Source organism: Oncorhynchus masou, unplaced genomic scaffold (assembly GCF_036934945.1).
Source record: "Oncorhynchus masou masou isolate Uvic2021 unplaced genomic scaffold, UVic_Omas_1.1 unplaced_scaffold_1592, whole genome shotgun sequence".
Taxonomy (NCBI): domain Eukaryota; kingdom Metazoa; phylum Chordata; class Actinopteri; order Salmoniformes; family Salmonidae; genus Oncorhynchus; species Oncorhynchus masou.
In genome coordinates this window covers 3,624-75,712 of record NW_027006000.1, presented here as the reverse complement: position 1 = coordinate 75,712, position 72,089 = coordinate 3,624, and the positions used below count along the sequence as shown (strand labels likewise).

The window sequence follows — 72,089 nt, the reverse complement described above, 5'->3', positions numbered from 1 at the left end:
GTGGATGGAGCTGTACCTCTACAACCCTGGCCTGAAGTAACAATGGATGGAGCTTTACCTCTACAACCCTGGGCCTGAAGTAACAATGGATGGAGCTGTACCTCTACAACCCTGGGCATGAAGTAACAGTGGATGGAGCTGTACCTCTACAACCCTGGCCTGAAGTAATAATGGATGGAGCGTCTGCCGTACCTCTACAACCCTGGGACTGAAGTAACAATGGATGGAGCTGTACCTCTACAACCCTGGCCTGAAGTAACAGTGGATTGAGCTGTACCTCTACAACCCTGGGCTGAAGTAACAGTTGATGGAGCTGTACCTCTACAACCCTGGGCATGAAGTAACAATGGATGGAGCTGTACCTCTACAACCCTGGCCTGAAGTAACAATGGATGGAGCTGTACCTCTACAACCCTGGCCTGAAGTAACAATGGATGGAGCTGTACCTCTACAACCTGAAGGAACAGTGGATGGAGCTGTACCTCTACAACCCTGGGCCTGAAGTAACAGTGGATGGAGCTGTACCTCTACAACCCTGGGCATGAAGTAACAGTGGATGGAGCTGTACCTCTACAACCCTGGCCTGAAGTAACAATGGATGGAGCATCTGCCGTACCTCTACAACCCTGGGCATGAAGTAACAGTGGATGGAGCTGTACCTCTACAACCCTGGGCATGAAGTAACAGTGGATGGAGCTGTACCTCTACAACCCTTGGCATGAAGTAACAGTGGATGGAGCTGTTCCTCTACAACCTGAAGTAACAGTGGATGGAGCTGTACCTCTACAACCCTGGCCTGAAGTAACAATTGATGGAGCTGTACCTCTACAACCCTGGCCTGAAGTAACAATGGATGGAGCATCTGCCGTACCTCTACAACCCTGGGCATGAAGTAACAGTGGATGGAGCTGTACCTCTACAACCCTGGGCATGAAGTAACAGTGGATGGTTCTGTACCTCTACAACCCTGGGCAGGAAGTAACAGTGGATGGAGCGTCTGCAGTACCTCTACAACCTGAAGTAACAGTGGATGGAGCTGTACCTCTACAACCCTGGGCATGAAGAAACAGTGGATGGAGCGTCTGCCGTACCTCTACAACCTGAAGTAACAGTGGATGGAGCTTTACCTCTACAACCCTGGCCTGAAGTAACAATGGATGGAGCTGTACCTCTACAAACCTGGCCTGAAGTAACAATGGATGGAGCATCTGCCGTACCTCTACAACCCTGGGCATGAAGTAACAGTGGATGGAGCTGTACCTCTACAACCCTGGGCATGAAGTAACAGTGGATGGAGCTGTACCTCTACAACCCTGGGCATGAAGTAACAGTGGATGGAGCTGTACCTCTACAACCCTGGGCATGAAGTAACAGTGGATGGAGCTGTACCTCTACAACCCTGGGCATGAAGTAACAGTGGATGGAGCTTTACCTCTACAACCCTGGCCTGAAGTAACAATGGATGGAGCTGTACCTCTACAAACCTGGCCTGAAGTAACAATGGATGGAGCATCTGCCGTACCTCTACAACCCTGGGCATGAAGTAACAGTGGATGGAGCTGTACCTCTACAACCCTGGGCATGAAGTAACAGTGGATGGAGCTGTACCTCTACAACCCTGGGCATGAAGTAACAGTGGATGGAGCTGTACCTCTACAACCCTGGGCATGAAGTAACAGTGGATGGAGCTGTACCTCTACAACCTGAAGTAACAGTGGATGGAGCTGTACCTCTACAACCCTGGGCTGAAGTAACAGTGGATGGAGCTGTACCTCTACACCCCTGGGCATGAAGTAACAGTGGATGGAGCTATACCTCTACAACCCTGGGCATGAAGTAACAGTGGATGGAGCTGTACCTCTACAACCTGAAGTAACAGTGGATGGAGCTGTACCTCTACAACCCTGGGCCTGAAGTAACAGTGGATGGAGCTCTACCTCTACAACCCTGGGCAGGAAGTAACAGTGGATGGAGCTGTACCTCTACAACCCTGGCCTGAAGTAACAATGGATGGAGCTATACCTCTACAACCTGAAGTAACAGTGGATGGAGCTGTACCTCTACAACCCTGGGCCTGAAGTAACAGTGGATGGAGCGTCTGCCGTACCTCTACAACACTGGGCCTGAAGTAACAATGGATGGAGCTGTACCTCTACAACCCTGGGCATGAAGTAAAAATGGATGGAGCGTCTGCCGTACCTCTACAACCCTGGTCCTGAAGTCACAATGGATGGAGCTATACCTCTACAACCCTTGCCTGAAGTAACAATGGATGGAGCTGTACCTCTACAACCCTGGGCATGAAGTAACAATGGATGGAGCGTCTGCCGTACCTCTACAACCTGAAGTAACAGTGGATGGAGCTGTACCTCTACAACCCTGGCCTGAAGTAACAATGGATGGAGCTTTACCTCTACAACCCTGGGCCTGAAGTAACAATGGATGGAGCTGTACCTCTACAACCCTGGGCATGAAGTAACAGTGGATGGAGCTGTACCTCTACAACCCTGGCCTGAAGTAATAATGGATGGAGCGTCTGCCGTACCTCTACAACCCTGGGACTGAAGTAACAATGGATGGAGCTGTACCTCTACAACCCTGGCCTGAAGTAACAGTGGATTGAGCTGTACCTCTACAACCCTGGGCTGAAGTAACAGTTGATGGAGCTGTACCTCTACAACCCTGGGCATGAAGTAACAATGGATGGAGCTGTACCTCTACAACCCTGGCCTGAAGTAACAATGGATGGAGCTGTACCTCTACAACCCTGGCCTGAAGTAACAATGGATGGAGCTGTACCTCTACAACCTGAAGGAACAGTGGATGGAGCTGTACCTCTACAACCCTGGGCCTGAAGTAACAGTGGATGGAGCTGTACCTCTACAACCCTGGGCATGAAGTAACAGTGGATGGAGCTGTACCTCTACAACCCTGGCCTGAAGTAACAATGGATGGAGCATCTGCCGTACCTCTACAACCCTGGGCATGAAGTAACAGTGGATGGAGCTGTACCTCTACAACCCTGGGCATGAAGTAACAGTGGATGGAGCTGTACCTCTACAACCCTTGGCATGAAGTAACAGTGGATGGAGCTGTACCTCTACAACCTGAAGTAACAGTGGATGGAGCTGTACCTCTACAACCCTGGCCTGAAGTAACAATTGATGGAGCTGTACCTCTACAACCCTGGCCTGAAGTAACAATGGATGGAGCATCTGCCGTGCCTCTACAACCCTGGGCATGAAGTAACAGTGGATGGAGCTGTACCTCTACAACCCTGGGCATGAAGTAACAGTGGATGGTTCTGTACCTCTACAACCCTGGGCAGGAAGTAACAGTGGATGGAGCGTCTGCAGTACCTCTACAACCTGAAGTAACAGTGGATGGAGCTGTACCTCTACAACCCTGGGCATGAAGAAACAGTGGATGGAGCGTCTGCCGTACCTCTACAACCTGAAGTAACAGTGGATGGAGCTTTACCTCTACAACCCTGGCCTGAAGTAACAATGGATGGAGCTGTACCTCTACAAACCTGGCCTGAAGTAACAATGGATGGAGCATCTGCCGTACCTCTACAACCCTGGGCATGAAGTAACAGTGGATGGAGCTGTACCTCTACAACCCTGGGCATGAAGTAACAGTGGATGGAGCTGTACCTCTACAACCCTGGGCATGAAGTAACAGTGGATGGAGCTGTACCTCTACAACCCTGGGCATGAAGTAACAGTGGATGGAGCTGTACCTCTACAACCCTGGGCATGAAGTAACAGTGGATGGAGCTTTACCTCTACAACCCTGGCCTGAAGTAACAATGGATGGAGCTGTACCTCTACAAACCTGGCCTGAAGTAACAATGGATGGAGCATCTGCCGTGCCTCTACAACCCTGGGCATGAAGTAACAGTGGATGGAGCTGTACCTCTACAACCCTGGGCATGAAGTAACAGTGGATGGAGCTGTACCTCTACAACCCTGGGCATGAAGTAACAGTGGATGGAGCTGTACCTCTACAACCCTGGGCATGAAGTAACAGTGGATGGAGCTGTACCTCTACAACCTGAAGTAACAGTGGATGGAGCTGTAAGTGGCCTGAGTAACAATGGATGGAGCTGTACCTCTACAACCCTGGTCCTGAAGTAACAATGGATGGAGCGTCTGTACCTCTACAACCTGAAGAAACAGTGGATGGAGCTGTACCTCTACAACCCTGGGCATGAAGTAACAGTGGATGGAGCTGTACCTCTACAACCCTGGCCTGAAGTAACAATGGATGGAGCTGTACCTCTACAACCCTGGCCTGAAGTAACAGTGGATGGAGCTGTACCTCTACAGCCCTGGGCATGAAGTAACAGTGGATGGAGCTGTACCTCTACAACCCTGGGCAGGAAGTAACAGTGGATGGAGCTGTACCTCTACAACCCTGGCCTGAAGTAACAATGGATGGAGCTGTACCTCTACAACCTGAAGTAACAGTGGATGGAGCTGTACCTCTACAACCCTGTGCTGAAGTAACAGTGGATGGAGCTGTACCTCTACAACCCTGGGCATGAAGTAACAATGGATGGAGCGTCTGCCGTACCTCTACAACTCTGGGCCTGAAGTAACAATGGATGGAGCTATACCTCTACAACCTGAAGTAACAGTGGATGGAGCTGTACCTCTACAACCCTGGGCTGAAGTAACAGTGGATGGAGCTGTACCTCTACACCCCTGGGCATGAAGTAACAGTGGATGGAGCTATACCTCTACAACCCTGGGCATGAAGTAACAGTGGATGGAGCTGTACCTCTACAACCTGAAGTAACAGTGGATGGAGCTGTACCTCTACAACCCTGGGCCTGAAGTAACAGTGGATGGAGCTGTACCTCTACAACCCTGGGCAGGAAGTAACAGTGGATGGAGCTGTACCTCTACAACCCTGGCCTGAAGTGACAATGGATGGAGCTGTACCTCTACAACCTGAAGTAACAGTGGATGGAGCTGTACCTCTACAACCCTGTGCTGAAGTAACAGTGGATGGAGCTGTACCTCTACAACCCTGGGCATGAAGTAACAATGGATGGAGCGTCTGCCGTACCTCTACAACTCTGGGCCTGAAGTAACAATGGATGGAGCTATACCTCTACAACCTGAAGTAACAGTGGATGGAGCTGTACCTCTACAACCCTGGGCTGAAGTAACAGTGGATGGAGCTGTACCTCTACACCCCTGGGCATGAAGTAACAGTGGATGGAGCTATACCTCTACAACCCTGGGCATGAAGTAACAGTGGATGGAGCTGTACCTCTACAACCTGAAGTAACAGTGGATGGAGCTGTACCTCTACAACCCTGGGCCTGAAGTAACAGTGGATGGAGCTCTACCTCTACAACCCTGGGCAGGAAGTAACAGTGGATGGAGCTGTACCTCTACAACCCTGGCCTGAAGTAACAATGGATGGAGCTATACCTCTACAACCTGAAGTAACAGTGGATGGAGCTGTACCTCTACAACCCTGGGCCTGAAGTAACAGTGGATGGAGCGTCTGCCGTACCTCTACAACACTGGGCCTGAAGTAACAATGGATGGAGCTGTACCTCTACAACCCTGGGCATGAAGTAAAAATGGATGGAGCGTCTGCCGTACCTCTACAACCCTGGTCCTGAAGTCACAATGGATGGAGCTATACCTCTACAACCCTTGCCTGAAGTAACAATGGATGGAGCTGTACCTCTACAACCCTGGGCATGAAGTAACAATGGATGGAGCGTCTGCCGTACCTCTACAACCTGAAGTAACAGTGGATGGAGCTGTACCTCTACAACCCTGGCCTGAAGTAACAATGGATGGAGCTTTACCTCTACAACCCTGGGCCTGAAGTAACAATGGATGGAGCTGTACCTCTACAACCCTGGGCATGAAGTAACAGTGGATGGAGCTGTACCTCTACAACCCTGGCCTGAAGTAATAATGGATGGAGCGTCTGCCGTACCTCTACAACCCTGGGACTGAAGTAACAATGGATGGAGCTGTACCTCTACAACCCTGGCCTGAAGTAACAGTGGATTGAGCTGTACCTCTACAACCCTGGGCTGAAGTAACAGTTGATGGAGCTGTACCTCTACAACCCTGGGCATGAAGTAACAATGGATGGAGCTGTACCTCTACAACCCTGGCCTGAAGTAACAATGGATGGAGCTGTACCTCTACAACCCTGGCCTGAAGTAACAATGGATGGAGCTGTACCTCTACAACCTGAAGGAACAGTGGATGGAGCTGTACCTCTACAACCCTGGGCCTGAAGTAACAGTGGATGGAGCTGTACCTCTACAACCCTGGGCATGAAGTAACAGTGGATGGAGCTGTACCTCTACAACCCTGGCCTGAAGTAACAATGGATGGAGCATCTGCCGTACCTCTACAACCCTGGGCATGAAGTAACAGTGGATGGAGCTGTACCTCTACAACCCTGGGCATGAAGTAACAGTGGATGGAGCTGTACCTCTACAACCCTTGGCATGAAGTAACAGTGGATGGAGCTGTACCTCTACAACCTGAAGTAACAGTGGATGGAGCTGTACCTCTACAACCCTGGCCTGAAGTAACAATTGATGGAGCTGTACCTCTACAACCCTGGCCTGAAGTAACAATGGATGGAGCATCTGCCGTACCTCTACAACCCTGGGCATGAAGTAACAGTGGATGGAGCTGTACCTCTACAACCCTGGGCATGAAGTAACAGTGGATGGTTCTGTACCTCTACAACCCTGGGCAGGAAGTAACAGTGGATGGAGCGTCTGCAGTACCTCTACAACCTGAAGTAACAGTGGATGGAGCTGTACCTCTACAACCCTGGGCATGAAGAAACAGTGGATGGAGCGTCTGCCGTACCTCTACAACCTGAAGTAACAGTGGATGGAGCTTTACCTCTACAACCCTGGCCTGAAGTAACAATGGATGGAGCTGTACCTCTACAAACCTGGCCTGAAGTAACAATGGATGGAGCATCTGCCGTACCTCTACAACCCTGGGCATGAAGTAACAGTGGATGGAGCTGTACCTCTACAACCCTGGGCATGAAGTAACAGTGGATGGAGCTGTACCTCTACAACCCTGGGCATGAAGTAACAGTGGATGGAGCTGTACCTCTACAACCCTGGGCATGAAGTAACAGTGGATGGAGCTGTACCTCTACAACCCTGGGCATGAAGTAACAGTGGATGGAGCTTTACCTCTACAACCCTGGCCTGAAGTAACAATGGATGGAGCTGTACCTCTACAAACCTGGCCTGAAGTAACAATGGATGGAGCATCTGCCGTACCTCTACAACCCTGGGCATGAAGTAACAGTGGATGGAGCTGTACCTCTACAACCCTGGGCATGAAGTAACAGTGGATGGAGCTGTACCTCTACAACCCTGGGCATGAAGTAACAGTGGATGGAGCTGTACCTCTACAACCCTGGGCATGAAGTAACAGTGGATGGAGCTGTACCTCTACAACCTGAAGTAACAGTGGATGGAGCTGTACCTCTACAACCCTGGCCTGAAGTAACAATGGATGGAGCTGTACCTCTACAACCCTGGTCCTGAAGTAACAATGGATGGAGCGTCTGCCGTACCTCTACAACCTGAAGAAACAGTGGATGGAGCTGTACCTCTACAACCCTGGGCATGAAGTAACAGTGGATGGAGCTGTACCTCTACAACCCTGGCCTGAAGTAACAATGGATGGAGCTGTACCTCTACAACCCTGGCCTGAAGTAACAGTGGATGGAGCTGTACCTCTACAGCCCTGGGCATGAAGTAACAGTGGATGGAGCTGTACCTCTACAACCCTGGGCAGGAAGTAACAGTGGATGGAGCTGTACCTCTACAACCCTGGCCTGAAGTAACAATGGATGGAGCTGTACCTCTACAACCTGAAGTAACAGTGGATGGAGCTGTACCTCTACAACCCTGTGCTGAAGTAACAGTGGATGGAGCTGTACCTCTACAACCCTGGGCATGAAGTAACAATGGATGGAGCGTCTGCCGTACCTCTACAACTCTGGGCCTGAAGTAACAATGGATGGAGCTATACCTCTACAACCTGAAGTAACAGTGGATGGAGCTGTACCTCTACAACCCTGGGCTGAAGTAACAGTGGATGGAGCTGTACCTCTACACCCCTGGGCATGAAGTAACAGTGGATGGAGCTATACCTCTACAACCCTGGGCATGAAGTAACAGTGGATGGAGCTGTACCTCTACAACCTGAAGTAACAGTGGATGGAGCTGTACCTCTACAACCCTGGGCCTGAAGTAACAGTGGATGGAGCTGTACCTCTACAACCCTGGGCAGGAAGTAACAGTGGATGGAGCTGTACCTCTACAACCCTGGCCTGAAGTAACAATGGATGGAGCTGTACCTCTACAACCCTGGCCTGAAGTAACAGTGGATGGAGCTGTACCTCTACAACCCTGGGCTGAAGTAACAGTGGATGGAGCTGTACCTCTACACCCCTGGGCATGAAGTAACAGTGGATGGAGCTGTACCTCTACAGCCCTGGGCATGAAGTAACAGTGGATGGAGCTGTACCTCTACAACCCTGGGCATGAAGTAACAGTGGATGGAGCTGTACCTCTACAACCCTGGGCAGGAAGTAACAGTGGATGGAGCTGTACCTCTACAACCCTGGCCTGAAGTAACAATGGATGGAGCTGTACCTCTATAACCTGAGGTAACAGTGGATGGAGCTGTACCTCTACAACCCTGGGCTGAAGTAACAGTGGATGGAGCTGTACCTCTACAACCCTGGGCATGAAGTAACAATGGATGGAGCGTCTGCCGTACCTCTACAACTCTGGGCCTGAAGTAACAATGGATGGAACTATACCTCTACAACCTGAAGTAACAGTGGATGGAGCTGTACCTCTACAACCCTGGGCTGAAGTAACAGTGGATGGAGCTGTACCTCTACAACCCTGGGCATGAAGTAACAATTGATGGAGCGTCTGCCGTACCTCTACAACTCTGGGCCTGAAGTAACAATGGATGGAGCTATACCTCTACAACCTGAAGTAACAGTGGATGGAGCTGTACCTCTACAACCCTGGGCTGAAGTAACAGTGGATGGAGCTGTACCTCTACACCCCTGGGCATGAAGTAACAGTGGATGGAGCTGTACCTCTACAACCCTGGGCATGAAGTAACAGTGGATGGAGCTGTACCTCTACAACCTGAAGTAACAGTGGATGGAGCTGTACCTCTACAACCCTGGGCCTGAAGTAACAGTGGATGGAGCTGTACCTCTACAACCCTGGGCAGGAAGTAACAGTGGATGGAGCTGTACCTCTACAACCCTGGCCTGAAGTAACAATGGATGGAGCTGTACCTCTACAACCCTGGCCTGAAGTAACAGTGGATGGAGCTGTACCTCTACAGCCCTGGGCATGAAGTAACAGTGGATGGAGCTGTACCTCTACAACCCTGGGCAGGAAGTAACAGTGGATGGAGCTGTACCTCTACAACCCTGGCCTGAAGTAACAATGGATGGAGCTGTACCTCTACAACCTGAAGTAACAGTGGATGGAGCTGTACCTCTACAACCCTGTGCTGAAGTAACAGTGGATGGAGCTGTACCTCTACAACCCTGGGCATGAAGTAACAATGGATGGAGCGTCTGCCGTACCTCTACAACTCTGGGCCTGAAGTAACAATGGATGGAGCTATACCTCTACAACCTGAAGTAACAGTGGATGGAGCTGTACCTCTACAACCCTGGGCTGAAGTAACAGTGGATGGAGCTGTACCTCTACACCCCTGGGCATGAAGTAACAGTGGATGGAGCTATACCTCTACAACCCTGGGCATGAAGTAACAGTGGATGGAGCTGTACCTCTACAACCTGAAGTAACAGTGGATGGAGCTGTACCTCTACAACCCTGGGCCTGAAGTAACAGTGGATGGAGCTCTACCTCTACAACCCTGGGCAGGAAGTAACAGTGGATGGAGCTGTACCTCTACAACCCTGGCCTGAAGTAACAATGGATGGAGCTATACCTCTACAACCTGAAGTAACAGTGGATGGAGCTGTACCTCTACAACCCTGGGCCTGAAGTAACAGTGGATGGAGCGTCTGCCGTACCTCTACAACACTGGGCCTGAAGTAACAATGGATGGAGCTGTACCTCTACAACCCTGGGCATGAAGTAAAAATGGATGGAGCGTCTGCCGTACCTCTACAACCCTGGTCCTGAAGTCACAATGGATGGAGCTATACCTCTACAACCCTTGCCTGAAGTAACAATGGATGGAGCTGTACCTCTACAACCCTGGGCATGAAGTAACAATGGATGGAGCGTCTGCCGTACCTCTACAACCTGAAGTAACAGTGGATGGAGCTGTACCTCTACAACCCTGGCCTGAAGTAACAATGGATGGAGCTTTACCTCTACAACCCTGGGCCTGAAGTAACAATGGATGGAGCTGTACCTCTACAACCCTGGGCATGAAGTAACAGTGGATGGAGCTGTACCTCTACAACCCTGGCCTGAAGTAATAATGGATGGAGCGTCTGCCGTACCTCTACAACCCTGGGACTGAAGTAACAATGGATGGAGCTGTACCTCTACAACCCTGGCCTGAAGTAACAGTGGATTGAGCTGTACCTCTACAACCCTGGGCTGAAGTAACAGTTGATGGAGCTGTACCTCTACAACCCTGGGCATGAAGTAACAATGGATGGAGCTGTACCTCTACAACCCTGGCCTGAAGTAACAATGGATGGAGCTGTACCTCTACAACCCTGGCCTGAAGTAACAATGGATGGAGCTGTACCTCTACAACCTGAAGGAACAGTGGATGGAGCTGTACCTCTACAACCCTGGGCCTGAAGTAACAGTGGATGGAGCTGTACCTCTACAACCCTGGGCATGAAGTAACAGTGGATGGAGCTGTACCTCTACAACCCTGGCCTGAAGTAACAATGGATGGAGCATCTGCCGTACCTCTACAACCCTGGGCATGAAGTAACAGTGGATGGAGCTGTACCTCTACAACCCTGGGCATGAAGTAACAGTGGATGGAGCTGTACCTCTACAACCCTTGGCATGAAGTAACAGTGGATGGAGCTGTACCTCTACAACCTGAAGTAACAGTGGATGGAGCTGTACCTCTACAACCCTGGCCTGAAGTAACAATTGATGGAGCTGTACCTCTACAACCCTGGCCTGAAGTAACAATGGATGGAGCATCTGCCGTACCTCTACAACCCTGGGCATGAAGTAACAGTGGATGGAGCTGTACCTCTACAACCCTGGGCATGAAGTAACAGTGGATGGTTCTGTACCTCTACAACCCTGGGCAGGAAGTAACAGTGGATGGAGCGTCTGCAGTACCTCTACAACCTGAAGTAACAGTGGATGGAGCTGTACCTCTACAACCCTGGGCATGAAGAAACAGTGGATGGAGCGTCTGCCGTACCTCTACAACCTGAAGTAACAGTGGATGGAGCTTTACCTCTACAACCCTGGCCTGAAGTAACAATGGATGGAGCTGTACCTCTACAAACCTGGCCTGAAGTAACAATGGATGGAGCATCTGCCGTACCTCTACAACCCTGGGCATGAAGTAACAGTGGATGGAGCTGTACCTCTACAACCCTGGGCATGAAGTAACAGTGGATGGAGCTGTACCTCTACAACCCTGGGCATGAAGTAACAGTGGATGGAGCTGTACCTCTACAACCCTGGGCATGAAGTAACAGTGGATGGAGCTGTACCTCTACAACCCTGGGCATGAAGTAACAGTGGATGGAGCTGTACCTCTACAACCCTGGCCTGAAGTAACAATGGATGGAGCATCTGCCGTACCTCTACAACCCTGGGCATGAAGTAACAGTGGATGGAGCTGTACCTCTACAACCCTGGGCATGAAGTAACAGTGGATGGAGCTGTACCTCTACAACCCTGGGCATGAAGTAACAATGGATGGAGCGTCTGCCGTACCTCTACAACTCTGGGCCTGAAGTAACAATGGATGGAACTATACCTCTACAACCTGAAGTAACAGTGGATGGAGCTGTACCTCTACAACCCTGGGCTGAAGTAACAGTGGATGGAGCTGTACCTCTACAACCCTGGGCATGAAGTAACAATTGATGGAGCGTCTGCCGTACCTCTACAACTCTGGGCCTGAAGTAACAATGGATGGAGCTATACCTCTACAACCTGAAGTAACAGTGGATGGAGCTGTACCTCTACAACCCTGGGCTGAAGTAACAGTGGATGGAGCTGTACCTCTACACCCCTGGGCATGAAGTAACAGTGGATGGAGCTGTACCTCTACAACCCTGGGCATGAAGTAACAGTGGATGGAGCTGTACCTCTACAACCTGAAGTAACAGTGGATGGAGCTGTACCTCTACAACCCTGGGCCTGAAGTAACAGTGGATGGAGCTGTACCTCTACAACCCTGGGCAGGAAGTAACAGTGGATGGAGCTGTACCTCTACAACCCTGGCCTGAAGTAACAATGGATGGAGCTGTACCTCTACAACCCTGGCCTGAAGTAACAGTGGATGGAGCTGTACCTCTACAGCCCTGGGCATGAAGTAACAGTGGATGGAGCTGTACCTCTACAACCCTGGGCAGGAAGTAACAGTGGATGGAGCTGTACCTCTACAACCCTGGCCTGAAGTAACAATGGATGGAGCTGTACCTCTACAACCTGAAGTAACAGTGGATGGAGCTGTACCTCTACAACCCTGTGCTGAAGTAACAGTGGATGGAGCTGTACCTCTACAACCCTGGGCATGAAGTAACAATGGATGGAGCGTCTGCCGTACCTCTACAACTCTGGGCCTGAAGTAACAATGGATGGAGCTATACCTCTACAACCTGAAGTAACAGTGGATGGAGCTGTACCTCTACAACCCTGGGCTGAAGTAACAGTGGATGGAGCTGTACCTCTACACCCCTGGGCATGAAGTAACAGTGGATGGAGCTATACCTCTACAACCCTGGGCATGAAGTAACAGTGGATGGAGCTGTACCTCTACAACCTGAAGTAACAGTGGATGGAGCTGTACCTCTACAACCCTGGGCCTGAAGTAACAGTGGATGGAGCTCTACCTCTACAACCCTGGGCAGGAAGTAACAGTGGATGGAGCTGTACCTCTACAACCCTGGCCTGAAGTAACAATGGATGGAGCTATACCTCTACAACCTGAAGTAACAGTGGATGGAGCTGTACCTCTACAACCCTGGGCCTGAAGTAACAGTGGATGGAGCGTCTGCCGTACCTCTACAACACTGGGCCTGAAGTAACAATGGATGGAGCTGTACCTCTACAACCCTGGGCATGAAGTAAAAATGGATGGAGCGTCTGCCGTACCTCTACAACCCTGGTCCTGAAGTCACAATGGATGGAGCTATACCTCTACAACCCTTGCCTGAAGTAACAATGGATGGAGCTGTACCTCTACAACCCTGGGCATGAAGTAACAATGGATGGAGCGTCTGCCGTACCTCTACAACCTGAAGTAACAGTGGATGGAGCTGTACCTCTACAACCCTGGCCTGAAGTAACAATGGATGGAGCTTTACCTCTACAACCCTGGGCCTGAAGTAACAATGGATGGAGCTGTACCTCTACAACCCTGGGCATGAAGTAACAGTGGATGGAGCTGTACCTCTACAACCCTGGCCTGAAGTAATAATGGATGGAGCGTCTGCCGTACCTCTACAACCCTGGGACTGAAGTAACAATGGATGGAGCTGTACCTCTACAACCCTGGCCTGAAGTAACAGTGGATTGAGCTGTACCTCTACAACCCTGGGCTGAAGTAACAGTTGATGGAGCTGTACCTCTACAACCCTGGGCATGAAGTAACAATGGATGGAGCTGTACCTCTACAACCCTGGCCTGAAGTAACAATGGATGGAGCTGTACCTCTACAACCCTGGCCTGAAGTAACAATGGATGGAGCTGTACCTCTACAACCTGAAGGAACAGTGGATGGAGCTGTACCTCTACAACCCTGGGCCTGAAGTAACAGTGGATGGAGCTGTACCTCTACAACCCTGGGCATGAAGTAACAGTGGATGGAGCTGTACCTCTACAACCCTGGCCTGAAGTAACAATGGATGGAGCATCTGCCGTACCTCTACAACCCTGGGCATGAAGTAACAGTGGATGGAGCTGTACCTCTACAACCCTGGGCATGAAGTAACAGTGGATGGAGCTGTACCTCTACAACCCTTGGCATGAAGTAACAGTGGATGGAGCTGTACCTCTACAACCTGAAGTAACAGTGGATGGAGCTGTACCTCTACAACCCTGGCCTGAAGTAACAATTGATGGAGCTGTACCTCTACAACCCTGGCCTGAAGTAACAATGGATGGAGCATCTGCCGTACCTCTACAACCCTGGGCATGAAGTAACAGTGGATGGAGCTGTACCTCTACAACCCTGGGCATGAAGTAACAGTGGATGGTTCTGTACCTCTACAACCCTGGGCAGGAAGTAACAGTGGATGGAGCGTCTGCAGTACCTCTACAACCTGAAGTAACAGTGGATGGAGCTGTACCTCTACAACCCTGGGCATGAAGAAACAGTGGATGGAGCGTCTGCCGTACCTCTACAACCTGAAGTAACAGTGGATGGAGCTTTACCTCTACAACCCTGGCCTGAAGTAACAATGGATGGAGCTGTACCTCTACAAACCTGGCCTGAAGTAACAATGGATGGAGCATCTGCCGTACCTCTACAACCCTGGGCATGAAGTAACAGTGGATGGAGCTGTACCTCTACAACCCTGGGCATGAAGTAACAGTGGATGGAGCTGTACCTCTACAACCCTGGGCATGAAGTAACAGTGGATGGAGCTGTACCTCTACAACCCTGGGCATGAAGTAACAGTGGATGGAGCTGTACCTCTACAACCCTGGGCATGAAGTAACAGTGGATGGAGCTTTACCTCTACAACCCTGGCCTGAAGTAACAATGGATGGAGCTGTACCTCTACAAACCTGGCCTGAAGTAACAATGGATGGAGCATCTGCCGTACCTCTACAACCCTGGGCATGAAGTAACAGTGGATGGAGCTGTACCTCTACAACCCTGGGCATGAAGTAACAGTGGATGGAGCTGTACCTCTACAACCCTGGGCATGAAGTAACAGTGGATGGAGCTGTACCTCTACAACCCTGGGCATGAAGTAACAGTGGATGGAGCTGTACCTCTACAACCTGAAGTAACAGTGGATGGAGCTGTACCTCTACAACCCTGGCCTGAAGTAACAATGGATGGAGCTGTACCTCTACAACCCTGGTCCTGAAGTAACAATGGATGGAGCGTCTGCCGTACCTCTACAACCTGAAGAAACAGTGGATGGAGCTGTACCTCTACAACCCTGGCCATGAAGTAACAGTGGATGGAGCTGTACCTCTACAACCCTGGGCATGAAGAAACAGTGGATGGAGCGTCTGCCGTACCTCTACAACCTGAAGTTACAGTGGATGGAGCTGTACCTCTACAACCCTGGGCCTGAAGTAACAGTGGATGAGCAACTGGTTCCATTCAGAGGTACATTTTATTTTCATATCTGTAATGTAAGTGATTTTCACAAAAGGTTGCTGTCCTTTCCGGAAGCAGCAAGCCAGAAAAGTATGGCATCAAGATATGGTTAGCCTGTGACGCACATTCCAGCTATTCTTGGAAGATGAAAGTCTATGCAGGGAAGCCGACCAGCCCGGAGAAGAACCAGGGGGTTGTGCTTGATGTGACAGATGGAATGAGGGGGCACAATGTCACGTGTGACAATTTCTTCACCTCTTATGAACTCAGCCAGCAACTCCTGAAGAGGAAGATCGCCGTGGTTGGCACAGTTAGAAAGAACAAGCCTGAGCTCCCCTCTGCACTCCTCACAACAAGGGGGAGAGAGACTTTCTCATCAATGTTTGCCTTCACCCCGACCACCACTCTAGTTTCTTACCTCCCAAAGAGGAACAAGAATGTGGCCCTCCTGAGCACACTGCACAAAACAGCTGAGATCAGTGATTGTGAGGACGGGAAGCCAGCCATCATCCTGGACTACAACGACAACAAAGGAGGCATGGACAACCTGGACAAGGTGATTGGAACTTACAGCTGCAGGAGGATGACTGCCCGCTGGCCCCTGGTCATCTTCCATAACATCATTGATGTAGCAGCTGGGAAATGAACTTGTAACCCCACACATTAAAGAAGGGAGCAACTACCCCACCCAGCAGCCTCTGCAGCGCTTGTGAAAGCTGTTCAGGGGGCTGAATCTTGTCCTGATCCACCTGAGGCTGCAGCTGGGGCAGGCAAGAGGAGGAGATGCCAAATCTACCCCCAATTAAGGACTGTAAAACAAACACTATGTGCTGCACATGTGAGAAATACATCTGCACAGTCCATGCAAAGACACTTGCCTACTCTCCTACATGCGCTAATTAGAGTTGATTGATTTATGTGCTTCACGTTTTGTTTTGTATCTATTATCTTATTTTATTCTATGTCACGAATATTACAGAAGGTCATCGTCGCCGGTCTACTAGTTGCCACCGATCCATTGTTCTGTGTTCGTTTGGTTTTGTCTAATTGGTTTCACCTGTTTCTTGTTTGGTTGTTAGGGTAGGGTTATTTAAGTTAGTTCAGCCCACTTCTGTTTGTGCGGGCTTGTTCATCTGTATGTGTTAGAGTGGTTGTGTTTTTGTACTTTTCGGGTTTTTTCGCTGTCCTGCTCTTTCTTCACATGTGTTGTTCGCCTGTTTTTGTTCGTGTGATTTTCTGGACATTAAAGCGTGTTTTTCCCGTATTCTTGCTCTCTGTGCCTGACTCCACACCTATTCACCCATTTACCGTTACATTCTAATTTATTGTTGTTGTATATACACCGTGCGGGTGGGGGCAATGGTTTAAAAAATGGAAGAAGACTAGTATATTGTAGTTGAATTCCTCAGTGTACAGTATATAAGAATATATCACTATGTTGCCAAAAAAGTTCAAGACTGTTACTGTTTCCCTTCAATAAAATGTGGTCAAAACTGCTTTCTGCTACTTTCTTAGACTATGCAAGTGCTATCTCTTGCTAAAACATGTATGTTTATACCTTTGCATTACCTTTAGCAATAATAATAAATCTTTACTTTAGTAAAGAAAACAATTATGGCAGGTGTGTTGTAATTAAAACGAGTGTTGTTCACTGATTAAATATCTTTCTGCATTGTGAAGAGGGAAAACCCAGATATTCACAAACTTTGTGATGAATGACAGGTTGTTTCTTCATACAAAATAGATTTGGGGTTTAAAATTCAAATTAAGCTGCTTTATTTTAGGGGTTTATTGAAGGCGGGTCATTTTTTACCTTTAGGACAAGGGGAGTTTACAGAATGTTAAGACTACACAAGGGTTAAACTCCTTAAAATCCTCAGCTCTGGCATCTTCCCCAATATTTGGAATCAATAACTAATCACACCAATCCACAAAAGTGGAGACAAATTTGACCCCAATAACTACTGTGGGATATGCGTCAACAGCAACCTTGGGAAAATCCTCTGCATTTTCATTAACAGCAGACTCGTACATTTCCTCAGTGAAAACAATGTACTGAGCAAATGTCAAATTGGATTTTTACCAAATTACCGTATGACAGACCATATTCACACTGCACACCCTAATTGACAAACAAACAAACCAAAAACCATGGAAAAGTCTTCTCATGCTTTGTTAATTTCAAAAAAGCTTTTTAGTAAATTTGGGGGGTCTGCTATTCAAATTGATGGAAAGCGGTGTTGGGGGAAAATTATATAGCATTATCAAATCCATGTACACAAACAAGAAATGTGTGGATAAAAAAAATGTTTGATTAAATTTGGCAAAAAACACACATTTCTTTCCACAAGGCCGTGGTTTGAGACAGGGATGCAGCTTGAGCCCCACCCTCTTCAACATATCAATGAATTGGCGAGGGACCTTGCTAGAGTCTGAAGTAAAATGTCTTCTGTTTGCTGATAATCTGGTGCTTCTGTCCCCTACCAAGGAGGGCCTAATGCAGCACCGAGATATTCTGCACAGATTTTGTCAGACCGGAGCCCTGACAGTGAAGCTCCTTAATACAAAAATAAAGGTGTTCCATAAACGGTCCACAAATTCGATCTAGACACTATTTTCTAAACTATACATACCTCTGCCTAAAAAAAAAGTTGTGAGTTATCCGAGAGACAAGGCTAGAAGGGCCTTCTACACCATCAAAAGGAACATAAATTGAACATACCAATTAGGATCATTCTAAAAAATACTTGAATCAGTTATAGAACACATTGCCCTTTATGGTTGTGAGGTCTGGGGTCCGCTCACCATCCAAGAATTCACAAAACGGGACAAACACAAAATTTAGACTCTTGTGCAAAAATATTGTGTGTACAACATAACACACCAAAATAATGCAAGCAGCACAGAATGACACGATAACCGCTAATAATCAAAATCCAGGAAAGAGCCATTACACTCTACAACCACCTACAAAACATTCCATCTCCCCATCATTGAACTTTAACCTCTTGATGCTAAGGGGCACTATTTTCATTTTTGGAAAAATAACGTTCCCAAAGTAAACAGGCAATTTCTCAGGACCAGATGCTAGAATATGCATATAATTGACAGCTTAGGATAGAAAACACTCTAAAGTTTCCAAAACTGAAAAAATATTGTCTGTGAGTATAACAGAACTGATATTGCAAGCGAAAGCCTGTCAGAAATCCAATCAAGAAGTGACTCTTATTTTGAAACCTCTGTGTTCCTATGCATCCCTATTGACCATTGAAAGGGATATCAACCAGATTCCTTTTTCTATGGCTTCCCTAATGTGTTTTCAGCCTTTCGACATAGTTTCAAGGTTTTATTTAGAAAAATGAGTGAGCACGACAACATTGAGTCAGTGGTCAGGTGGTGGCTCTCAAAGTGATTTGTGCGTAATAGACAAAGGTGGCCATTGTTCCTCTCACTCCTATTGAAAAGCCAATTGTCCCGGTTGATATATTATCGAATAGATATTTGAAAAACACTTTGAGGATTGTTTATAAAAAAATGTTTGCCATGTTCCTGTCGATATTATGGATATAATTTGTTCTGCGTTGTCGTGACCGGTGGATTTCTTAACAAAACGTGCACAATGAAAGGAGGTATTTCAGCTATAAAAATCATCTTTATGGAACAAAATGAACATTTGCTGTCTAACTGAGAGTCTCGTGAGTGAAAACATCCGAATCTCATCAAAGGTAAACGATTTAATTTGATTGCTTTTCTGATTTCCGTGACCAAGTTACCTGCTGCTAGCTGGACATAATGCTATGCTAGGCTATTGATAAACTTACACAAATGCTTGTCCTGCTTTGGCTGTAAAGCATAATTTCAAAATCTGAGATGACGGGGTGATTAACAAAAGGCTAAGCTGTGTTTCACTATATTTCACTTGTGATTTCATGAATATGACTATGATATGACTATAATATGAATATTTTCTAGAAAATATTTTTTGTCCGTTGCGTTATGCTAATTACTGTAGTTGATGTCAACAATCCCGGGTGGGTAGATCCAAGAGGTTAACCTCTTGCGACAAGCAATCCCGTATCCGGGAGCGTAATCATAGCCTCAAACGCATTAGCATAATGCAGCGGACATAAATACCCCTAGAAACTTTTCCTATTCATGAAAATCGCAAATTAAATGAAATAAATATGTTGAAACACAAGCTTAGCATTTTGTTAACCACACTGTCATCTCAGATTTTCAAAATATGCGTTACAGCCAACGCTAGACAAGCATTTATGTAAGTTTATCATGGCATAATGCTATGCTAGGCTCTGCTGGCAGCAGTCAACATTTTCACGTAAATAAGAAAAGCAACCAAATTAAATCATTTACCTTTGAAGAACTTCGGATGCTTTCACTCAGGAGACTCCCAGTTAGATAGCAAATGTTCCTTTTTTCCAAAAAGATGATTTTTGTAGGCGAAATAGCTCCCATTTCTTCATCATGCTTGGCTGAGAAATCGATCGTAAAATGCTACAACTATAACGTCAAACTTTTTTCAAAATTTGCTGCATAATATCGACAGAAACACGGCAAACGTTGTTTAGGATCCATCCTCAAGGTGTTTTTAACATATATATTCGATAATATATCCTTCGAGGCAATTGGTTTCTCATAAGAAGCGATTGGAAAAATGGCTACCTCAGTATTTTACGCAAGATTTTCTGCGGGAGACACGATGTGACATGATATATATGGTTCCTTACAGCCATTCTTCAATGGAAATGCCTAAAAAGACGTCACAATGCTGTAGACACCTTGGGGAATACATGGAAAACGTAAGCTCATTCGTAGCTCATTCACAGCCATATAAGGAGTCATTGGCATGAGGCAGTTTCAAAAAACGCAGCACTTCCTGGTTGGATTTTTATCTGGGTTTCGCCTGTAACATCAGTTCTGTGGCACTCACAGACAATATCTTTGCAGTTTTGGAAACGTCAGAGTGTTTTCTTTCCAAAGCTGTCAATTATATGCATAGTTGAGCATCTTTTCGTGACAAAATATCTTGTTTAAAACGGGAACGTTTTTCATCCAACATTTTTAATAGCTCCCCCTATAATGCATAACTTGTTAACCGCCCTTTCATCTTGTAATCAACCCTGAATCAACCAGATTCAATATGAGACACTGTATTCAAGCCCAGGTCTCCTGCACGGAAAAAAGCTGAGCTAAAGCCAATGGGTACCCAATTCAATCAATAAATCAAAACAATCAATTAATCAGTCACTCAATCAGGAAGAGGTTGACTAGACCTCAGGGAGGTGACATCACAGAGAACCAACTACCTTCTAACCCTCCTGCTGTGTTCCGGTCTAATTTTGTTTTTTAATTTTGGTGATTCCCTTATAAAATTATTAAAAGTAATGAATAGCAACCCCAGGTGTAAAATAGTAAATAGCGACTACTTCTCAGAGACTTTTGAATTGTCAAGACGAGTTGTACAAGGGTGTCAGCTTTCACCATATCTATGTGTTATTGTCACGTTCTGACCTGAGTTCTTTTGTTATGTCTTTGTTTTAGTTTGGTTAGAGCGTGAGTTGGGTGGGTTTTCTATGTTTGTTTTTCTATGATTTGGTATTTCTGTGTTTGGCCTGGTATGGTTCTCAATCAGAGGCAGCTGTCAATCGCTGTCCCTGATTGAGAACCATACTTAGGCAGACTGGTTGTCCCTGATTGAGAACCATACTTAGGTAGCCTGTTTTCACCCTTGAGTTGTGGCTGATTATTTTCTGTTTCGTATCTGTACCAGACAGAACTGTTTCGGTTTCATGTCATTCTCTTGTTGGTTTTGTATTTTAGTGTTCTGATTTGTATTAAAGATAATAAAAACACTAACAACGCTGCGCATTGGTCCTCATCTTCTTCCACCACAGACAACCGTTACAGTTATGGCCATCGAAAAGCTAGCTATTAAATAGTGTCTAGAAAAACAACTAGCTTCTGTCTGTTGGATCGTGTCTAGAGAGAAACAACTGGCTTGTGTCTGTTGCATGGTGTCTAGAGAAACAACCAGCTTGTGTCTGTTACATGGTGTCGATAGATAAACAACTAGCTTGTGTCTGTTACATGGTGTCTATAGAGAAACAACTAGCTTGTGTCTGTTACATGGTGTCTATAGAGAAACAACGAGCTTGTGTCTGTTACATGGTGTCTAGAGAAACAACGAGCTTGTGTCTGTTACATGGTGTCGATAGATAAACAACTAGCTTGTGTCTGTTACATGGAGTCTATAGAGAAACAACCACCTTGTGTCTGTTACATGGTGTCTATAGTAACAACTAGCTTGTGTCTGTTGCATGGTGTCTAGAGAGAAACAACTAACTTGTGTCTGTTGCATGGTGTCTAGAGAGAAACAACTAGCTCTGCAGGACACACACACGACAGATTTTCAGAGAAATTATACAATTATAGAACAGGTGATGACTATAGAGAAATGTTACTCTTATAGAACAGGTGATGAGCATAGATAAATGTTACCATTATAGAACAGGTGATGAATATAGAGAAATGTTACTATTATAGACCAGGTGATGAATATAGATAAATGTTACTATTATAGAACAGGTGATGAATATAGAGAAATGTTACTATTATAGAACAGGTGATGAATATAGATAAATGTTACTATTATAGAACAGGTGATGAATATAGAGAAATGTTACTATTATAGAACAGGTGATGAATATAGAGAAATGTTACTATTATAGAACAGGTGATGAATACAGAGAAATGTTACTATTATAGAACAGGTGATGAATACAGAGAAATGTTACTATTATAGAACAGGTGATGAATATAGAGAAATGTTACTATTATAGAACAGGTGATGAATATAGATAAATGTTACTATTATAGAACAGGTGATGAATATAGATAAATGTTACTATTATAGAACAGGTGATGAATATAGAGAAATGTTACTATTATAGAACAGGTGATGAATATAGAGAAATGTTACTATTATAGAACAGGTGATGAATATAGAGAAATGTTACTATTATAGAACAGGTGATGAATATAGAGAAATGTACTCACCTCCACCTTGTCCGAGGCTACAGTATACCAGTGTACTCAACAGCACTGAAACACACAGAGAGAACTATCACTATGGTACATGATGCAAACATTGAAACACACATAGAGAACTATCACTATGGTACATTATGTAAACACTGAAACACACATAGAGAACTATCACTATGGTACATGCTGGAAACACTGAAACACACACAGAGAACTATCACTATGGTACATTATGTAAACACTGAACCACACAGAGAGAACTATCACTATAGTACATTATGTAAACACTGAACCACACAGAGAGAACTATCACTATGGTACATGATGGAAAAACTGAACCACACAGAGAGAACTATCACTATGGTACATGATGTAAACACTGAAAAACACAGAGAGAACTATCACTATGGTACATTATGTAAACACTGAAACACACAGAGAAAACTATCACTATGGTACATGATGGAAACACTGAAACACAGAGAGCGAACTATCACTATGGTACATGATAGAAACACTGAACCACACAGAGAGAACTATCACTGTGGTACATGATGGAAACACTGAAACACAAAGAGAGAACTATCACTATGGTACATGATGGAAACACTTAAACACACAGAGAGAACTTTCAATATGGTACATGATGGAAACACTTAAACACACAGAGAGAATTATCACTATGGTTCATTATGGAAACCATTTGGGCTACAAACCCTAGAGACTCTCAGCTACAAACTAATATGACCCCACTATGGAAAGAGGAGACTCAGATACAAACTAATATGACCCCACTATGGAAAGAGGAGACTCTCAGCTACAAACTAATATGACCCCACTATGGAAACAGGAGACTCAGCTACAAACTAATATGACCCCACTATGGAAAGGGGAGACTCTCAGCTACAAACTAATATGACCCCACTATGGAAAGGGGAGACTCTCAGCTACAAACTAATATGACCCCACTATGGAAAGAGGAGACTCTCAGCTACAAACTAATATGACCCCACTATGGAAAGGGGAGACTCTCAGCTACAAACTAATCTGACCCCACTATGGAAAGAGGAGACTCTCAGCTACAAACTAATATGACCCCACTATGGAAAGAGGAGACTCTCAGCTACAAACAAATATGACCCCACTATGGAAAGGGGAGACTCAGATACAAACTAATATGACCCCACTATGGAAAGGGGAGACTCAGCTACAAACTAATATGACCCCACTATGGAAAGAGGAGACTCTCAGCTACAAACTAATATGACCCCACTATGGAAACAGGAGACTCAGCTACAAACTAATATGACCCCACTATGGAAAGAGGAGACTCTCAGATACAAACTAATATGACCCCACTATGGAAAGAGGAGACTCTCAGATACAAACTAATATGACCCCACTATGGAAAGGGGAGACTCAGCTACAAACTAATATGACCCCACTATGGAAAGAGGAGACTCAGCTACAAACTAACATGACCCCACTATGGAAAGGGGAGACTCTCAGCTACAAACTAATATGACCCCACTATGGAAAGAGAAGACTCAGCTACAAACTAATATTACCCTACTATGTAAAGGGGAGACTCTCAGATACAAATAATTTGACCCCACTATAGAAAGAGGAGACTCAGCTACAAACTAATATGACCCCACTATGGAAAGGGGAGACTCAGCTACAAACTAACATGACCCCACTATGGAAAGGGGAGACTCTCAGCTACAAACTAATATGACCCCACTATGTAAAGGGGAGACTCTCAGCTACAAACTAATATGACCCTACTATGGAAAGAGGAGACTCAGCTACAAACTAATATTACCCCACTATGGAAAGAGGAGACTCTCAGCTACAAACTAATATGACCCCACTATGGAAAGAGGAGACTCAGCTACAAACTAATATTACCCTACTATGGAAAGGGGAGACTCAGCTACAAACTAATATGACCCTACTATGGAAAGGGGAGACTCAGCTACAAACTAATATGACCCTACTATGGAAAGGGGAGACTCAGCTACAAACTAATATTACCCCACTATGTAAAGGGGAGACTCAGCTACAAACTAATATGACCCCACTATGGAAAGAGGAGACTCTCAGCTACAAACTAATATTACCCCACTATGTAAAGGGGAGACTCAGCTACAAACTAATATGACCCCACTATGGAAAGAGGAGACTCAGCTACAAACTAATATTACCCTACTATGTAAAGGGGAGACTCTCAGCTACAAACTAATATTACCCTACTATGGAAAGGGGAGACTCAGCTACAAACTAATATTACCCCACTATGTAAAGGGGAGACTCAGCTACAAACTAATATGACCCCACTATGGAAAGGGGAGACTCAGCTACAAACTAATATTACCCCACTATGTAAAGGGGAGACTCAGCTACAAACTAATATGACCCTACTATGGAAAGGGGAGACTCAGCTACAAACTAATATGACCCTACTATGGAAAGGGGAGACTCAGCTACAAACTAATATGACCCTACTATGTAAAGGGGAGACTCTCAGCTACAAACTAATATTACCCTACTATGGAAAGGGGAGACTCAGCTACAAACTAATATTACCCCACTATGTAAAGGGGAGACTCAGCTACAAACTAATATGACCCCACTATGGAAAGGGGAGACTCAGCTACAAACTAATATTACCCCACTATGTAAAGGGGAGACTCAGCTACAAACTAATATGACCCCACTATGTAAAGGGGAGACTCAGCTACAAACTAATCTGACCCTACTATGTAAAGGGGAGACTCAGCTACAAACTAATATTACCCTACTATGTAAAGGGGAGACTCAGCTACAAACTAATATGACCCTACTATGGAAAGGGGAGACTCAGCTACAAACTAATATGACCCTACTATGGAAAGGGGAGACTCAGCTACAAACTAATATTACCCCACTATGTAAAGGGGAGACTCAGCTACAAACTAATATGACCCCACTATGGAAAGAGGAGACTCAGCTACAAACTAATATGACCCCACTATAGAAAGAGGAGACTCAGCTACAAACTAATATGACCCCACTATGGAAAGGGGAGACTCAGCTACAAACTAACATGACCCCACTATGGAAAGGGGAGACTCTCAGCTACAAACTAATATGACCCCACTATGTAAAGGGGAGACTCTCAGCTACAAACTAATATGACCCTACTATGGAAAGAGGAGACTCAGCTACAAACTAATATTACCCCACTATGGAAAGAGGAGACTCTCAGCTACAAACTAATATGACCCCACTATGGAAAGAGGAGACTCAGCTACAAACTAATATTACCCTACTATGGAAAGGGGAGACTCAGCTACAAACTAATATGACCCTACTATGGAAAGGGGAGACTCAGCTACAAACTAATATGACCCTACTATGGAAAGGGGAGACTCAGCTACAAACTAATATTACCCCATTATGTAAAGGGGAGACTCAGCTACAAACTAATATGACCCCACTATGGAAAGAGGAGACTCTCAGCTACAAACTAATATTACCCCACTATGTAAAGGGGAGACTCAGCTACAAACTAATATGACCCCACTATGGAAAGAGGAGACTCAGCTACAAACTAATATTACCCTACTATGTAAAGGGGAGACTCTCAGCTACAAACTAATATTACCCTACTATGGAAAGGGGAGACTCAGCTACAAACTAATATTACCCCACTATGTAAAGGGGAGACTCAGCTACAAACTAATATGACCCCACTATGGAAAGGGGAGACTCAGCTACAAACTAATATTACCCTACTATGTAAAGGGGAGACTCAGCTACAAACTAATATTACCCTACTATGTAAAGGGGAGACTCAGCTACAAACTAATATGACCCTACTATGGAAAGGGGAGACTCAGCTACAAACTAATATGACCCTACTATGGAAAGGGGAGACTCAGCTACAAACTAATATTACCCCACTATGTAAAGGGGAGACTCAGCTACAAACTAATATGACCCCACTATGGAAAGAGGAGACTCAGCTACAAACTAATATGACCCCACTATGGAAAGAGGAGACTCAGCTACAAACTAACATGACCCCACTATGGAAAGGGGAGACTCTCAGCTACAAACTAATATGACCACCCTATGGAAAGGGGAGACTCAGCTACAAACTAATATGACCCTACTATGGAAAGGGGAGACTCAGCTACAAACTAATATTACCCCACTATGTAAAGGGGAGACTCAGCTACAAACTAATATGACCCCACTATGGAAAGAGGAGACTCAGCTACAAACTAATATGACCCCACTATGGAAAGAGGAGACTCAGCTACAAACTAACATGACCCCACTATGGAAAGGGGAGACTCTCAGATACAAACTAATATTACCCTACTATGGAAAGAGGAGACTCAGCTACAAACTAATATTACCCCACTATGGAAAGAGGAGACTCTCAGCTACAAACTAATATGACCCCACTATGGAAAGAGGAGACTCAGCTACAAACTAATATTACCCTACTATGGAAAGGGGAGACTCAGCTACAAACTAATATGACCCTACTATGGAAAGGGGAGACTCAGCTACAAACTAATATGACCCTACTATGGAAAGGGGAGACTCAGCTACAAACTAATATGACCCCACTATGTAAAGGGGAGACTCTCAGCTACAAACTAATATGACCCCACTATGGAAAGGGGAGACTCAGCTACAAACTAATATGACCCTACTATGGAAAGGGGAGACTCAGCTACAAACTAATATGACCCTACTATGGAAAGGGGAGACTCAGCTACAAACTAATATGACCCTACTATGGAAAGAGGAGACTCAGCTACAAACTAATATTACCCTACTATGTAAAGGGGAGACTCAGCTACAAACTAACATGACCCCACTATGGAAAGGGGAGACTCAGCTACAAACTAATATGACCCCACTATGGAAAGGGGAGACTCAGCTACAAACTAATATGACCCCACTATGGAAAGAGGAGACTCAGCTACAAACTAACATGACCCCACTATGGAAAGGGGAGACTCTCAGCTACAAACTAATATGACCCTACTATGGAAAGAGGAGACTCAGCTACAAACTAATATTACCCCACTATGGAAAGGGGAGACTCAGCTACAAACTAATATGACCCCACTATGGAAAGAGGAGACTCTCAGATACAAACTAATATTACCCCACTATGGAAAGGGGAGACTCAGATACAAACGAAAAAAACAGAAATGTTTCCTGAGCTCCTAGATACACTTCAAAACTGTATTACTTGTTATATATATATATTACTTGTATATATCGATTTTTTTGCCATTTATGAATGTGTTCAATACATCTATATGTGGTATGGCAGCAATGTCTTCATATTGCACAGATACTAAACATTGCCGATATTAAACCATATAGATATTAAACTATATAGATATTAAACTATGTAGATATTAAACCATATAGATATTAAACTATATAGATATTAAACTATATAGATATTAAACCATATAGATATTAAACTATATATATATATTAAACTATATAGATATGAAAATATATAGATATTAAACTATATAGATATGAAAATATATAGATATTAAACTATATAGATATTCAATTATACAGATATTAAACCATATAGATAGTAAACTATATAGATATTAAACTATATTGATATTAAACCATATAGATATGAAAATATATAGATATTAGACTATATAGATATTAAACTATATAGATATTCAACTATACAGATATTAAACCATATAGATATTAAACCATATAGATATGAAAATATATAGATATTAGACTATATAGATATTCAACTATACAGATATTAAACCATATAGATATTCAACTATATAGATATTAAACCATATAGATATTAAACCATATAGATATTAAACTATATAGATATTAAAATATATGGATATTAAACCATATAGATATTAAACCATATGGATATTAAACTATATACATATTAAACCTTATAGATATGAAAATATATAGATATTAAACCATATAGATATGAAAATATATAGAAATGAAACCATACAGATATTAAAACACATAGATACAGTTGAAGTCGGAAGTTTACATACATCTTCGGCAAATACATTTAAACTCAGTTTTCACATTTTCTGACATCTAATCCTAGTAAAAAGTCCCTGTCATAGGTCAGTTATTTGAAGAATGTGAAATGTCAGAATAATAGATGAGAGAATGCTTTGTTTCAGCTTTTATTTCTTTCATCACATTCCCAGTGGGTCAGAAGTTTAAATACACTAAATTAGTATTTGGTAGCATTGCCTTTAAATTGTTTATCTTGGGTCAAACGTTTCAGGTAGCATTCCACAAGCTTCCCACAATAGGTTGGGTGAATTTTGGCCCATTCCTCCTGACAGAGCTGGTGTAACTGAGTCCGGGTTGTAGGCCTCCTTGCTCGCACATGCTTTTTCAGTTCTGCCCACAAATTTTCTATAGGATTGAGGTCAGGGCTTTGTGATGGCCACTCCAATACCTTGACTTTGTTGACTTTAAGCCATTTTGACACAACTTTGGAAGTATGCTTGTTGTCATTGTTAATTTGGAAGACCCATTTGCGACCAAACTTTAACTTCCCGACAATGTCTTGAGATATTGCTTCAATATATCCACATCATTTTCCTACCTCATGATGCCATTTATTTTGTGAAGTGTACCAGTCCCTCCTGCAGCAATGCACACCCACAACATGATGCTGCCACCCCCATGCTTCACAGTTGGAATGGTTTTCTTCGGCTTGCAAGCCTCCCCCTTTTTCCTCCAAACATAACGATGGTCATTATTGCCAAACAGCTCTATTTTTGTTTCATCAGACCAGAGGACATTTCTCCAAAAAGTACGATCTTTGTTTGTTGCTGTCTTTTCATCTCAAGGAGACAGAACGCGTCTCATTCCTGAGCGGTATGATGGCTGCGTGGTCCCATGGTGTTTATACTTGCGTACTATTGTTTGTACAGATGAACGTGGTATATTCAGGCGTTTGGAAATTGCTCCCAAGGATGAACCAGACTTGTGGAGGTCTACAATTATTTTCTGAAGTCTTGGCTGATTTCTTTTGATTTTCCCATGATGTCAAGCAAAGAGGCACTAAGTTTGAAGGTCAGCATTGAAATACATCCAGAAGTAAACCTGCAATGGACTCAAAATATGTCAATTAGCCTATCAGAAGCTTCTTAAGCTATGATATAATTGTCTGGAATTGTCCAAGCTGTTTAAAGGCACAGTTAACTTAGTTTAGGTAAACTTCTGACCCACTGGAATTGTGATACAGTGAATTATAAGTGAAATAGTCTGTCTGTAAACAAGTGTTGAAAAATGACTTGTGTCATGCTCAAAGTATATGTCTTAACCGACTTGCCAAAACTATAGTTTGTTAAAAAGACATTTGTGGAGTGGTTGAAAAATGAGTTTTAATGACTCCAACCTAAGTGTATGTAAACTAACGACTTCAACTGTATTAAACCACGTAGATATAAAACATATAGACATTAAACTATAGAAATATAAAAACATTTAATAACGTATACAAATGTTAAACTACATAGATATTAAACTATGCAGACATTAAACTATATAGATATTAAACTAGATAGATTTTAAACTATATAGATATTTTACTATATAGATATTAAACTATATAGATATTAAACCATATAGATATTAAACCATATAGATATTAAACTATATATATATTAAACCATATAGATATTAAACCATATAGATATTAAACTATATAGATATTAAACCATATAGATATGAAACTATATATATATATATATTAAACCATATATATATTAAACCATATAGATTTTAAATTATATAGGTATTAAACCATACAGATATTAAACCATATCGATGTTAAATTATATAGATATTAAACTAGATAGATTTTAAACTATATAGATATTTTACTATATAGATATTAAACCGTACAGATATTAAACCATATAGATATTCAACTATATAGATATTCAACTATATAGATATTAAACCATATAGATATTAAACCATACAGATATTAATCTATGCAGATATTAAACTATACAGATATTAAACCATTTAGATAATATTAAACTCACAGAGTAGAAGACAGGTCCGTTCCATCTCAACGTGTCGATCACAAACTCTCTCTAAACTCTTGTGACCACCTCTCCTCTCTACCCATCCCTACTTCCTCTCTTCTGAGAAGGACTGAGAGGTGTGAAAGATGTGTGTGACAGATGGAGTGGGCCTAGAGAGACTAGATACACAGAGAGACAGAGAAAGAGAAATTGAGAGTAACAGGGAGAGAGAGACTGAGAGAGAGAGATAGGGCGAGAGACAGAGATAGGGAGAGATAGAGATACGGAGAGAGAAGAGAGATGGAGACAGAGACAGAGACAGAGAGGGGTGGCAGGGAGCATCGTGGTAGAGCATTGGAGTAGTGACTTAAAGGTTGCAAGATCAAATCCCCGAGCTGAGAAGGTACACATCTTTCATTCTGCCCCTGAACAAGGCAGTTAACCCACTGTTCCTAGGCCGTCATTGAAAATAAGAATTTGTTCATAACTGACTTGCCTATTTAAATAAAGGCAAAATCAAAAATATTTTTAAAAGAGACAGAGAAAGACAGAGAGAAGAGAGACAGACAGACAGGGAAACACAGAGAGAGAGACAGACAGAGAGCGAATGCGAGGTCTGGGGTCCGCTCACCAAGCAAGAATTCACAAAATGGGACAAACATCAAATTGAGACTCTGCATGCAGAATTCTGCAAAAACATCCTCTGTGTACAATGTAAAACAACAAATAATGCATGCAGAGCAGAATTAGGCCGATTCACGCAAATTTTTCAAAATCCAGAAAAGAGTCATTCAATTCTACAATCACCTTAAAAGGAAGCGATACTCAAACCTTCCCTAACAAAGCCATCACCTACAGAGACATGAACCTGGTCCCCTAAGCAAGCTGGTCCTGGGGCTCTGTTCACAAACACAAACAGACCCCAGAGATCCCCAGGACAGCAACACAATTAGACCCAACCTAATATTAAGGAAAGCTTTGACTATGTACAGACTTGAATAACCTTGTGAGCATAACCTTGTTATTGAGAAAGGCTGCCTGGCTCTCAAGAAAAGACAGTCTATGTGCATATTGAGGTGGAAACTGAGCTGCACTAATTAAGCATATTTATGTTTATTTATTTTCACTAACCATTTGCATATGAAATAACATTTGAAATGTCTTTATTCTTTTTAATCTCCTGTGAGTGTCATGTTTACTGTACATTTTTTGTTTATTTCACTTTTGTTTGTCTTCAACAAAGCCCCTTTAATAAAATGTAATTGAGCAGATGAGTTCTTGAAATTTTCAACATGTTTTTACAAAAAAAATGGATTTAAAGTTCAATAAACTTTCTCTGAAAAACCAACGACCAGCAAACAGACCAGCAAAACGACCAGCAAACAGAAACCAGCAAACACCATACAACCTGAACCTAGAACTGATTGAGTAATGTTTAGTCTGAAGTTACTTTTAAAATCCAAGAAGAATACTACATTACAAAAATATATTTTATCTTATATGGACTGAATACTAAGTTAAGGCTACCAAGCTTGCTAGAACAGAACAGATCTAGTTGATCTTCAATTAGCACAGAGGTGTGAAGTCGAAGTCCTTGAGCGAGGAGAGGGGAGTTTCACAGCCACCCCCACCCAGTGCTATATGGGGGATTGTGTCAATGTGCCCTTGAGCAGTTTCACACTCAGTGTGTTCTTTTGTTTCTCAGCTTTAATATTGCAGATAGACTGTGACTTCAGGCAATGTATTTATCCTAATCATTTTCAATCCCCCACATATATATGTGTTGTATATTTTCCTTTATTATGTTCCCCTAACCCTACCACCCCTCCCCAGATTGGAGTAAACTAATGGACAACAACATTTAAGCTTATACATACCATAAACATTTTACGGTCACTCTATATTTGACAATTTATATTGTCTGTTTGTTTCAAGTACACTCAACTCCTCCCATCTGTCTCTAAAGAGTTTTCTATTGGTCATATATACTTTTCAACTGCGCTGTGATGCTTCACAAAAGTACTGAAGCTTTCGATTCTCATAGTTTCTACAGGTTGTAAATAAAAGAGACATTTTTGCTAAAAGTATTATAATATTATTGAACGATTGACTATGACTTTTGAAATCACCCAGCAATGCTATGTGCAGAGATAACTCCAGGTAAATGTTGCATTTCTTCAGCCATTCCTGAACCTGAGACATATGGTCAATACCAAAACAAATGATCTAATGATTCGGTCTCTTCATTGTATTGGTTGCAAGAATGTTGTATAATAATTTAAATAGAAAAACTTTAACTTTTGAATCCTGACTAGAACCAAACAAATGGATCATATTACTCCAGTGCTAACCTCGCTACACTTGGCTTCCTGTTAAGTCAAGGGCTGATTTCAAGGTTTTTACTGCTAACCTACAAAGCAATACAATGGCTTGCTCCTAACTATCTTTCTGATTTGGTCCTGCCGTACATACCTACACGTACACTATGGTCACAAGACGCAGGACTCCTAATTGTCCCTAAAATTTCTAAGCAAACAGCTGGAGGCAGGCCTTCTCCAAGAGATCTCAATTTTTATGGAATGGTCTGCCCACCCATGTGAGAGACGCAGACTCAGTCTCAACCTTTAAGTCTTTACTGAAGGCTCATCTCTTCAGGGGGTCATATGATTGAGTGTCATCTGGCCCAGGAGTGGGAAGGTAAACGGAAAGGCTCTGGAGCAACCAACCGCCCTTGCTGTCTCTGCCTGGCCGGTTCCCCTTTCTCCACTGGGATTTTCTGCCTCTAACCCTATTACAGGGGCTGAGTCACTGGCTTACTGGTGCTCTTTCATGCCATCCCTAGGAGGGTGTGTCACTTGAGTGGGTTGAGTCACTGACGTGGTCTTCCTGTCTGGGTTGGCGCCCCCCCTTGGGTTGTGCCGTGGCGGAGATCTTTGTGGGCTATCCTTGGCCTTTGTGGGCTATACTCGGCCTTGTCTCAGGATGGTAAGTTGGTGGTTGAAAATAATTCTAACTCTAATTCTAATTCTCTGTTTCTCTCTTTCTTTCTCTCTCTCGGAGGACCTGAGCCCTAAGACCATGCCTCAGGACTACCTGGCATGATGACTCCTTGCTGTCCCCAGTCCACCTGGCCGTGCTGCTGCTCCAGTTTCAACTGTTCTGCCTGCGGCTATGGAACCCTGACCTGTTCACCGGATGTGCTACCTGTCCCAGACCTGCTGTTTTCAACTCTCTAGAGACAGCAGGAGTGGTAGAGATACTCTAGCCACCGTGCTTCTACACCTGCATTGCTTGCTGTTTGGGGTTTTAGGCTGGGTTTCTGTTCAGCACTTTGAGATATCAGCTGATGTACGAAGGGCTATATAAATACATTTGGTTTGATTTGTGTAGCACGGGGGTGGCAGCATCATGTTGTGGTGGTGCTTTGCTGCAGGACGGACTGGTCCACTTCACAAAATAGATGGCATCATGAGGTAGGAAAATACGTGGATATATAGAAGCAACATCTCAAGACATCAATCAGGAAGTTAAAATGGACATGGACCCCAAGCATACTTCCAAACTTGTGGCAAAATGGCTTAAGGACAACAAAGTCAAGGTATTGGGGTGGTCATCACAAAGCCCTGACCTCAAGCCTGAAGAACATTTGTGGGCCGAACTGAAAGAGTGTGAGTGAGCAAGGAGGCCTACAACCCTGACTCAGTTACACCAGCTCTGTCAGGAGGAATGGGCCAAAATTCATCCAACTTATTGTGGGAAGCTTGTGGAAGGCTACCTGAAACGTTTGACCCAAATTAAGCAATTTAAATGCAATGCTACCAAATACTAATTGAGTGTATTTAAACTTCTGACCCACTGGGAATGTGATGAAAAAAATAAACGCTGAAGTAAATCATTCTCTCTACTATTATTCTGACATTTCACATTATTAAAATAAAGTGGTGTTACTAACTGACATAAAACAGTGAATTTTTACTAGGATTAAATGTTAGGAATTGTGAACAACTGAGCTAAATTTATTTTGCTAAGATGTATGTAAACTTCCGTCTTCAACTGTATGTATAAATATAAAAATATATATGTTTACCCCCAAAAAATATTTGAGGGATTGGAAATGATGCAGACAATTACATTGATGGAAGCGACAAGTTTTCTGCAATATTAAAGCTGATCCTACCCTAAAAATATTCCTCCCCCAAAAGTATATCCGATCATCTCGCCTACTGAGGAAGGTTGCAGCTGTGGTCTACGATTCCTTGCCAGTACTTCATCGGCAGTATGTGACTGATACTTCCAACTCTGATCAGTGGACGGAGGGTCTAGAGGATGTGTTCCCTGCGCTGAATGTTAGTGCTGCGGTTCGAGCAGGATATGGGGATGCTGCTTACCTTCAATACCCTGGGGAGTTCAAGGCAGTAGGAAGGAAGGCATAATATGTGTAAAAGTGTCCCATGCTTCTACCCTGGAAGGGGTCAAATCAAATCGACGAGGTGAGCGGGTGTGTTTGGTCCAGGTGCCTCCCCAAAAGGCTGTTGGCGGTCTTTCTACAAACTGCCTATTGAAAAGAGGACAGCTGACCTACATGGAGCTATAGCCACCAACATGCGTCTGGTACACCTGGATCCTACAGTTGGGGAGGGGTGTCCATTCTGTGCTGAGTCTGAAACTGGCACATTTGTTCTTATAGTGTCCCATGTTGGTCGGGATGATTGACCGGATCACTAGTTGGTTTTCGCTTCCCAAATGTTTCTATTTGGGCCAAAGTACAGGTTTAGTCGAAGGGGTGTACTTCTCTCACTTAACGTTGTGTCAGGTGCAGCTAAATTAGCAATTTGGAAGACATGTGGTGGGAATGCTGGTGGGAGCAAGTTTGCTTATTACAAACTGTTTATGAGTATATGTGGTATTCGCTATGTACAGTTTGAAACAATGTTCAATAAGTTGAAGTATGAAAAAAAGAGGGAAATATAGGTTGTAGTTACAATACTGATTGTGCTCCACTGGTTGCCAGGGCAACTGGTTACCAGGGCAGCATCTTGCAGCTGTGACAGCACACTGGTATTTCACCCAATACTCATGGGAGGTTATCAATGTTTGATTTGTTGTCTAATTCTTTGTGGGTCTGTGGTATGTTCAAAGTTTCAGACATTTTTTTATAACCCAACCCTGATCCCCTCATCTGTACTTTTTAGCTCCTTTATCTACTGAGATCATGTGACACTTAGATTTCCCACAGGTGGACTTTATTTAACTAATTATGTGACCTCTGAAGGTAATTGGTTGCACTAGATCATTTAGGGGCTTCATAGCAACGGGGGTGAAAACATACGCATGCACCACTTTTCTGCTTTTAATAATTTTTTATATTTTGAAACAAGTTATGTTTTTCATTTCACTTCACAATTTTGGACTATTTTGTGTTTGTCCATTACATGAAATCCAAATAAAAATCCATGTAAATGACAGGTTGTAATGCAACAAAATAGGAAAAACGGCAAGGGGGATGAAAACTTTTGCAAGTATGTGTCTCTAATGTGTCATATATTTGGCAGGAGGTTAGCAAGTGCAGCTTAGTTTCCACCTTATTTTGTGGGCGCTGGGCACATAGCCTATCATCTCTCGAAAGCCAGGTCTGCCTTCTGGAAACAGAAGATACTCTACAAGAATGAAGGAGTCCATCCAAATCATCTTGGCTCCTGGACTCTGTCCACGCATTTCAAGGCTACATTGAAACAATGACTTATCAATGACCCAAGACCAACTCAGTTAATCCCTACCATTGTGACAATGAGTTGGTTGATGTCCACCCGAGCCACTGCCTGTTCTCCCCACTATTATCCAGAAGGCGAGGTCAGTATAGGTGCATCAAAGCTGGGACCGAGAGACTGAAAAACAGATTAAATCTCAATGCCATCAGACTGTTAAACAGCCATCACTAACACATTAGAGGCTGCTGCCTAGAGGCAGAGACTAGGAATCACTGGCCACTTTAAGGAATGGAACACTAATCACTTTAATAATGTTCACATATCTTGCAATACTCATCTCATATTTATATACTGTATTCTATACTATTCTCCTGTATCTTGGTCCGTTCTGCTCTGACATCGTTCGTCCATATGTATATAGTCTTAATTCATTCCTACTTAGATTTGTGTTTATTAGGTGTATTTTGTGTAATTTGTTAGATATTACTTGTTGGATACATTTTAAACAGCCACCACTAACATTGAGTGGATTCTGCCAACACACTGACTCAACTCCAGCTCACTTTAATAATGGAAATTGATGGAAATGGATGTAAAAAAAAACGTATCACTACCTACTTTAAACAGTGCCACCTAATATAATGTTTACATACCCTACATTACTCATCTCATATGTATACTGTACTCGATACCATCTACTGCATCTTGCCTATGCCGTTCTGTACCATCACTCATTCATATATCTTTATGTACATATTCTTTATCCCTTTACACTTGTGTGTATAAGGTAGTAGTTGTGGAATTGTTAGGTTAGATTACTCGTTGGTTATTACTGCATTGTCAGAACTAGAAGCACAAGCATTTCACTACACCTGCACTAACATCTGATAACCATGTGTATGTGACCAATAAAATGTGAAATTATTTGATTTGATTGAAGAATTTTTAACCAGATCCTAATTGGGATGTTGAGTTTATGTTCCTTTTGATGTCCCTTTTTGCCTTGATGGTTCACAGCCTTGTTTACAGCCTTGATCGTTCACAGCCTTGTTCACAGCCTTGTTTACAGCCTTGATCGTTCACAGCCTTGTTCACAGCCTTGTTTACAGCCTTGATCGTTCACAGCCTTGTTTACAGCCTTGATCGTTCACAGCCTTGTTTACAGCCTTGATCGTTCACAGCCTTGATCGTTTACAGCCTTGTTTACAGCCTTGATCGTTCACAGCCTTGTTCACAGCCCTGATCGTTCGCAGCCCTGTTTACAGCCTTGATCGTTCACAGCCTTGTTTACAGCCTTGATCGTTCACAGCCTTGTTCACAGCCTTGATCGTTCACAGCCTTGTTCACAGCCCTGATCGTTCGCAGCCCTGTTTACAGCCTTGATCGTTCACAGCCTTGTTTACAGCCTTGAACGTTCACAGCCTTGTTCACAGCCTTGTTCACAGCCTTGATCGTTCACAGCCTTGTTCACAGCCTTGTTTACAGCCTTGATCGTTCACAGCCTTGTTTACAGCCTTGTTTACAGCCTTGATCGTTCACAGCCTTGTTCACAGCCTTGTTTACAGCCTTGATCGTTCACAGCCTTGTTTACAGACTTGATCGTTCACAGCCTTGATCGTTTACAGCCTTGATCGTTCACAGCCTTGATGGTTCACAGCCCTGATCGTTCACAGCCCTGTTTACAGCCTTGATCGTTCACAGCCTTGTTTACAGCCTTGATCGTTCACAGCCTTGTTCACAGCCTTGTTTACAGCCTTGATCGTTCACAGCCTTGTTTACAGCCTTGTTTACAGCCTTGATCGTTCACAGCCTTGTTTACAGCCTTGTTTACAGCCTTGATCGTTCACAGCCTTGATCGTTCACAGCCTTGTTTACAGCCTTGTTTACAGCCTTGTTTAGGCCAAGGTAGGTATAATTATTTGTGTCTTGGCTACTGGACCTTTTTTGGAACACCATTATTTGTTTTGTCTTACTGAGGTTTACTGTCAGGGCCCAAGTCTGACAGAATCTGTGTAGACGATCTAGATGCTGCTGCTGGCCCTCAAATCAAATCAAATCAAATGTATTTATATAGCCCTTCGTACATCAGCTGATATCTCAAAGTGCTGTACAGAAACCCAGCTTAAACCCCCAAACAGCAAGCAATGCAGGTTAGAGGCACGGTGGCTAGGAAAAACTCTCGAGGTTGGGGACAGATCTAGGTGCTGCTGTAGGCCCTACTTGGTTGGGGACAGATCTAGGTGCTGCTGTAGGCCCTCCTTGGTTGGGGACAGATCTAGGTGCTGCTGTAGGCCCTCTTTGGTTGGGGACAGATGTAGGTGCTGCTGTAGGTCCTCCTTGGTTGGGGACAGATCTAGATGCTGCTGTAGGCCCTCCTTGGTTGGGGACAGATCTAGGTGCTGCTGTAGGGCCTCCTTGGTTGGGGACAGATCTAGGTGCTGCTGTAGGCCCTCCTTGGTTGGGGATAGATCTAGGTGCTGCTGTAGGCCCTCCTTGGTTGGGGACAGATCTAGGTGCTGCTGTAGGCCCTCTTTGGTTGGGGATAGATCTAAGTGCTGCTGTAGGCCCTCCTTGGTTGGGGACAGATCTTGGTGCTGCTGTTGTCGCTCCTTGGTTGGGGACGGATCTAGGTGCTGCTGTAGGTTGGGGACAGAAGCACCAGATACTCTGCAAACAGTACACATTCGATTTATGAGTGCAGTAGGGTGAGGCCGGGTGCTGCCGACTGTTCTAGTGCCCTCACAAATTCATTGATATATATGTTGAAGAGGGTGGGGCTACATCTGTGTGTTTATTGCCAATATTAACTGCACACTTGTTGTTTGTGTACATTGCTTTCATAATGTCATATGCTTTCCCTCCACAACTTTCCATCAATTTGTATAGCAGACCCTCATGCCAAATTGAGTCTAAAGCTTTTTTGAAATCAACAAAGGAAGACTGCTTTTGTTTTATTTTTGTCAATTTGAGTGTGCAGTGTGTCATCTGTTGTACGCATTTTTGGTAAGAAGCCAATTTGACATTTGCTCAGGACATTGTTGTCACTGAGGAAATGTTGGACTCTCTCTCTATCCCTGTCTCTCTCTCTGTGTCTCTCTCTATCTCTCTCTCTATCCCTGTCTCTCTCTCTCTATCTCTCTCTCTCTCGCTGTCTCTCTCTCTCCCTGTCTGTCTCTATCCCTATCTCTCTCTCTCCCTGTCTCATCACTGTCTTTCTCTGTCTCTCTCTCTGTGTCTCTCTCTATCTCTTTCTGTCTCCCTGTCTCTCTGTCTCTCTGTCTCTCCCAGTCTCTCCCAGTCTCTCCGAGTCTCTGTCTCTTCCAGTCTCTTCCAGTATCTCCCTGTCTCCATCTCTTTCTCTCCCGGTTTCTCTCGATCTCTCTTCTCTCTGTGTATCTCTACTCTCTAGGCCCCTTCCTTCTGTCACACACATCTTTCACACCTCTCAGTCTTTCTCAGTAGAGAGTAAGTATAGATGGGTAGAGAGGAGAGGAGACAAGGGGGGGGGTGGGGGGATGGACAGCCTAGAAGTCGCCAGAGTTTAGAGAGTTAGTGATCGACACGTTGAGATGGAACGCACCTGTCTTCTACTCTGTGAGTTTAATAATATCTATATGGTTTAATATCTATACCGTTTAATATCAATATGATTTAATATCTATATAGTTTAATATCTACATGTTAATATCTATACAGTTTAATATCAATATGGTTTAATATCTATACAGTTTAATATCTATATAGTTTAATATCAATATGGTTTAATATCTATATGGTTTAATATCTGTATTGTTTAATATGAATATGTTAATATCTGTATGGTTTAATATCTATATAGTTGAAATTCTATATTTTGAATATCTACATTGTGTAATATCTACATCATAATATCTACATATTTCAATATACATAGGTTTTTATATATGTATATGTATGGTGTAGAACTGTAAGTGTTTGATATCAATATGGTTCAATATCTATATAGTTAAATATCTATATGGTTTGATATCAATATGGTTTAAAAGCTTTTACCCCAAAAGGCTAAAAGAGAACATTCCATATGTCCAATTCCAAAGAGTCCGCAGAATTTGCGATCAGAAAACAGACTATTGTCAAATCTGCTGAATTGGAAAATTGCTTCTTGAATCGAGGCAACAGCGTTCATGTCCTGAAAGATGCAGGTATAAGGGCTGGATGACTTGACAGAGAGAACTTGTTGCGAAGGGGAGAGCCTCGCGATACATCAGAGAGAGTGTATTTTGCTACAAAATACAGTACTGAAGCATAGAACATTAAAAGAATCATAAAAAATAATTGAGGAATCATCCAAAGTGATACGCTACTACCGCCAAGTCTTCCCTGAGCCACCAGTCATAAGATTTAAGAAATGTCCTACCCTAAATGACAAATTAGTCCACAGTTATCTTCCGGGTGACTCTAAAAAACTTGGCTTGACCACAAACCCAAGGGCTCTTTTAAATGTAACCATTACAACCATTGCAGAGATATTGCACAGAAGATGTATTTTGTTGAAACAGCTTCCTAAATGGAGTACTACGTGAAGCATTTCATTAACTGCAAAACCACTCACGTCATCTATAGATTGGAATGTCCACAGTGCAAGGTGTTCTACATTGGACGGACAAAGAGACGCCTTCAAGACCACTTAGCGGAACACAAGTACGCCATAAGGGCAGGCAATTAAGACTACCCCATGGCAAGGCACTGCAAGTACCTACACCATGGCAACCCTGCCTCCATTAAAGCTATGGGTATTGATCATATTCCGGCCTCTAATAGAAAAGGGGACCATCTTAAACAGTAAAGGGAATGTTTTGGGATTTACAAACTACAGGCACTAAGTACCCTGGTTTAAATGAAGATATGTATTTACAAACTACAGGCTGCTAAGTACCCTGGTTTAAATGAAGGTATGGATTTACTAACTACAGCCACTAAGTACCCTGGTTTAAATGAAGGTATGGATTTACAAACTACAGGCCGCTAATTACCCTGGTTTAAATGAAGGTATGGATTTACAAACTACAGCCACTAAGTACCCTGGTTTAAATGAAGGTATGGATTTACAAACTACAGGCCACTAAGTACCCTGGTTTAAATGAAGATATGTATTTACAAACTACAAACTGCTAAGTACCCTGGTTTAAATGAAGGTATGGATTTACTAACTACAGCCACTAAGTACCCTGGTTTAAATGAAGGTATGGATTTACAAACTACAGGCCGCTAATTACCCTGGTTTAAATGAAGGTATGGATTTACAAACTACAGCCACTAAGTACCCTGGTTTAAATGAAGGTATGGATTTACAAACTACAGGCCACTAAGTACCCTGGTTTAAATGAAGATATGGATTTACAAACTACAGGCCGCTAAGTACCCTGGTTTAAATGACGGTATGGATTTACAAACTACAGCCACTAAGTACCCGGGTTTAAATGAAGGTATGGATTTACAAACTACAGGCCACTAAGTACCCTGGTTTAAATGAAGGTATGGATTTACAAACTACAGGCCGCTAAGTACCCTGGTTTAAATTAAGGTATGGATTTACAAACTACAGCCACTAAGTACCCTGGTTTAAATGAAGGTATGGATTTACAAACTACAGGCCACTAAGTACCCTGGTTTAAATGAAGATATGTATTTACAAACTACAAACTGCTAAGTACCCTGGTTTAAATGAAGGTATGGATTTACTAACTACAGCCACTAAGTACCCTGGTTTAAATGAAGGTATGGATTTACAAACTACAGGCCGCTAATTACCCTGGTTTAAATGAAGGTATGGATTTACAAACTACAGCCACTAAGTACCCTGGTTTAAATGAAGGTATGGATTTACAAACTACAGGCCACTAAGTACCCTGGTTTAATGAAGATATGGATTTACAAACTACAGGCCACTAAGTACCCTGGTTTAAATGAAGATATGGATTTACAAACTACAGGCCACTAAGTACCCTGGTTTAAATGAAGATATGGATTTACAAACTACAGGCCACTAAGTACCCTGGTTTAAATGGAGATTTACAAACTACAGGCCACTAAATACCCTGGTTTAAATGGAGATATGGATTTACAAACTACAGTCCACTAAGCACCCTGGTTTAAATGGAGATATTGATTTACAAACTACAGGCCACTAAGTACCCTGGTTTAAATGGAGATTTACAAACTACAGGCCACTAAGTACCCTGGTTTAAATGGAGATTTACAAACTACAGGCCACTAAATACCCTGGTTTAAATGAAGATCTGGATTTACAAACTACAGGCCACTACGTACCCTGGTTTAAATGGAGATGTGGATTTACAAACTACAGGCCACTAAGTACCCTGGTTTAAATGGAGATATGGATTTACAAACTACAGGCCACTAAGTACCCTGGTTTAAATGGAGATATGGATTTACAAACTACAGGCCACTAAGTACCCTGGTTTAATGAAGATATGGATTTACAAACTACAGGCCACTAAGTACCCTGGTTTAAATGAAGATATGGATTTACAAACTACAGGCCACTAAGTACCCTGGTTTAAATGAAGATATGGATTTACAAACTACAGGCCGCTAAGTAACCTGGTTTAAATGAAGATTTACAAAATAAAGGCCACTAAGTAACCTGGTTTAAATGAAGATTTACAAACTAAAGGCCACTAAGTACCCTGGTTTAAATGGAGATTTACAAACTACAGGCCACTAAATACCCTGGTTTAAATGGAGATATGGATTTACAAACTACAGGCCACTAAGTACCCTGGTTTAAATGAAGGTATGGATTTACAAACTACAGGCCGCTAAGTACCCTGGTTTAAATGAAGGTATGGATTTACAAACTACAGGCCACTAAATACCCTGGTTTAAATGGAGATTTACAAACTACAGACAACTAAATACCCTGGTTTAAATGGAGATATGGATTTACAAACTACAGGCCACTAAGTACCCTGGTTTAAATGGAGATATGGATTTACAAACTACAGGCCACTCAGTACCCTGGTTTAATGAAGATATGGATTTACAAACTACAGGCCACTAAGTACCGTGGTTTAAATGAAGATATGGATTTACAAACTACAGGCCACTAAGTACCCTGGTTTAAATGAAGATATGGATTTACAAACTACAGGCCGCTAAGTAACCTGGTTTAAATGAAGATTTACAAAATAAAGGCCACTAAGTAACCTGGTTTAAATGAAGATTTACAAACTAAAGGCCACTAAGTACCCTGGTTTAAATGGAGATTTACAAACTACAGGCCACTAAATACCCTGGTTTAAATGGAGATATGGATTTACAAACTACAGGCCACTAAGTACCCTGGTTTAAATGAAGGTATGGATTTACAAACTACAGGCCGCTAAGTACCCTGGTTTAAATGAAGGTATGGATTTACAAACTACAGGCCACTAAATACCCTGGTTTAAATGGAGATTTACAAACTACAGACAACTAAATACCCTGGTTTAAATGGAGATATGGATTTACAAACTACAGGCCACTAAGTACCCTGGTTTAAATGGAGATTTACAAACTACAGGCCACTAAATACCCTGGTTTAAATGGAGATATGGATTTACAAACTACAGTCCACTAAGCACCCTGGTTTAAATGGAGATATTGATTTACAAACTACAGGCCACTAAGTACCCTGGTTTAAATGGAGATTTACAAACTACAGGCCACTAAGTACCCTGGTTTAAATGGAGATTTACAAACTACAGGCCACTAAATACCCTGGTTTAAATGAAGATCTGGATTTACAAACTACAGGCCACTACGTACCCTGGTTTAAATGGAGATGTGGATTTACAAACTACAGGCCACTAAGTACCCTGGTTTAAACGGAGATATGGATTTACAAACTACAGGCCACTAAGTACCCTGGTTTAAATGAAGATATGGATTTACAAACTACAGGCCACTAAGTACCCTGGTTTAAATGAAGATATGGATTTACAAACTACAGGCCGCTAAGTAACCTGGTTTAAATGAAGATTTACAAAATAAAGGCCACTAAGTAACCTGGTTTAAATGAAGATTTACAAACTAAAGGCCACTAAGTACCCTGGTTTAAATGGAGATTTACGAACTACAGGCCACTAAGTACCCTGGTTTAAATGAAGATTTACAAACTAAAGGCCACTAAATACCCTGGTTTAAATGAAGATATGGATTTACAAACTACAGGCCACTAAATACCCTGGTTTAAATGGAGATATGGATTTACAAACTACTAAGTATCCTGGTTTAAATGAAGGTTTTGATTTACAAACTACAGGCCACTAAATACCCTGGTTTGAATGAACATATGGATTTCTCAACCTTCCTGTAGGGTTGTGATTGGTCCATTTGCTGTCATCTAGTGGACATTTTGCTCAATTGCCTTCAACTATGTTTAGACTGTTCATGTTTTGATGTGTTCTAGTGTCCTATGGAATATATTGCTATCTTATTCTTGACCCTTCTGCCAGTCATATTTAAGGTTAGAACTACCTTTTTAAGTGTTCTGATACTTCTAGCTTGGAGTTGTATGTTTATGATTACATAGCTACAGTATTTCCCCTTTTAACGTGTATATTATTGCTTACTAGGTGTGTCCAATCAATTGTGTAACCATTCCCTCTTCTAATTAGGGCTGATTGAAAAAGCTGTTCAAAAGAGGACATTGTATTATTTCTTTGTACTCCCTGACGAAGGCCATGCAGCCGAATCGCGTCGGATTTTTAAGGCTTTGTTTCTATTGAACATGCCATACAAATAAAGGCATTTTAATGAATTATATGAAGAGGCCTTGGTCCTCCTTTCTTTTTGATGACAAGTCACCCCTGTTACCAAAGAGCACCTTCTGTCTACCAACATTTAATTTAATATCTATATAGTTGAAAATATACATGTTTCATATCAATATGGTTGAATATCAATATTGTTTAATATCTATATATTTTAATATCAATATAGTTTAATATCTATATGGCTTAATATCTGAATAGTTAAATGTCAATATAGTTTAATATCAATATTGTTTAATTTCTACACGGTTTATTATCAATAGAGTTTATTATCAATATAGTTTCATATCTAAGTAGTTTAATATCTGCATGGTTTAATATCTATATAGTTTAATATGTATGGTTTAATATCTATATGGTTTAACATCTATATTGTTTAACATCTATATCGTTTAATATCTATAGTGTTTAATATCTATATAGTTTAATATCTATATAGTTTAATATATATATAGTGTTTAATATCGATATAGTTTAATAGTAGTGTAGTTTCTAAGGAGTTTAAAATCTGTATGTTTTAATATCTATATTATTTAATATCTATATTGTTTAATTTCTATGGTATAATATCTATGTAGTTTAATATCCATATAGTTTAACATATATATGTTTCATATCAATATCGTTCAATATCAATATAGTTTAATATCTATATAGTTTAATATATGTATGGTTTAATATCTATAGTGTTTAATATCTATATAGTTTAATATCTATGTAGTTTATTATCTATATAGTTTAATAGCTACAGGGTTTAATATCGATATAGTTTATTATCTATGTAGTTTAATTTCGAAGGAGTTTAATATCTGTATGGTTTAATATCTATATGGTTTAATATCTATGTAGTTTAATATCTGTATAGTTTAATATCTGTATAGTTTAATATCGATATAGTTTAATATCAATATTGTTTAATATCTACACGGTTTAATATCAATAGAGTTTAATATCAATATAGTTTAATATATATATATATTTGTATATCTACATGGTTTAATATCTGTATGGTTTAATATCTATATAGTTTAATATATGTATGGTTTAATATCGATATGGTGTAATATCTATATAGTTTAATATCTATATGGTTTAACATCTATAGTGTTAAATATCTATATAGTTTAACATCTATGTAGTCTAATATCTATGTAGTTTAATATCTACACGGTTTAATATCAATAGAGTTTAATATCAATATAGTTTAATATATTTATATATTTGTATATCTACATGGTTTGATATCTATATAGTTTAATATCTAAGTTTAGTATCTATATGGTTTCATATCTATATGGTTTCATATCAATATGTTTTAACATATGTATGGTTTAATATCTATTTGGTTTAATATCTATGTAGTTTGATATCTAAGTATGGTTTAATATCTATATGGTTTAACATCTATATAGTTTAATATCTACATAGTTTAATATCTATAGTGTTTAATATCTATATAGTTTAATATCTATGTAGTTTAATATCTATATAGTTTCATTTCTATAGGGTTTAATATCGATATAGTTTAATATCTATGTAGTTAAATGTCTAAGGAGTTTAATATCTAAGTAGTTTAATATCTGTATGGTTTGATATCTATATAGTTTTACATATGTATGGTTTAATATCTATATGGTTTAATATCTATATAGTTTAATATCTATAGTGTTTAATATCTATATAGTTTAATATCTATGTAGTTTAATATCTATGTAGTTTAATATCTATATAGTTTAATTTCTATAGGGTTTAATATCGATATAGTTTAATATCTATGTAGTTTAATTTCTAAGGAGTTTAATATCTGTATGTTTTAATATCTATATTATTTAATATCTATATAGTTTAATATCTATATGGTTTAATATCTATGTAGTTTAATATCTAAGTAGTTTAATATCTGTATGGTTTAATATCTATGTAGTTTAATATCTATATGGTTGAACATCTATATAGTTTAATATCTATATAGTTTAATATCTATAGTGTTTAATATCTATATAGTTTAATATCTATGTAGTTTAATATCTATGTAGTTTAATTTCTATAGGGTTTAATATCGATATAGTTTAATATCTATGTAGTTAAATTTCTAAGGAGTTTAATATCTGTATGTTTTAATATCTATATTATTTAATATCTATATTATTTAATATCTATATAGTTTAATATCTATATGGTTTAATATCTATGTAGTTTAATATCTAAGTAGTTTAATATCTGTATGGTTTGATATCTATATAGTTTTACATATGTATGGTTTAATATCTATATGGTTTAATATCTATGTAGTTTAATATCTATATAGTTTAATATCTATAGTGTTTAATATCTATGTAGTTTAATATCTATGTAGTTTAATATCTTTATAGTTTATTATCTATAGGGTTTAATATCGATATAATTTAATATCTATGTAGTTAAATTTCTAAGGAGTTTAATATCTGTATGTTTTAATATCTATATTATTTAATATCTATATAGTTTAAATCTATATGGTTTAATATCTATGTAGTTTAATATCTAAGTAGTTTAATATCTGTATGGTTTGATATCTATATAGTTTTACATATGTATGGTATAATATCTATATGGTTTAATATCTATATAGTTTAATATCTATAGTGTTTAATATCTATATAGTTGAATATCTATGTTGTTTAATATCTATATGGTTTAATATCTATGTAGTTTAATATCTAACTAGTTTAATATCTGTATGGTTTAATATCTATGTCGTTCAATATCTATATGGTTTAACATCTATATAGTTTAATATCTATATAGTTTAATATCTATAGTGTTTAATATCTATATAGTTTAATATCTATATAGTTTAATTTCTATAGGGTTTAATATCGATATAGTTTATTATCTATGTCGTTACATTTCTAAGGAGTTTAATATCTGTAAGTTTTATTATCTATATTATTTAATATCTATATAGTTTAATATCTGTATGGTTTAATATCTATGTAGTTTAATATCTAAGTATTTTAATATCTGTATGGTTTAATAACTATATAGTTTAATATATTTATGGTTTAATATCAATATGGTTTAATATCTATGTAGTTTAATATCTGTATGTTTTAATATCTATATAGTTTAATATCTAAGTAGTTTTATATCTCTATGGTTTCATTTCTATATGGTTTAATATCTATATACTTTAATATCTGTAGTGTTTAGTATCTATATAGTTGAATATATATGTCGTGTAATATCTATATAGTTTAATATCTATAGTGTTTAATATCTATATATATTAAAATCTATGTAGTCTAATGTTTAAGTAGTCTAATATATGTATAGTTTAATATCTATATGGTTTATTATCTATATAGTTTAATATCTGTATGGTTTATTATCTATATAGTTTAATATCTATATGGTTTTATATCTATATTGTTGAATACATGTATAGTTTAATATCTATATAGTTTAATATATGTGTGGTTTAATACCTGTATAGTTTAATATCTATATAGTTTAGTATATATATAGTACTCTACACATTTTGTTGGGGATTTTGATATTATGCTTAATAGATTGAAGCCATAGTGATTGTTCTCTCTGTGTGTTTCAGTGTTTACATCATGTACCATAGTTATAGTTCTCTCTGTGTGTTTCAGTGTTTCCATCATGTACCAAAATGATAGTTCTCTCTGTGTGTTTCAGTGTTTACATCATGTAGTTTAATATCTACATAGTTTAATATCTATATGGTTTAATATTTATATAGATTAATATATGTATAGTTTAATATATGTATAGTCTAATATATGTATAGTTTAGTATATGTATAGTTTAATATATGTATAGTTTAATATATGTATGGTTTAATATCTAAATAGTTTAATATCTGTATATCTGTATATTTGAATATCTATATAGTTTAATATATATATGGTTTAATATCTATGTAGTTTAATATCTGTATAGTTTAATATCTATATAATTTATTATCTATATGGTTTAATATCTATATAGTTTAAAATCTATATGTTTCATATCAATATGGTTTAATGTCAATATAGTTTAATATCAATATACTATAATTTCAATATATTTTGATATCTAAATGGTTTAATATCTGTATAGTTTATTATCAATCATTTACCACAGTGATAGTTCTCTCTGTGTGTTTCAGTGTTTCCATCATGTACCATAGTGATAGTTCTCTCTGTGTGTTTCAGTGCTGTTGAGTACACTGGTATACTGTAGCCTTGGACAAGGTGGAGGTGAGTACATTTCTCTATATTCATCACCTGTTCTATAATAGTAACATTTATCTATATTCATCACCTGTTCTATAATAGTAACATTTCTCTATATTCATCACCTGTTCTATAATAGTAACATTTCTCTATATTCATCACCTGTTCTATAATAGTAACATTTCTCTATATTCATCACCTGTTCTATAATAGTAACATTTATCTATATTCATCACCTGTTCTATAATATTAACATTTCTCTATATTCATCACCTGTTCTATAATAGTAACATTTATCTATATTCATCACCTGTTCTATAATAGTAACATTTCTCTATATTCATCATCTGTTCTATCATAGTAACATTTTTCTTCTTCTCTTCTCTTCTCTCTTTTTTCTCATATTATTGCCTCCATCTTTCTCCTCTCATAGTAAATTCTAATTCCATTGTGTTCGATCATGTTTGTATAGTCTGTATGTGTCAAACATCTCAGAGTGCTGATCTGGGATCAGGTCCCCCTGTCTGTCCATGTATGTTATTCATTGTACAGGCCCTGTATCTCAGAGTGCTGATCTGGGATCAGGTCCCCCTGCCTGTCCATGTATGTTATTCATTGTACAGGCCCTGTATATCAGAGTGCTGATCTGGGATCTGGTACCCCTGTCTGTCCATGTATGTTATTCATTGTACAGGCCCTGTATCTCAGAGTGCTGATCTGGGATCAGGTCCCCCTGCCTGCCCATGTATGTTATTCATTGTACAGGCACTGTGTAGGTTATGCTTTGTGATCTTAAAGTCAAAACTGGTCCTAAGTCAGCAAACTTCATAAGGCCCCAGGTGTGTGTGTGTGTGATATTTTCTGGTGTGTGTGATTCATCTCATATCCAACCCAACTCCAAAACTGTGTCCTACCATGACCATATCTCAGTCACCCGCCTCTATCTTTTTATGAATGTACTATGACTAGTTGTCCATGAATGTACTATGACTAGTTGTCCATGACTGTACTATGACTAGTTGTCCATGAATGTACTACGACTAGATGTCCATGCACTAACTGCTCTCTGGATAAGAGCGTCTACTAAAATGTAAATCTAAAAATGTGTCGGTCATCTGTGTTTCTGTGGCTTGTGGTTTGGTCTGATGGTTTTCTGTGTTTCCGTGGTCTGATGGTTTGGCCTGATGGTTTTCTGCAGCCTCTATCCCAAATGGCACCCTGTTCCCTTCATGGTCAAAGGTAGAGCACTATACGGAGGCAATAGAAACTCTATTTTCACCCAGTGGCATCATATACACCATGTAACAGACACCACCCACTGGGCCTGTCCTATAGACACCATGTAACAGACACAACCCAGTGGGCCTGTCCTATAGACACCATGTAACAGACACAACCCAGTGGGCCTGTCCTATAGACACCATGTAACAGACACCACCCACTGGGCCTGTCCTATAGACACCATGTAACAGACACAACCCAGTGGGCCTGTCCTATAGACACCATGTAACATACACAACCCACTGGGCCTGTCCTATAGACACCATGTAACAGACACAACCCACTGGGCATGTCCTATAGACACAATCTAACAGGCACAACCCACTGGGCCTGTCCTATAGACACCATGTAACAAACACAAGTTAGTTGTTTTTCTATAGACTCCATGTAACAGACACAAGTTAGTTGTTTCTCTATAGACACCATGTAACAGACACAACCCACTGGGCATGTCCTATAGACACAATCTAACAGGCACAACCCACTGGGCCTGTCCTATAGACACCATGTAACAAACACAAGTTAGTTGTTTTTCTATAGACTCCATGTAACAGACACAAGTTAGTTGTTTCTCTATAGACACCATGTAACAGACACAAGTTAGTTGTTTTTCTATAGACACCATGTAACAGACACCACCCACTGGGCCTGTCCTGTAGACACCATGTAACAGACACAACCCACTGGGCCTGTCCTATAGACACCATGTAACAGACACAACCCACTGGGCCTGTCCTATAGACACCATGTAACAGACACAACCCACTGGGCCTGTCCTATAGACACCATGTAACAGACACAACCCACTGGGCCTGTCCTATAGACACCATGTAACAGACACAACCCACTGGGCATGTCCTATAGACACAATCTAACAGGCACAACCCACTGGGCCTGTCCTATAGACACCATGTAACAAACACAAGTTAGTTGTTTCTCTGTAGACACCATGTAACAGACACAAGTTAGTTGTTTCTCTATAGACACCATGTAACAGACACAAGTTAGTTGTTTCTCTATAGACACCATGTAACAGACACAAGTTAGTTGTTTCTCTATAGACACCATGTAGCAGACACAAGCTAGTTGTTTCTCTAGACACACCCTCTATTTAGGGCTAGATAGCATGCTAGTTTGCTCAGTTTAATTCTTTCCGATGTTTCAAGTAATTATCTTTTTTGTTTTCTCATGATTTGGTTGGGTCTAATTGTGTTGCTGTCCTGGGGCTCTGTGGGGTCTGTTTGTGAACAGATATTGCCCTAATTCTGCTCTGCTTGTGTTTTACAAAAAGCATATTTTTGCAGAAATCTGTATTCAGTGTCTCAATTGGGTGTTTCCATAATGGGCAAAGTGTTTTGTGGTTAGGGTGCATTTTTTCAACTTTTTGATAAAAAGCGTGCAAAATTTCAACGTCCTGCTACTCATGCCAGGAATATAGTATATGTATATGATTAGTATGTGTGCATAGACAACACTCTGAAGGTTATTAAACTGGTTAAATCATGTCTGTGACTATAACAGAACATGTGTTGCAGACAAAACCCCAAGGGAAAACTGTTCAGGGAAAAAAAAATATATCCCTCCGCCAGTTCCCTGTATTGTCTATGTCAAGGGAAATTAGATAGCGCCCAGTTTACAGTTCCTACAGCTTCCACACGATGTCGACAGTCTTGGGAATTGGGTTGAAGTTAATCTTAGGTGAAATGAAGAATAGGCACTTCCTGTCAGAGGTTACACGGTGGAAAGTTATGAAAGAGAGAAAATCGTCCATGATTTGTTGACTTGCTGCTATTGAATACAGATCGCCCCGTCATCAATTTGATCGATTATTAACGTTTACAAATACCTAAAGTTGGATTACAAAAGTAGTTGGAAGTATTTTAGGAAAGTTTATATGCAACTTTTTACATTTTTTGTAATGACGTTGCGTTTTGGAAAGCTGTTTTTTTCTGGATCAGACGGGCTTTATAAATGGACATTTTGGGTATACATGGACGGAATTAATTTTTAAAAAAGAACCAATTGTGATGTTTATGGGACATATTTGAGTGCCAACAAAGAAGCTCATCAAAGGTAATGCATGTTTTATATTTTATTTCTGCGTTTTGTGTAGCGCCGGCTACGCTAATTCTTTTGTTTCCGTCTCGTTCAGGTATTTCGGGGGGGTGCATGCTATCAGATAATAGCTTCTCATGCTTTCGCCGAAAAGCATTTAAAAAATCTGACATGTTGGCTCGATTCACAACGAGTGTTGCTTTAATTGAGTACCCTGTATGTGTGATTTAATGAAAGTTTGAGTTTTATCGAGTACTATATGAATTTGGCGCTACGCATTTCCTCAGGCTAGTGGCTAGGTGAGACGCTAGCGTCTCAGTGGCCGTAAGAGGTTAAAGGATTGAAGCATGTGTAGCCAGATCCTGATTGGGATGTCAAGTTTTATTGTTTTTGCTGCTATAGAAGGCCCTTCCTGCTTTGTCTGTTAGATCATTCACAGCCTTGTGGAAGTTACCTTTGGTGTTGAGGTTTAGGTCTAGGTAGATATAATTATTTTTATGTTCTAGTGCAACTGTATCTAGATAGAATTTGTATTTGTTGTCTTGACGACTGGACCTTACATACATGAAAGGAACATTTTGGCATTTGCTGTATGATCGATGAGAAACTCCATATTAAAAATATACGGTCCCTTACTAGACGTCTGCAAATGTTTGTAAAATACACGGACGGAGGCGGTCCGTGCACCGGGGCCAGATCTTCCGGGAAGTCATCGAACGGAGTCTCTCGGACATTCGGTTTTCGTTTTATAACATTTACAAATTTTGGTCATTATTCTGCTGTCCCGGTAAATTCCACCAGGCAAATGGAATCTTATTGCAAATGTACAAAACATCACCAATCACGACATGGCCATTTCTCCTAAACGGAAGAGACTTCAAAGACGAAACTTGGCGAGCATAGGTTTGGCATAATGGGCAGTTAGCCCCGAAAAGATGGCGTCGAGGCCTTTTTGAGTTAAGGCCATTTTTCTGGGATTAAAAGTCAAAAACGAAAATAGAGCGCTAATTTGACTGCTTCACGTCAAAGCACTTGAACCTACGGAGTCAGGAAAAACAGAACCAGCCATTTATCTATCGTAATTTACGAGAAATCATACAAAGTACAATTGGTGATGGTCAAAGAAATGTGTTATTCTTTCAGATCCAGATCCAGTTGCGGCGTGTTCAGATGTTAAGGTTTCGGACTGCGAGACTTCTGTGATGAAATCACACACACTCATTCAACCCTCTGTAAATCAGGTCTTAACATAAAGACGATGAGGATATGTATTCACTTTCAGCCTCCTGTGTCAACCGCAACATCTTTCCAAAACTTCACATGTGTGACTAGGTAACCCTCATGAACTGTAATTCAGTCATTTCTCCCATCAGACTTCCAAGAAAAACTCACACATAAACACAGCAAGGATGGAGTGACAAAGTGTGGGGTTTAGAGACAAACAGAGCCTGCAATCGTTACCTTTGTTCAATTATCAAAAAACCGTCAGGCTCTGAAACTTTTGTTATGTGGCTCTAGAAGGTTCTCAGACCGAGAAACAGCCTCTTACATTTGCAATAACTTCAATTAATTTTGACCATCACGAAAATGACGACATTTAGAAAAGTCCAAGAGTTGCAAGACTAGGTGCATTGAAACCGCCTTGGCCCATAGAGACGGACCCTAATGTTTCTGTCCGATAGCTCATTCAAGGACCTCATAGCAACACCCAGAAAATGTGGATTTTCAGCACCAATTAAGGTCTCTGCTCGGGCTCCAAATTAACTATCAATGAACTATGAACTGCTCTGAAATATGTGATAGTTGGCTTCTAAACGAGTTGGAAAAAGTGGGTTTGGTGTCAGAATGATATCTAATTGATTGATTGACGCTGACCTGCTGGCTGACTTTGTCCATTTGTAATATGTTTAAAGAGTGAAAAAACATCACCAAATGGACATGATGAAATCAACACAATGAGAGATGGAAAGGAACCAGAATCACTGCCTGGACATCCCGAGTTCATCAGGCCAGTCAATTTTGCATTTCTGTAGTATTTTTGAGCATGTCAAATTCGTGATTGTAAATGCCCATTGAAACATATTGCAAATGGACATCCTGCGCCTGAGATTGGAACGGGTTACCAGGAGCACATATAAAAAACATATTTTAATGCCTTTAGGGGGGGTGCAAGGGGTCCACGGTTTGGTAATGGAGCACCCTCCCCCCCAACCATGCCCATCCAATTGGGGGCGCCCCGGTTATTTTGGACATTTTGGATTAAAAAAACAAACAAGTTAAACTAGAGTCCCACTTCTCCCTCATCATACATGACAAATGGACCATCTAGGTTGATTCATGGCTTAACATAGGGCTATATACACTGCTCAAAAAAGGAACACTTAACTTCATGCGACGAGCAATCCCGTATCCGGGATCCTATTTATAGCCTCAAGCTCATTAGCATAACGCAACGTTAACTATTCATAAAAATCGCAAATGAAATGAAATAAATATATTTGCTCTCAAGCTTAGCCTGTTGTTAACAACACTGTCATCTCAGATTTTCAAAATATGCTATTGAACTATAGCTAAACAAGCATTTGTGTAAGAGTATTGATAGCTAGCATAGCTATAAGCCTAGAATTCAGCCAGCAACATTTTCACAAAAACAAGAAAAGCATTCAAATAAAATAATTTACCTTTGAAGAACTTCAGATGTTTTCAATGAGGAGACTCTCAGTTTGATAGCAAATGTTCAGTTTTTCAAAAAATAATAATATAATATAATCACGTTTGGGTAAAAAAAAATGAAAATGAAGTCATTACAACGTGAACTTTTTCGCAAATTAACTCCATAATATCGACAGAAACATGGCAAACGTTGTTTAGAATCAATCCTCAAGGTGTTTTTCACATATCTATCGACGATAAATCATTCGTGGCAGTTGGCTTTCTCCTCTGAAGCAAATTGAAACGTGCATGGAGCTGGAGATTACGCAATAATAGTCTCTTATGGTCAATCTTCCAATGATATGCCTACAAATAAGTCACAATGCTGCAGACACCTTGGGGAAACGACAGAAAGTGCAGGCTCATTCTTTGCGCATTCACAGCCATATAAGGAGACATTGGAACACAGCGCATTCAAATTCTGGACCATTTCCTGTATGAAATTTCATTGTGGTTTCGCCTGTAGCATTAGTTCTGGGGCACTCACAGATAATATCTTTGCAGTTTTGGAAACGTCAGAGTGGTTTCTTTCCAAAGCTGTCAATTACATGCATAGTCGAGCATCTTTTCGTGACAAAATATCTTGTTTAAAACGGGAACGTTTTTTTATCCAAAAATTAAAAGAGCGCCCCCTATCTCAAAGAAGTAAACAACACAATGTAACTCCAAGTCAATCACACTTCTGTGAAATCAAACTGTCCACTTAGGAAGCAACACTGATTGACAATAAATTTCACATGCTGTTGTGCAAATGGAATAGAAAACAGGTGGAAATTATAGGCATTTAGCAAGACACCCCCAATAAAGGAGTGGTTCTGCAGGTGGGGACCACAGACCACTTCTCAGTTCCTATGCTTCCTGGCTGATGTTTTGGTCACTTTTGAATGCTGGTGGTGCTTTCACTCTAGTGGTAGCATGAGACGGAGTCTACAACCCACACAAGTGGCTCAGGTAGTGCAGCTCATCCAGGATGGCACATAAATGTGAGATGTGGCAAGAAGGTTTGCTGTGTCTGTCGGCGTAGTGTCCAGAGCATGGAGGCGCTACCAGGAGACAGGCCAGTACATCAGGAGACGTGGAGGAGGCCGTAGGAGAGCAACAACCCAGCATCAGGACCGCTACCTCCGCCTTTGTGCAAGGAGGAACAGGAGGAGCACTGCCAGAGCCCTGCAAAATGACCTCCAGCAGGCCACAGATGTGCATGTGTCTGCTCAAACGGTCAGAAACAGACTCCATGAAGGTGGTATGAGGGACCGACGTCCACAGGTGGGGGTTGTGCTTACAGCCCAACACCGTGCAGGACGTTTGGCAGAGAACACCAAGATTGGCAAATTCGCCACTGGCGCCCTGTGCTCTTCACAGATGAAAGCAGGTTCACACTGAGCACATGTGACAGACGTGACAGTCTGGAGACGCCGTGGAGAACGTTCTGCTGCCTGCAACATCCTCCAGCATGACCGGTTTGGTGGTGGGTCAGTCATAGTGTGGGTTGGTATTTCTTTGGGGGGCCGCACAGCCCTCCAAGTGCTTGCCAGAGGTAGCCTGACATACCTTAAGGGAACATTTTGACAATCACCGTATGGTTAGTGAGAAAGGCCCTATTGGAACTGTACGGTCCCTTACTAGACGTCCGAAAACATTTAAAAAATTTGGGGACGGCGTCGGGCCGAGCGGCAGGGCCAGACCTACCGGGAAGTCATCAAATGAACTTTGTCGGACATTCGGTTTTCGTTTTATAAAATAAACAAATTTTGGCCCATTTTTCCGCTATGCCGGAAGATCCCACAAGAGGGCATAAGCAATCATATTGCTATTGGACAAAACATCCCGAATCACGACGTGCCATATCTCGAAAACTGAAAATATTTCGAAGCCGAAACTTGGTGAGCGTAGGTTTGGCATAATGGGAAGATGGCCCCGAACAAGATGGCGTCTAGGCCTCAACGGTTTTTGAGTTATGGCCATATTTCTGGGATTAAAGGTCCAAAATGAAAATAGAGAAAAGATTTTTTCACTTCACGTCAAAGTCAAGGAGCCTCCGGTGTCAATAAAAAAAATCAGCCATTTATCTATCGTCATTTAAGAGAAATCGTACGATGACCAGATCGTGATGTTCAGATATAGGTGTTTTTTTTTTCAACGGTTACAGATCCAGTTGCAGGGTGTTCATACGAATATTTTTTAAATGTGCTGCGGAGCTCTGCGACATTTCTGTGATTTTCTATGATTTTCTGAAATAACACACACTCACTAAACCCTCCGTAAATAACTCAGTTCTTAACGTAAAGACTTAAAACTCAGGATTCTGTAAAGGCATACCCCAATGAGGATATGAGTTTATTTATAGCTTCCTGTGCCAACCGGAAGTGCCATAATTGGTGTCTCAGGGGCTGTTTGGAAGGGTTAAAAAAATCAGATCTGTCCAAAACTTCATATGTGTGATTAGACAACCCCCATGAACTGTAAATCAGTCATTTTTCCCAACAGATGTCAGAGAAAAGCTCTCACACACACACACAGCAAGGATGGAGTGACAAAGCGTTGTGTTTAAAGACACAGAGAGCAGGCAATAGCATAAACATAATCCCAAGGCCGTGCCGAGTCCAACGAGGTGCCCCGCTTGACCGTAGCTCGCTCGGTCTGAGCGCAGCGACCATGAGAAAAATAGGCCCACAATGATGCCCTCACCACAATGTCATTTGATTTTGGGTGACAGCGGCGGAACCGTTAGGTTTAGAAGGACAATTCAAACACAGGAGTGTTCCTAAGGTCCTCCCGATCTGTGCAAGCCTAACCTTGACTGTGTGGCATTAACCTTTCACAGTTAAAAGAAGGTGTTTACAAAAAAACAGTGTGCATTGACTTCTCTCCCCATAGGAATACATTGCCTGCTCCCCTAAATACAACCTGGAGTCTATATGGGTTATGAATGCTGTATGAACCTGTCTTCTATGACATTCCATCAGACCACTATGAGGTCTACCCGTGTCGATTCTAAGCTTCCTGGATCAACCGGAAGTGGTTAAATTGACCCAAAAGGTATTTGGATGTACATCGCCTCGAAAGGTGAAAAGGCCTCTGCATTATTCAACCCTGTGTAGATCAGTCAATTCTCAACTTAAAGACTTAAAACTCAGGATTCCGTAGGTTTCTATGTCAGTCAAGGCATGTGTGTATTTATAGCTTCCTGTGCCAACCGGAAGTGCCATAATTGGTGTCTCAGGGGCTGTTTGGAAGGGTTAAAAAAATCAGATCTGTCCAAAACTTCATATGTGTGATTAGACAACCCCCATGAACTGTAAATCAGTCATTTTTCCCATAAAAATTCAAAGGAAAAATAAATCACACAGATACACAACTTGGATGGAGGGACGTATTGGGGTGTGTAGAGACTGACAGTGCCTCCAATAGTTAGCTTTGTTCGAGCTAAAAAAGAACCGTCAGACCTAGAGTTCCGAAACTTTAGAATCCTGTTCTAGACCTCAGGTAGATAGTGCGTGGTGAGTTACAGCGCTCTAGGAGGTTCTCGGACCGAGAAACAGCGTCGAACATTTGCAATGACTTCAATTCATTTTGACCATTACGAAAATGGCGACATTTAGAAATGTCCCAGAGACACAAGACTAGGTGCATTGTGACCGTCTCGGCCCATAGAGACAGAACCCAACATCTCGGTCCGATAGCTCATTCAAGGACCCCGTAGCAAGGCATGGAAAAAAGTGGATTTTCAGCTCCAATTAGGCTTTTACTCGGACACCAAATGACCTATCGAGCCGAAACTCGGGATTCGGGGTCGCCTCACATAGGACTGCACATAATGTCCGAACTGGCCCCGCAGCTAGAAAGTAACTATGTGTTTTATGTTTTTTTTAATGTTTTGTACCGAAGGCCTTGTGAATTTTGGGCCAGCTCTGAAGTATGTTATACTTGGCTCCTAAAGGAGTTGGGAAGAGTGGGTTTGGTGTCAGTTTGTATCAGTTTGGTGTCAGAATGATATCAAATTGACTGATGGACGGTGACTTGCAGGTGACTCTTGTCCATTAGCAATATGTTTAAGCGGTGAGGTACCATCACCAAAAGCGACATTCTGAAATCAACCCAAACGAGCGATGGAGAGGTACCAGTATCACTGCCCAGCCATCCCTATGTCATCGGGCCAGTCAATTTGGCATTCCTGCATGATTTTTATGGCATGACAAATTGGTGATGGTGAATGCCCAGTTAACCATATGGCAAATGCACAGTGACTTTGAAAGAGTGAGAAAACATTACCAAATGGACATTCTGAAATCAACCCTAATGAGCGATGGAGAGGTACCAGAATCACTGCCGAGCCATCCCGAGTTCATCGGGCCAGTCAATTTGGCATTCCTGCACGAATTTTCAGTGACTTTGCAAAAGTAAGGAACATTTGCAATATGTTTTAACAGTGAGGTACCATCACCAAAAGCGACATTCTGAAATCAACTCAAACGAGCGATGGAGAGGTACCAGAATCACTGCCGAGCCATCCCGAGTTCATCGGGCCAGTCAATTTGGCATTCCTGCATGAATTTTCAGTGACTTTGCAAAAGTAAGGAACATTTGCAATATGTTTTAACAGTGAGGTGCCATCACCAAAAGTGACATTCTGAAATCAACCCAAACGAGCGATGGAGAGGTACCAGAATCACTGCCCAGACATCCCGAGGTCATCGGGCCAGTCAATTTGGCATTCCTGCATGATTTTTATGGCATGACAAATTGGTGATGGTGACTGCCCAGTTAACCATATGGCAAATGCACAGTGACTTTGCAAAAGTGAGAAAACATGACCAAATGGACATTCTGAAATCAACACAAACAATGGCATCACCATAGTGTCCAGACTGTGCCGAGTCCAACGAGGTGCCCCGCTTGACCGTAGCTCGCTCGGTCTGAGCGCAGCGACCATGAGAAAAATAGGCCCAATATGAAGCCTGCACCAGTACGTCATTTGATTTTGAGTGACAGCGGCGGAACCGTTAGGTTTAGAAATACAATTCAACCACAGGACTGTTCCTAAGGTCCTCCTGATCTGTCCAAGCCTATCCTTGACCGTGTGACATTAACCCTTCACAGTCAAAAGAAGGTGTTTACTGCCATTAGGTACCGAGAGGAGATCCTCAGACCCCTTGTGAGACCATATACTGGTGTGGTTGGCCCTGGGTTCCTCCTAATGCAAGACAATGCTAGACCTCATGTGGCTGGAGTGTTTCAGCTGTTCCTGCCAGAGGAAGGCATTGATGCTATGGACTGGCCCACCTATTCCCCAGACCTGAATCCAAATGAGCACATCTGGGATATCATGTCTCGCTCCATCCACCAACGTCACGTTGCACCACAGACTGTCCAGGAGTTGGCGGATGCTTTAGTCCAGGTCTGGGAGGAGATCCCTCAGGAGACCATCTGTCACCTCATCAGGAGCATGCCCAGGCATTGTAGCGAGGTCATACAGGTACGTGGAGGCCACACACACTACTGAGCCTCATTTTGACATGTTTTAATGACATTACATCAAAGTTGGATCAGCCTGTAGTGTGGTTTTCCACTTTAACCTCTTACATCTATGGTGGCGCTATTTCATTTTTGGATGAAAAACGTTCCCGTTTTAAACAAGATATTTTGTCACAAAAAGATGCTCGACTATGCATATAATTGCTACTGTTCGAAAGAAAACACTCTGACGTGTCCAGAAATACAAATATCTTCTCTGTGCGTGCCCTTTAACGTGAGCTTCAGGCAAAACCAAGATGAGATGGCATCCAGGAAATGACAAGGATTTTTGAGGCTCTGTTTGTCATGATCTCCTTATATGGCTGTGAACGCAAGAGGAATGAGTCTGCCCTTTCTGTCGTTTCCCCAAGGTGTCTGCAGCATTGTGACGTATTTGTAGGCAGATCATTGGAAGATTGACCATAAGAGACCACATTTACCACGTGTCCGCCCGGTGTCCTGCGCCGAAATTGGTGCGCAAAAGTCACCTGCCAGTATTTTTCCATGGGACACAGAGAGGGAAGCAAGCTTCCACGAACTGCATGTCAATGAAGAGATATGTGAAAAAACACCTTGAGGATTGATTCCAAACAACGTTTGCCATGTTTCGGTCGATATTATGTAGTTAATCCGGAAAAAGTTTCACGTTGTAGGTGACTGCATTTTCGGTTCGTTTCGGTAGCCAGGCGCAATGTAGAAAACGGAACGATTTCTCCTACACACAGACGCTTTCAGGAAACACTGCGCATCTGGTATGTGGCTGGGAGTCTCCTCATTGAAAGGTAAATGATTTTATTTATTTGGTTATCTGGCTTTTGTGAAAATGTTGCGTGCTACATGCTACACAAAATGCTATGCTAGCTGTGCATACTCTTACACAAATTAGTCCATTTCTATGGTTCAAAAGCATATTTTGAAAATCTGAGATGACAGTGTTGTTAAGAAAAGGCTAAGCTTGAGAGCAAACGCATTATTTTAATTTTATTTGCGATTTTCAGAAATCGTTAACGTTGCGTTATGCTAATGAGCCTGAGGCTTAGTCACGATCCCGGATCCGGGATGGGGAGTTTCAAGAAGTTAATTTTGAGTGTGACTCCAAATCCAGACCTCCATGGGATGATAAATTTGATATCCATTCATACTTTTTGTGTGATTTTGTTGTCAGCACATTCAACTATGTAAAGAAAAAAGTATTTAATAAGAATATTTCATTCATTCAGACCTAGGATGTGTTATTTTAGTGTTCCCTTTATTTTTTGAGCAGTGTATAATTTGGAAAGTATAAATGCCATTTGGACATGGTTCACTTTTGGGTTTGGACTTTAGGTTTTGGAAGCCAACTTCATATGATCGTACATGGCAAATGCACATAACACCCTGATGTCGCACTTTCAATACTTTCATATTGCATTTGGACATTTTCATGGACATTCTTAAGGCCTTTGGCAATGGTTCACTGACTTTTGACTTTGACTTTTGACTTCCTATGAAATCATATTGCAAATGGACAAAACATATGCCTTATGCACAATTACATTAAAAAAAATATGACAATAAAATATGACAAAAGTATGTTCATACCGTTCTTACACATGTGTAATTGACAAAAAAATCGAGATCCAGAAAGCACTTTTTAAGGTGGTGATACGTTTTTGAAAACAAATCAACATTTTCAAAATTTTACTCTTTGGTCTTGACTTGATGCTCATTTGCAATATGAACATTTTCAGGGTAGCGCGCTCGCCATCTATTGGATTTTTGCTGTGTGACACTTGGCATTTGCAATATGGCATTTGCAATCAGTTTTGAATTAAACAATGCCCATTTGAGTGGTATTGTACAAAGTGTATATGTTTCGTCCGATGCCAATAAGTTCACATTCATTTTTGCCCATTTCAGGGTGGTATTCCCTTACTTGGAACACCATTATTTTTGTCTTACTGAGGTTTACTCTCAGGGCCCAAATCTTGACAGAATCTGTGCAGAAGATCTAGGTGTTGCTATAGGCCTTCCTTGGTTGAGGACAGAAGCACCAGATCATCTGTAACTATAGACATTTGATTTTTGAGTCAAGTAGGGTGAGGCTCGGTGCTGCAGACTGGTTGATATATGTATATTGAAGAGGGCTCAAGCTGCACCCCTGTCTCAACCCATGGCCCAGTGGAAAGAAATGTGTTTTTTACCAAATTTAACTGCACACTTGGCTTTTCAAGTCCAGGATGGAGGCTGTTGTCTTGTAGAGGTGGAGCTGGTTATAAAGGCTGTTCAAGTCCAGGATGGGGGCTGTTGTCTTGTAGAGGTGGACCTGGTTATAAAGTCTGTTCAAGTCCAGGATGGGGACTGTTGTCTTGTAGAGGTGGACCTGGTTATAAAGGCTGTTCAAGTCCAGGATGGAGGCTGTTGTCTTGTAGAGGTGGACCTGGTTATAAAGGCTGTTCATGTCCAGGATGGGGACTGTTGTCTGGTAGAGATGGACCTCATTTTAGAGGCTGTTCAAGTCCAAGATGGAGTGGTGGTTGCATTCACTTGCTGTATGGTAGCAGTTTAAGGTATTTTCTTGGGGGAGGGTAGATATGACCACTCTTGAGTTAGTGAATGAGGGCACGCCAGGTGTTTGGGCACCAGAGTTTAGCCACTGTGTGTTTGGGGATATTTTCTTGTATATAGTCCGCCTGTGTTAATGTAACCAAGTTGGAGGCTCACTTTAGCTAACTAGCTAGCTGTGGTAGCTAGCTAGTTAGCTAACGTGAGACTCCAACTTGGTTAAAGTTGAACTCGTTCTAGCTAGTTCCTTGCTCGTCCGCCTGGGTTAATGTAACCAAGTTGGAGGCTCACTTTAGCTATGCAAGAGGAAGCTGCTGTACTCTACTCATTGTTTCTCTCTCTCTCTCTCTGTCTCTCTCTCTGTCTCTCTCTCTCTCTCTCTCTCTCTCTCTCTCTCTCTATCTCTCTCCTCCAGCTTCTCTGAGCATCAGTCCTGACAGATCTCAGTTTTTTAAATTTGAGTCTGTCTCTCTGAGCTGTGAGGTTCAGGGGAACTCAACTGGATGGAGAGTGGTGAGGAACACATCGAGAGGAATCATTTCAGAGTGTAATACTGACTGGGGAAAACAACAAGGGTCTTCATGCAACGTGTCACTAATACCATCGCACAGTGGAGTGTACTGGTGTGAGTCTGAGTCTGGAGAACACAGCAACGCTGTCAACATCACAGTACATGGTATGTCCACAAACACCATCTAATAACATTATAGTATTTAGTGGTTCATCTGGTTTGAGATAGCTGATGTTAGGTTTATATATGATGTTTGTATATTATATACAGCTGGAGCTGTGATCCTGGAGAGATCTGTTTATATATTATATACAGTTGGAGCTGTGATCCTGGAGAGCCCTGTTTATATATGATGTTTATATATTATATACAGCTGGAGCTGTGATCCTGGAGAGACCTGTTTATATATGATGTTTATATATTATATACAGCTGGAGCTGTGATCCTGGAGAGCCCTGTTTATATATGATGTTTATATATTATATACAGCTGGAGCTGTGATCCTGGAGAGACCTGTTTATATATGATGTTTATATATTATATACAGATGGAGCTGTGATTCTGGAGAGATCTGTTTATATATTATATACAACTGGAGCTGTGATCCTGGAGAGACCTGTTTATATATTATATACAGCTGGAGCTGTGATCCTGGAGAGACCTGTTTATATATTATATACAGCTGGAGCTGTGACCCTGGAGAGCCCTGTTTATATATGATGTTTATATATTATATACAGCTGGAGCTGTGATCCTGGAGAGCCCTGTTTATATATGATGTTTATATATTATATACAGCTGGAGCTGTGATCCTGGAGAGACCTGTTTATATATGATGTTTATAAATTATATACAGCTGGAGCTGTGATCCTGGAGAGACCTGTTTATATATGATGTTTATATATTATATACAGCTGGAGCTGTGATCCTGGAGAGCCCTGTTTATATATGATGTTTATATATTATATACAGCTGGAGCTGTGATCCTGGAGAGACCTGTTTATATATGATGTTTATATATTATATACAGCTGGAGCTGTGATCCTGGAGAGACCTGTTTATATATGATGTTTAAATATTATATACAGATGGAGCTGTGATCCTGGAGAGCCCTGTTTATATATGATGTTTATATATTATATACAGCTGGAGCTGTGATCCTGGAGAGCCCTGCCCTTCCTGTGACTGAGGGAGATTCTGTGACTCTGCGCTGCAGATATCAGGTAACTCCCTCTAACCTCACAGCTGATTTCTACAAAGATGGATCCCTCATCAGGACTGAGACTACAGGAGAGATGACCATCCCTGCAGTATCCAAGTCAGATGAAGGACTCTACAAGTGTACCAACTCTGAAGGAGAATCACCAGAGAGCTGGATGACAGTGACAGGTGAGAATATGAGAAACCTTGACATTCAGATTATCTGGTTCTTCTTTACACTGTTAAGAGATGCTGAAACCTGCATTATAAACTGGGTGGTTCTTCTTTACACTGTTAAGAGGTGCTGAAACCTGCAATATAAACTGGGTGGTTCTTCTTTACACTGTTAAGAGGTGCTGAAACCTGCATTATAAACTGGGTGGTTCTTCTTTACACTATTAAGAGGTGCTGAAACCTGAATAATTTTGCTCGCCCAATTTTTCAGTTTTTGATTTGTTAAAAAAGTTTGAAATATCCAATAAATGTCGTTCCACTTCATGATTGTGTCCCACTTGTTGTTGATTCTTCACAAAAAAATACAGTTTAATATCTTTATGTTTGAAGCCTGAAATTTGGCAAAAGGTCGCAAAGTTCAAGGGGGCAGAATACTTTCGCAAGGCACTGTAGCTCGTCTGGTTGGCTCGAGTCACTGGGCAGCTCTCGGCTGTGCTTCCCTTTGTTGTCTGTAATGGTGTGCAAGCCCTGCCACATCCTACGAGTGTGGGAGATGGTGTAGTACATATTCGATCTTAGTCCTGTATTGACACTTTGACTGTCTGATTGTTCGTCGGAGGGCATACCGAGATTTCTTATACGATTCCAGGTTAGAGTCTCGCTCCTTGAAAGCAGCAGCTCTAGCCTTTAGCTCAGTGTGGATGTTGACTGTAATCCATGGATTCTGGTTGGGGTAAGTACGTACAGTCACTGTGGGGACGACGTCATTGATGCACTTATTGATGAAGCCAATTACTGATGTGGTGTACTCCTCAATGCATTCGGAAGAGTCACGTTTTGCTTGCAAAACAGTCCTGTAGCTGAGCATCTGCTTCATCTGACCACTTTTTTATTGACCGAGTCACTGGTGCTTCCTGATTTATTTTTTGGCTTGTAAGCAGGAATCAGGAGGATAGACTTATGGTCAGATTTGCCAAATGGAGGGAGAGATTTGCTTTATTTATTTGAAGTTTTCTTCCCTCTGGTTGCACATTTGACCTGCTGATAGAAATTTGGATTTAAGTTTCCCTGCATTAAAGGCCACTAGGAGTGTCGCCTAGGGATGAGCGTATTCTTGTTTGCTTATGGCGGGAATACAGCTCATTCAGTGCGGTGTTAGTGCCAGAATCGGGCTGGGTTGGTATGTGGACAGGTACAAAAAATACAGATGAAAATTCTCTAGTTAGAAAGTGTGGTCTACAGCTTACCATGAGATACGCTACCTCAGGCGAACAAATCCTCGAGACTTCCTTAGATATCGTGCACCAGCTCTTGTTTACAAATATACATAGTCCGAATCCCCTTGACGCTGCTGTTCTATCCTGCTGATACAGCGTATAACCATCCAGCTGTATGTTGATATTGTTGTCGTTCAGCTACGACTCCGTGAAGCCTAAGATTGTGCAGTTTTAATGTGCCGTTGGTAGTTTAATCTTCCTCATAGGTCGTCAATTTTATTATCCAATGATTGCATGTAAGCTAATAGAACGGAAGGCACTGGGGATTTATTCGATCTTCCTCCAACTGCAGTTCCAACTCCCATTCCATCTCCAGCAGTCCCAGTGTTGTCCATGTGTCTCTCCATCACCATCTCCAGTGTTGTCCATGTCTCTACCCAGCACCATCTCCAGTGTTGTCCATGTGTCTCTCCATCACCATCTCCAGTGTTGTCCATGTCTCAACCCAGCACCATCTCCAGTGTTGTCCATGTCTCTCTCCAGCACCATCTCCAGTGTTGTTCATGTCTCTCTCCAGGACCATCTCCAGTGTTGTTCATGTCTCCAGTGTTGTTCATGTCTCTCTCCAGCACCATCTCCAGTGTTGTCCATGTCTCTCTCCAGCACCATCTCCAGTGTTGTCCATGTCTCTCTCCAGCACCATCTCTAGTGTTGTCCATGTCTCTCTCCAGCACCATCTCCAGTGTTGTCCATGTCTCTCTCCAGGACCATCTCCAGTGTTGTCCATGTCTCTCTCCAGCACCATCTCCAGTGTTGTCCATGTGTCTCTCCATCACCATCTCCAGTGTTGTCCATGTGTCTCTCCATCACCATCTCCAGTGTTGTCCATGTCTCAACCCAGCACCATCTCCAGTGTTGTCCATGTCTCTCTCCAGCACCATCTCCAGTGTTGTCCATGTCTCTCTCCAGGACCATCTCCAGTGTTGTTCATGTCTCCAGTGTTGTTCATGTCTCTCTCCAGCACCATCTCCAGTGTTGTCCATGTCTCTCTCCAGCACCATCTCCAGTGTTTTCCATGTCTCTCTCCAGCACCATCTCTAGTGTTGTCCATGTCTCTCTCCAGCACCATCTCCAGTGTTGTCCATGTCTCTCTCCAGGACCATCTCCAGTGTTGTTCATGTCTCCAGTGTTGTTCATGTCTCTCTCCAGCACCATCTCCAGTGTTGTCCATGTCTCTCTCCAGCACCATCTCCAGTGTTGTCCATGTGTCTCTCCATCACCATCTCCAGTGTTGTCCATGTCTCAACCCAGCACCATCTCCAGTGTTGTCCATGTCTCACTCCAGCACCATCTCCAGTGTTGTCCATGTCTCTCTCCAGGACCATCTCCAGTGTTGTTCATGTCTCCAGTGTTGTTCATGTCTCTCTCCAGCACCATCTCCAGTGTTGTCCATGTCTCTCTCCAGCACCATCTCCAGTGTTGTCCATGTCTCTCTCCAGCACCATCTCCAGTGTTGTCCATGTCTCTCTCCAGCACCATCTCCAGTGTTGTTCATGTCTCGAGTGTTGTCCATGTCTCTCTCCAGGACCATCTCCAGTGTTGTTCATGTCTCCAGTGTTGTCCATGTCTCTCTCCAGGACCATCTCCAGTGTTGTTCATGTCTCCAGTGTTGTTCATGTCTCTCTCCAGCACCATCTCCAGTGTTGTCCATGTCTCTCTCCAGCACCATCTCCAGTGTTGTCCATGTCTCTCTCCAGCACCATCTCCAGTGTTGTTCATGTCTCGAGTGTTGTCCATGTCTCTCTCCAGGACCATCTCCAGTGTTGTTCATGTCTCCAGTTTTGTCCATGTCTCTCTCCAGGACCATCTCCAGTGTTGTTCATGTCTCCAGTGTTGTTCATGTCTCTCTCCAGCACCATCTCCAGTGTTGTCCATGTCTCTCTCCAGCACCATCTCCAGTGTTGTCCATGTCTCTCTCCAGCACCATCTCTAGTGTTGTCCATGTCTCTCTCCAGCACCATCTCCAGTGTTGTCCATGTCTCTGCCCATCACCATCTCCAGTGTTGTTCTTGTCTCTCTCCAGCACCATCTCTTGTGTTGTTCATGTCTCCAGTGTTGTCCTTGTCTCTACCCATCACCATCGCCATAAAATTGTTTTCTTTCTCCAACTGCAGTCCCATCTCCAGCAGTCCCAGTGTTGTCCATGTCTCTACCCAGGCTGCTGTGTAGTTTACTGGTGGGGTCTCCCTACCTGCTGGTGACCATCATACTGCTGGTGAAAGGCTGCAGGAGCAGAGCTCAAGGTGAGAACCTGAGTTCATACAGGATCGCCTCATATCCTTTTGTGACTAGGGGGCAGTATTTTCATTTTTGGAAAAATAACGTTCCCGTAACAAACGGGATATTTTGTCAGGACAAGTTGCTAGAATATGCATATAATTGACAGCTTATGATCAAAAACACTCTAAAGTTTCCAAAACTGTAAAAAAATTGTCTGTGAGTATAACAGAACTGATTTTGCAGGCGAAAGCCTGAGAAAAATCCAATCCGGAAGTGACTCATCTTTTGAAAGCTTTGCGTTCCAATGCGTTCCTATTGAGCAGTGAATGGGCTATCAACCAGATTACTTTTTCTCCGTATTCCCCAAGGTGTCTACAGTATTGTGACATAGTTTTACGCATTTATGTTGAAGAATACCCGTAAGCGGCTACATTGCGCAACTGGTCACCTGATGGCTCCCAGAGTGATTATCGAGTAAAATACAGAGGTAGTCATTATTCCAATCGGTCCTACTGAAAAACCAATTGTCCCGGTGGATACATTATCGAATAGATATTTGAAAAACACCTTGAGGATTGATTATAAACAACGTTTGCCATGTTTGTGTCGATATTATGGAGCTAATTTGGAATATTTTTCGGTGTTTTTGTGACTGCAATTTCCGGGCGAATTCTCAGCCAAACGTGAAGAACAAACGGAGCTATTTCGCCTACAAAAATAATATTTTTGGGAAAAAGGAACATTGGCTCGTGAGTGAAAACATCCAAAGCTCATCAAAGGTAAACGATTTAATTTGATTGCTTTTCTGATTTCCGTGTCCAAGTTACCTGCTGATAACTTGACAAAATGCTATACTAGGCTATCGATAAACTTACACAAATGCATGTCCAGCTTGGGCTGTAAAGCATATTTTGAAAATCTGAGATGACAGGGTGATTAACAAACGGCTAAGCTGTGTCTCAATATATTTCACTTGTGATTTTCATAAATAGGAATATTTTCTAGGAATATTTATGTCCGTTGCGTTATGCTAATTAGTGTCAGTCGATGATTACACCTCCGCACGTGGGATGGGAAGACACTAGAGAATATCAGAATGATATTATTATGGCCATTGAAATGCTAGCTATTAAAATTAGATGCAACAAGAACAACAAGGGAAATCCAGGGGAAAAAAACGAAAGTGTATGTTGATGACTCTAGTCTGGATCCCTGCAGAGTCTCAATGTATGTTGATGACTCTAGTCTGGATCCTTGCAGAGTCTCAATGTATGTTGATCCCTGCACAGACTCAATGTTGATGTTGATGACTCTTGTCCCCAATCTGAATCCCTGCACAGACTAATTGAAGATCTTGGTCACTTTTCTAGCCTCTCTGGACTAAAACCTAATTATGACAAGTATGTATTGTATTGTATGTATTGGATCGTATTACGTATTGGATCATTAAAATACAGTGTTTACACCACCTTGTAGTTTACCAATAAAATGGATGGATGGTGAAGTAGACATACTTGTTATTCACATCTACAAAAATATAAATGAACTGACCACAATTCATTTCAACCGATAGTTAACAAAAATAGATACAATTCTGCAACAATGGAGAGGTAAATACTTGTCTATTTATAGAAAAATCACATTGATTAACTCTTTGGTCCTGTCAATGTTGACTTACTCTATCACAGTTGACTGACTTACTAAAGGTCCTATCACAGTTGGTCCTATCACAGTTGACTGACTAATGGTCCTATCACAGTTGGTCCTATCACAGTTGACTGACTTACTAACGGTCCTATCGCAGTTGACTTGACGTGTTCAGACGAATCCGTTAAGGTGGGTTTTGGAGCTCTGCGAGATTTCGGTGATTTTCTGAAATAACACACACTCATTCAACCCTCTGTAAATAAGTCAATTCTTAACGTAAAGACTTAAAACTAAATATTCTATAAGAGCCTACCCCAAGGAGGATATGTGTTCACTTTCAGCTTCCTCTGTCAACCGGAAGTGCCTTAAATGGCGTCATAGGGCTGTTTCGAAGGGTTAAAAAGATCAGATCTTTCTAAAACTTCATATGTGCGATAAGGCAACGTGGAGTTCCTGGTCTCCGGTAGCCTCTGGAACTGCCGATCTGCGGCCAACAAGGCAGAGTTCATCTCAGCCTATGCCTCCCTCCAGTCCCTCGACTTCCTGGCACTGACGGAAACATGGATCACCACAGATAACACTGCTACTCCTACTGCTCTCTCTTCGTCCGCCCACGTGTTCTCGCACACCCCGAGAGCTTCTGGTCAGCGGGGTGGTGGCACCGGGATCCTCATCTCTCCCAAGTGGTCATTCTCTCTCTCTCCCCTTACCCATCTATCTATCGCCTCCTTTGAATTCCATGCTGTCACAGTTACCAGCCCTTTCAAGCTTAACATTCTTATCATTTATCGCCCTCCAGGTTCCCTCGGAGAGTTCATCAATGAGCTTGATGCCTTGATAAGCTCCTTTCCTGAGGACGGCTCACCTCTCACAGTCCTGGGCGACTTTAACCTCCCCACGTCTACCTTTGACTCATTCCTCTCTGCCTCCTTCTTTCCACTCCTCTCCTCTTTGACCTCACCCTCTCACCTTCCCCCCTACTCACAAGGCAGGCAATACGCTCGACCTCATCTTTACTAGATGCTGTTCTTCCACTAACCTCACTGCAACTCCCCTCCAAGTCTCCGACCACTACCTTGTATCCTTTTCCCTCTCGCTCTCATCCAACACTTCCCACACTGCCCCTACTCGGATGGTATCGCGCCGTCCCAACCTTCGCTCTCTCTCCCCCGCTACTCTTTCCTCTTCCATCCTTTCATCTCTTCCCTCTGCTCATACCTTCTCCAACCTTTCTCCTGACTCTGCCTCCTCAACCCTCCTCTCTTCCCTTTCTGCATCCTTTGACTCTCTATGTCCCCTATCCTCCAGGCCGGCTCGGTCCTCCCCTCCCGCTCCGTGGCTCGATGACTCATTGCGAGCTCACAGAACAGAGCTCCGGGCAGCCGAGCGGAAATGGAGGAAAACTCGCCTCCCTGCGGACCTGGCATCCTTTCACTCCTCCTCTCTACATTTTCCTCCTCTGTCTCTGCTGCTAAAGCCACTTTCTACCACTCTAAATTCCAAGCATCTGCCTCTAACCCTA

The 72,089-nt window shown here is 41.8% G+C and overlaps 1 protein-coding gene across 1 annotated transcript; it reads left to right on the top strand.

Annotated features, from left to right (window-relative positions):
• Positions 1-63,946: 63,946 nt before the first annotated feature.
• Positions 63,947-68,943, top strand: LOC135531451 (Fc receptor-like protein 5; the record flags this gene model as incomplete). The annotated part of the gene is made up of 3 exons (XM_064959491.1): positions 63,947-64,214; positions 65,196-65,475; positions 68,858-68,943. Coding segments are annotated over 3 exons (634 nt in total), but the record flags the coding sequence as incomplete, so codon positions are not given.
• Positions 68,944-72,089: the final 3,146 nt, after the last annotated feature.